The following is a 72089-nucleotide window of genomic DNA, read 5'->3' on the forward strand; positions in this document are numbered from 1 at the left end:
TCTCTCTTTCAGCTCTGTTAAGACCGCCATCATTAGGAAGTGTGCATGTGTGTATGTTTATGGGTATGTATGTGCATGTATGTGTGTATATGTATATATATGTATGTGTGCCAAGGACCGTCTTCAATGTCATGTCTGCTTGAGCATGTGAATTCGCTGGCAGGACTAAAAAAAAAAAATGTTATCTTCGAGCTCATAAATGAAGGAGTGGCACTAGTCTGACAAGACGTTGCAATCATCATATATATATATATAGAGAGAGAAAAATAAAAAGGAACAAACCATATTATGTGTTCATTGTTTCACTAAATACTTTTACATGCAAAATCCGATCCCGCAATTTGCTAATTCCTGCCCTCTGATGAGATATATATGTATGTATGTATATATATATATATATATATATATATACGTATATATATATATATATACACGTATATACATATATATATATATATATACGTATGTATATATATATATATATACGTATGTATATATATATATATATATATATACGTATGTATATATATATATATATACGTATGTATATATATATATATATATATATATATATATATATATACGTATGTATGTATATATATATATGTATGCATATATATATGTGTGTGTGTGTGTGTGTGTGTGTGTGTGTATTTGGAACTCATTCGATTTGTGATTTTTTCCAAGGAATTCTGCCTTTTGTATCATTTATATATATAATATATATATATAAGGAATTCTGCCTTTTGGATCATTTTGGACCATTTGGAACTTACCTGTTGGATTGGAAATTTTCAATTCTACCGTGTTTGGATTTTACCATTCTTGGATTTTTTTACCCTTCACCGCGAAATCTTTTTATCATTTTTCTTTTACCTCCTACTCCCCTTACCTCACCCTTTTTTTTTAACCAAGTAAGATCTGTGACTTACTTTTAGTTTCACAAAATACTTTTACATGCAAAATCCGATCCCGCATTTTGCTAATTCCTGCCCTCTGATGAGAAGGAGAGTATTTCTTCGAAACTCCGCGGATTAAGGACTATCCACTTATCTTGTGCTTCCTTTTTAAAATTAAATGTGTTTTTAACTCTTTTTCAAGATGTCTTTTAACATGTTTTATTAATCATTTGTTCATATATATATATATATATATATATATATAATGGTTGTATAGATTGGTTTTCTATATGTAAATCCAATGAAACCTGCATGATTATTTATGGAAGACAGGGCAGGTATATAGTCTGTTTATTATACAAACATTATTGGTTACATATTTGCATACATGTTTCAGTGGAGTCCCAATTCAAAGAGACCCACATCATCAGACCAAGAAAGGAAACATTATTGAAACGAGAATCAATGTCCATTCATTTTTCATATAAAAGTATACCCGGGTGAGATTTACATTTTGAAAGAAAGGGGGAGGTACAGTCGGTGAATGTGGACAGATGAGGTATGGAAGGGAAGTGTAGTAAATAAAATGAGTAGGGGAAGGAAAGAGGATCCATCCCACCTACAGCAGAGAGAGGTATCAGTTTAATTCTACCTAAACGGTTGTCTATTGGCCTAAGTGTTTGCTTTGATATGAAGTAATATTATACCCCCATCAGCGCTGTTTCCCTGTTTCAAGACTCCCTGGGTTTTTTTTTTTTCAGGGTGGTGCATTCGTTATCCGACTATTTTATTGATAAGCTCTATTTATTTATTTGTATTCTTTGCTTTTTTTATTAATTCGTTTTTTCTTGTTTTTACTTATTTATATTTATTTGTTTATTTATTTCAATATGATATACGTGTACATGATCATATTAACAGTCAAGAATATTAACAACATTAACAGTGAACAAATATAGGGTTGTCTATTGGCTTAAGTGTTTGCTTTAATATGAAGTAATATTATACCCTCATCAGTGCTTTTTTTTTTAATTTTTTATCGTTTTTACTTATTTATTTATTTTTTTATTCATTTCAACATGACATGCGTGTACGTTAATAGTCAACAACATTAACAGTGAACAAATATAGGGTTGTCTATTGGCTTAAGTGTTTGCTTTTATATGAAGTAATATTATACCCTCATCAGTGCTTTTTTTTTTTTAATTTTTATCGTTTTTACTTATTTCTTTATTTTTTTTATTCATTTCAACATGACATGCGGGTACGTTAATAGTCAACAACATTAACAGCATTAATAGTGAACAAATATACAGGCGGATTTAAATAACGGTAGTATCATGGGACTTACATGTGTCCGAAGTGATGTTTTTAGTACTTGTTTCTATATATAAACTTAATTTCGATGGTTGTCATTCTTTCATTTGGGTTGTTTCCATCTTCCTCAATATGAGGATATTATTATATTTTGTCAGTTTATATACTTTTTCAGACTGTTTACATATAACCACATACATAAATAGCATAGATATGTTTGTATTGGTTGAACATCCCATCTTCATGGCAGGTGCTCATCTGAACTTCAATCTATGGCTCCCCCCTCGCCAGACTTTCACGAAAAGCACTCGTCTAGCCAGAACCACTATCAACAATTTCCCACACTCTTTATCTGTGCCTACACCTAAACGTAGATTCCATGAACAGGGCTTCTTTCTTAGAACTGCTCGCCTGTGGAACTCTATTCCGTTTTCCTGCTTTCCAGAAGACTACAATCTGATTGTCTTCAAGTCCAATGTAAACAAGTTCTTGATGACCCGTTCCCCCTAAGTAATCCAATTTACAAAATTCCCACTACTTATGTTTACTACGCAATAATTGACTAATGTAGACCCATTAATCCTTATCCTCGGGTGACCTCCAGGCCTTGATAAATTGTGATTCCTGTGTAAAAAAAAAAACATAAGACCATTTTAATGCTTAAAACACTAAACAGTTATTTTCTCGAGTTCTTCATGTTTTTTGTTTTTTTTTACAAAGTAGTGACCACTTATCAGGGCCCAAGGGCCACTCAAGGATAAGGGTTAATGAATGTACAGTATGTCTTCAAGTCCAATGTGAACAAGTTCTTATTGAAACGTCCCCCTAAGTAATCCAAGTTATAAAATTCCCACTAATGTTTACTACGCTAAAATCACAATGACTAATATATACCCATTAACCCTTATCCTCGAGTGGCCTCTGGGCCTTGATAAGTGGTGACCCCCCCCCCATGTAAGAAAAAAAAACAAAATAAACACATCCCGTTTACATAAACCATCTTGTTAGAGTACTTAGTTACTGTTTGAAATCAATTATGTGTTTGGTTTCCTTGTATAAGGCTGCTTTACGATAATACTCCTCATAGGTCTCTATCAATGCTTATAAATGAAGCATTGATATAGACCTATGAGAAGTAATACTCCTCATAGGTCTATATCAATGCTTCATTTATAGGCATGTTTGCCACATAGATTATTTTAGTTAATCGCTTTCGGATGTCATATTTGTAAAATGTTTTTGACTTGTAATGGGGGTATATATTTAAATGCTGCCCACATCAGCATTATGTGGCACAAGGCCGGAAAGTGGGAACCCCGCAGGCTCCCCTAAAGAAGGGGCACTTCTGCAATTTTAAAAATTGCCTGAGTAACCTTGTCGGCATTCCCTGGTTGGGGCGCCTCAGGCAGCAAGCAATAAACTTGCCCCACCGGAAAGCCCGGTGGCAAGGCCTGGGAGGGTGGACCTCCTAGGTATTACCCAGGCGACGTACCTCAGTCCAACAGGTGCTGGGCCGGTTCCCGGCCCCTCACCTGTTGGGCTGAGTGTCAAGTGACAAATCCTTGACGTGTACTACCCTGTCTCCCTGCAGCCGAGGCCGCTAGGAGACTTTCCCCATCAGAGTTCTAATGGGGGTATGAGACGAATGGATTCACCAATCATTTTTATAACCAACGACTGTGCTAAACAACCAAGGAAAACGTCCCAAAATTATTATAAAAATTAGATATGTCAAGAGCAATTGCCCTAGAAAGGTTGCCTCCGTCGAGAGATTTGCTAATCCTATGAGATATAACTGTAAGCACATCTGCTGTAGATCTAGCAGAACGGAAACCATATTGAGTGTCACTAAGAAGGTTATCTTTGTTGAGATGGTTGATTACTTCTGTATTTAACACAGATTCCAGCAACTTACTCATGACGCACAGGAGACTAATTGGCCTGTACTGAGAGGGGGATGAGCGATCTCTTGAATTCTTAAATACAGGGCATACTGATGAAATTTTCCAGGGTGATGGGACAACGCCCTGGCACACTACCAATCCCTACCCTACTGTCTTGTGGGTGCCCTTGGTTGGGCGAAGACTAGGGGAACCAACCCCAAAATCAAACACCACTGCCTTGTGGGTCTTATCACATCAAAAGACTAACAGATGGGAACTCTGACTTCAAATCCTACTGTTGCCTTGCAGTTTTCTTTAAAACGATATGGAACCTCATCCAGAAAGAAAAGGCGTAGTAGCGGACACGATAGGGCGACTGTTTACTTCACTGAGATTACTTTCGGCCAGAAGCTGCAGCCTCCTCTGCTGCCAGTTGTCGCGGGTTCGCTCCACTGGACATGAGCATTGGAGGTTCAGAGGATGCTTATCTGATGTACAACAGATAGTGCACCTAAACTGCGCAAGCAAGTTTGGAGCCAAGGTGGAAAGTTCTGTGGTGATGGAGTGAGACTACGCCAACACCGACGGATAAAGCACTGAGGCCCCAATTAGTCATCGTCAAGATTGACGGACTGCATGATGATGATGGTGGTGGTGGTGGTGGTGATAATGATGGTGGTGGTGGTGGTGGTGGTGAGTATCGATCATTAAAGTTCTGAATTTTTTGATCATGTTACTATTCTGTTGAAATGGAGAGGGTTTTATTTTCATCAAGAAAATCGTTTTTAAATTATTAATGGGAATTCGTAGGCATTTAGTAAAAAAAAAAAAAAAAAAAAAAAAAAAAATATTCAAACAGCAAAAACAGTAAGTTATTTAAATTAAAGAAAATTTATTTTCATAGATATTGAACTTATTTGAGCAACTAACAAGAGAAACGGTAATTTCATTTTTGTTTTCGTTTATTCATTTTTTTTTTTTTTCAAACTTACATCAAGAATATTTATTTCCCCTGTGTTCGCAATCTTCAAGGTGTTCAGATCTAGGGAAAAAAAAGTTACTTTTAACTATAAATAATTTTCTACTCAATGAATTTTTTGTAATTTTTGGATATGTTACTAATTTCGACATGATGATTGAGCAAGTACTGTTGTTTGTTCTTAAGACCACATATTTTTTTATTTAGATTTTTAAGTGAGAATCGAACTCTAAAAAGTGCTCATGATTATAAAGAGCTTATATTACTAAAGGTTCATTATACTCCACGAGGAATCAACGCTTAAATTTAATGAGAGCTACATAAAAGTGCTCAACCATACATAGAACAATATATACATTTTTATTTAGATTTTTAACTGAGAATCAAACCGTGAAGCGTGCTTAATACTATAAAGAGCTTATATTTATAAAGGTATATTATATTAAAAAAGAATAAACGTTTACATTTTAGAGAGCTACATAAGAGTGCTTAATCATACATACAACAATATAGACATTTTATTTAGATTTTTAAGTGAGAATCCAATCTGGTAGAGTGCTCAATACTATAAAGAGCATATATTACTTCAGGTATATTATATTCAAAAAAGAATAAACGTGTAAATTTAATGAAAGCTACATAAGAGTGCTCAATCATACATAGAGCAATATAGACATTTTATTTAGATTTTTAAATGAGAATCCAACCTTGAGGACTGGAGGAGTGCTCAACACTGTAAAGAGCTTATATTACTTCAGATATATTATATTCAAAGAAAAATTAAACATCTTAATTTAACGAGAGCTACATAAGAGTGCTCAATCATACATAGACAAAGATAGACATTTTATTTAGATTTTTAGATGAGAATAGAACCTTGAAGAGTGCTCAGCACTATAAAGAGCTTACATTGCTACAGAAATATTATATTCAAAGAAGAATAAACCTTTAAAGTTAACGAGATTCATAAGAGTGCTCAAACATACATAGAGCAATATAGACATTTTTATGTAGATTTTTAAATGAGAATCCAATCCTAAAAAGTGCTCATGACAATAAAGAGCTTATATTACTACAGATTTCAGACCACATATTTAAAAAAAAAAAAAAAAAAGATTGATCTGTCGACTTTATCGTAACAAGCACCACGCTGACTTTTCGATTGCATTTTTCAACCCTTGCATTCCATTTTGCATTGCGGGGAAGAGAAATAAACAACTAAATAAAAAATAAAAATAAGTAAAAATAATTACATGAAATAAATACATAAAATAAATAAATAAAAACAATAAATTTATTTAATGGATAAATGAAATTAAATACGCTAATATTTTTGTTCCTTAGAAGTGCAGGTTGAGTTTAAATAACATAAAACACGTATTATATACATTTGAAGCCATAATAACGTATTATTACAAAATAAACAGACATTTATTTTGTTTGAAAATTATATTGAAATTCATGAATATATTTTGAAGCAAAGCTTCATCTTCAGTATGTCTTTCCAAACGACAAAAAATATTATATTGGCCTGGCCGGCACCTTATTAAAGGATAGATTCAGAGTACATAAATGCTCCTTCACAAACCCTAACCACCCTAAAAAAATCTCACTAACTACCCTCTATCTACATCTAACCCAAAATAACTTATCACCAACCATTAAATGGGAAATCCTTAGAAAATCTAGCACATGTAAATCCCTAAACTCCCCATGTCTCCTCTGCCTAAACGAGAAACTCCTTATCTCCAATTTTAAAGACAGACACAAATTACTAAATAAATAAATAAAATAAATAAATAAATAGAAAATAAATAAAAAATAAATAAAAAGTAAATCAAAAATAAAATAAATAAAAATAATTACATGAAATAAATACATAAAATAAATAAATAAAAACAATAAATTTATTTAATGGATGAATGAAATTAAATACATGAAGATTTTTGTTCCGTAGAAGCGCTGGTTTAGTTTGAATAAAATAAAACACGTATTATATACATTTGAAGTAAAGAAAACGCATTGTTACAAAATAAACAGACATTTATTTTGCTTGAAAATTATATTGAAATTCATTAATATATTTCGAAGATAGACTTCACCATCAGTATGTCTTTCTTTCTATTTTTTTTTCCTCGAAATATATTTATGAATTTCAACATAATTTTCAAACAAAATAAATGTCTGTTTATTTTGTAATAATGCATTGTTTTTGGTTTTAAACATATATAATACATATTTATTTTATTCAAACTCAACCGGCGCTTCTAAGGAGCAAAAATCTTAACATGAATCCCACGTGACCAACGCACTGTATCGAGATTTTAAAAAACTACCGTAAAAACAACAACTTGTTGATTCTCTGCTCCAACAACAACATGGAAAAAAAAAAAAAATAGAAAGAAAAACGTACTGATGATGAAGTGTATCTTCAAAATATATTTATGAATTTCAATATAAATTTCAAACAAAATAAATGTCTGCTTATTTTTTAATAATGCGTTATTTTAGCTTCAAATGTATATAATACGTATTTTATTTTATTCAAACTAATTAAATATTTATAAATAATAAATAAATAAATATTGAACTTTTTAAACAACAAACAACAGAAACAGTAATTTCAGTTCTGTTTTTTTTTGGGGGGGGGGGGGTGCAAATTTAAATCAAGAATATTTACGTCTCCTGTGTTTGCAATCTTCAAGGTGCTCAGAGCTAGAGAAAATGCAATTTCCCCCAATATTCCTAACAAAAAATTACTTTTAACTATAAATAATTTTCTACTCAATGAATTTTTTGTAATTATCGTATATGTTATTAGTTTCAACATGAAAATCGAGCAAGTAATTAAGTAAATACTAAATAAATAAAAATAAATACATAAAATAAATAGATAAAATTAATTTAAAAAATAATAAATAAATGAAAATAAATAAAATAAATAGATAAAATTAATTAAAAATAAATAAAAATAAATACATAAAATAAATAGATAAAATTAATTTTAAAAAATAATAAATAAATGAAAATACATAAAGTAAATAGATAAAATTAATTAAAAATAAATAAATAAAATAAATATATAAAATAAATAGATAAAATTCATTTTAAAAAAAATAAATAAATAAAAATAAATACATAAAGTAAATAGATAAAATTAATTTTTAAAATAATAAATAAATGAAAATAAATAAAATTAATAGATAAAATTAATTAAAAATAAATAAATAAAATAAATACATAAAATAAATAGATAAAATTCATTTTAAAAAATAATAAATAAATGAAAATAAATAAAATAAATAGATAAAATTCATTTAAAAAAATAAATAAATAAAAATAAATACATAAAGTAAATAGATAAAATTAATTTTTAAAATAATAAATAAATGAAAATAAATAAAATAAATAGATAAATTTAATTAAAAATAATAAATAAATAAAAATAAATACATAAAATAAATAGATAAACTTAATTTAAAAAATAATAAATAAATGAAAATAAATAAAGTAAATAGATAAAATTAATTAAAAATAAATAAATAAAAATAAATATATAAAATAAATAGATAAAATTCATTTAAAAAAAATAAATAAATAAAAATAAATATATAAAATAAATAGATAAAATTCATTTTAAAAAATAATAAATAAATGAAAATAAATAAAGTAAATAGATAAAATTAATTAAAAATAAATAAATAAAATAAATATATAAAATAAATAGATAAAATTAATTTAAAAAAATAAATAAATAAAAATAAATACATAAAATAGATAAACTTAATTTAAAAAATTATAAATAAATGAAAATAAATAAAGTAAATAGATAAAATTAATTAAAAATAAATAAATAAAAATAAATACATAAAATAAATAGATAAAATTAATTTTAAAAATAATAAATAAATGAAAATAATAAAATAAATAGATAAAATTAATTAAAAATAAATAAATAAATAAAAATAAATACATAACATAAATAGATAAAATTCATTTAAAAAATAAATAAATAAATAAAAATAAATACATAAAATAGATAAAATTCATTTTAAAAAATAATAAATAAATGAAAATAAATAAAGTAAATAGATAAAATTAATTAAAAATAAATAAATAAAATAAATATATAAAATAAATAGATAAAATTAATTTTAAAACATAAATAAATAAATGAAAATAAATAAAATTAATATATAAAATTAATTAAAAATAAATAAATAAAAATAAATATTTAAAATAAATAGATAAAATTAATTTAAAAAATAATAAATAAATAAAAATAAATACATAAAATAAATAGCTAAAATTAATTTAAAAAATAATAAATAAATGAAAATAAATAAAATAAATAGATAAAATTAATTAAAAATAAATAAATAAAATAAATATTTAAAATAAATAGATAAAATTCATTTTAAAAAATAAATACATAAATGAAAATAAATAAAATAAATAGATAAAATAAATAGATAAAATTCATTTAAAAAAAAATAAATAAATAAAAATAAATACATAAAATAGATAAAATTAATTTAAAAAATAATAAATAAATGAAAATAAATAAAGTAAATAGATAAAATTAATTAAAAATAAATAAATAAAAATAGATATATAAAATAAATAGATAAAATTAATTTAAAAAAAAAATAAATAAATAAAAATAAATACATAAAATAAATAGATAAAATTCATTTAAAAAAATAATAAATAAATGAAAATAAATAAAATAAATAGATAAAATTAATTAAAAATAAATAAATAAAATAAATATATAAAATAAATAGATAAAATTAATTTTTAAAATAATAAATAAATGAAAATAAATACATAAAATAGATAAACTTAATTTAAAAAATAATAAATAAATGAAAATAAATAAAATAAATAGATAAAATTAATTGAAAATAAATAAATAAAAATAAATATTTAAAATAAATAGATAAAATTAATTTTAAAAAATAATAAATAAATAAAAATAAATACATAAAATAAATAGCTAAAATTTTAAAAAATAATAAATAAATGAAAATAAATAAAATAAATAGATAAAATTAATTAAAAATAAATAAATAAAATAAATATTTAAAATAAATAGATAAAATTCATTTTAAAAAATAAATAAATGAAAATAAATACATAAAATAAATAGCTAAAATTAATTTAAAAAATAATAAATAAATGAAAATAAATAAAATAGATAAAATTAATTAAAAATAAATAAATAAAATAAATACATAAAATAAATAGATAAAATTAATTTTAAAAAATAATAAATAAATGAAAATAAATAAAATAAATAGATAAAATTAATTAAAAATAAACAAATAAAAATAAATATATAAAATTCATTTTTAAAAATAAATAAATAAAAATAAATACATAAAATAGATAAACTTAATTTAAAAAATAATAAATAAATGAAAATAAATAATGTAAATAGATAAAATTAATTAAAAATAAATAAATAAAATAAATATATAAAATAAATAGATAAAATTCATTTAAAAAAAATAAATAAATAAAAATACATAAAATAAATAGATAAACTTAATTTAAAAAATAATAAATAAATGAAAATAAATAAAGTAAATAGATAAAATTAATTAAAAATAAATAAATAAAATAAATATATAAAATAAATAGATAAAATTCATTTAAAAAAAAATAAATAAATAAAAATAAATACATAAAATAGATAAACTTAATTTAAAAAATAATAAATAAATGAAAATAAATAAAGTAAATAGATAAAATTAATTAAAAATAAATAAATAAAATAAATATTTAAAATAAATAAATAAAATTAATTTTAAAAAAAAATAAATAAATAAAAATAAATACATAAAATAAATAGATAAACTTAATTTAAAAAATAATAAATAAATGAAAATAAATAAAATAAATAGATAAAATTAATTTTTAAAAATAATAAATAAATAAAAATAAATACATAAAATAAATAGATAAAATTAATTTTAAAAATAATAAATAAATGAAAATAAATAAAATAAATAGATAAAATTTATTTAAAAAAATAATAACTAAAAGTACTGTTGTTTTTTGCTTAAGACCACATTTTTTTTTTTTAATCGATCCGTCGATTCTATCATAACAAGCACCACACTGACTTTTCAATTGCATTTTCCAACCTTTGTGTCGCATTGTGAGGGAGAGAAATAAGTCAAACGTGCATGATCCCCTTCTATTATGGAGTAAAAAGTGTAATTTTTTTGCAATTTTGGAGCATTTGTGACCCCTTTTGAGATGTACAAAAAAATGGACAACTGATGCAGTTTCACACCTTTAAAGACATGTATATTTGAATTCGGCACCATGGAAAACAACTATCCAGACATACATATTAAGTTCCTGAGTAATATGAAAAAAACTCCAAAAAGGCATGTTTTTTTAGCCCTAAAAGTCCTAGAGGGATGCAAACCAGAATTTTGCCAGGGTCACCCATACTGAATTTATATTAAGAACAATGGCTTCCACATTTTGACCAAGTTTTAGAAAAATCTAATGGATGGATCAAACGCTATGGGGCAAAAAGTGTCATTTTGGGCCATTTTGGGGCATTTTTTACCTCTTTTGAGCTCCTGGGGATGCCGAATCTCAGTGTAAATGGATAACGGTGCAGTTTCAGGCCTTAACACATGTATATTTGAGTTGACCACCGTGGAAAACTACTATATAGTAAAAAATATCAAGTTTTTGTTGAGAAATATGAAAAAAAAAACACAAAAAGAGGCGTTTGTAGCACTGAAAATCCCCAGGGACAAGAACCAGAATTTTGCCAGGGTCACCCATACTGGATTTATATTAAGAACAATGAGATCCACATTTTGGCCAAGTTTGAGAAAAATCTAATGGATGAATCAAAAGTTATGGGTCAAAAAGTGTCATTTTTAGGTCATTTTTTTTTTTTACCTTTTCTGAGCCTCTGGGGTTGCAACAGGAATTTTTGTAAAAAACATATTTTCACCGTGCAAATCTATTTAACGAAATACAATTTGTGACAAAATTTCAGGAAAAACTAATGGACGGTTATCTGGCAATTGTCCGGAATAACGGATGCCACTGAAAACATAGGTTCCTCTCCGATAAATCGGGGGACCAACAAATAACTTGGGTACTTGCTTCGTCTAATCAAGATAATCAAGACATTAACAAATGAAAATATTGAAAAATAAATTATATTGTACGTATCCGTTATGGAATTAAGTTCTCATACGAAAAATTTCACTCAATTTGATCAAGAAGTTTTTGTTTGTTTCTTACAGAGGAAAATCAATTATTTATGAGATCAATCGTATCCCGCCATCATGCCTATTTTGCGGATGACGAAGGGAGTGCCAAGGTAGATAACTCCATCACCGCTTAAAGTTTGTTAAAATTTGATGAAATTATTTTTGAAACATGAAAAAAATAAATAAATAATTTTTTTTTTTTTACTTATTTTACAGAATTTCTGTCTTTTTATTTGCCTGTCTAATTATCTAGCAATCTAATAATCTATCTGTCGTTTTCTCTAGCAATCTAATTATTTATCCATCTAATTATCTATATCTATCTAGCTAATTATCTATATCTATCAATCTAATTATTTATCTAGCTAATTATCTATATCTATCTAGCTAATTATCTATATCTATCAATCTAATTATTTATCTAGCTAATTATCTATATCTGTCAATCTAATTATTTATCCATCTAAATATCTATATCTATCTAGCTAATTATCTATATCTATCAATCTAATTATTTATCTAGCTAATTATCTATCTATCTAATTATCTGTCTGTCTATCAATCTAATTATCTATCTTTCTATCTAATTATCTGTGTAATTATCTATCTATCTACCGATCTAATTATCTGTCTAATTATCTACCTATCAATTTGATTATCTGTCTATCTATTTATTTGTCAATCTAATTATCTCTCTGTCTATCTAGCTATCTGTCTATTATCTATCTAATTATCTATCTGTCTATCTAATAATCTATCTGCCAATCTAATTATCTGTCTATCTGTCTATCTAATTATCTGTCTATCGATCTGTCAATATAATTATCTATCTAATTATTTGTCTATCAATCTAATTATCTACCTATCTATCTATAAATATAATTATATTTCTATCTGTCAATCTAATTGTCTATCTATCTATCCATCTGTCTGTCTATCTAACTTTCTATATCAATCTAATTATATGTCTATCTATCTATCTATCTATCTATCTATTTATCTGTCTATCTAATTTTCTATCTATCTTATAATTTCTATCTATCTCTATAATTATATATCTATCTGTGAATCTAATTATCTACCTGACAAGGCAGGTAATATCTAACTAATTTTCTATCTATCTATCTATCTATCTAATTATCTATCTATCTATTTAATTATCTGTCTAACTTTCTATCTAATTGTCTGTCTATCGATCTGTCAATATCTATCTAATTATTTGTCTATCTAATTATCTATCTCTCAATCTAATTATATACCTATCTATCTGTCAATCTAATTATCTGTCTGTCTGTATATCTAACTAATTTTCTATCTATCAATCTAATTATATGTCTATTTATCTTTCTGTCAATCTAATTATCTATCTATCTATCTATTTATCTGTCTGTCTGTATATCTATCTAGCTAATTTTCTATCTGTCAATCTAATTATCTATATGACAAGGTATGTAATATCTATCTAGCTAATTTTCTATCTGTCAATCTAATTATCTATATGACAAGGTATGTAATATCTATCTAGCTAATTTTCTATCTGTCAATCTAATTATCTATATGACAAGGTATGTAATATCTATCTAGCTTATTTTCTATCTGTCAATCTAATTATCTATATGATAAGGTATGTAATATCTATCTAGCTAATTTTCTATCTGTCAATCTAATTATCTATATGACAAGGTATGTAATATCTATCTAGCTAATTTTCTATCTGTCAATCTAATTATCTATATGACAAGGTATGTAATATCTATCTAGCTAATTTTCTATCTGTCAATCTAATTATCTATATGACAAGGTATGTAATATCTATCTAGCTAATTTTCTATCTGTCAATCTAATTATCTATATGACAAGGTATGTAATATCTATCTAACTAATTTTCTATCTGTCAATCTAATTATCTATATGACAAGGTATGTAATATCTATCTAGCTAATTTTCTATCTGTCAATCTAATTATCTATAGGACAAGGCATGTAATATCTATCTAACTAATTTTCTATCTATCTATCTGTCTAGCTATCTATCTATTTATCTAACCAATCATCTGCCTACCTGTTTCACTTATTTTACAGAATTTCTTTGTCTTTTTTTAATTCCTTTTTCATTTTGTCCTTTGTTAATCACTTTTTTTGTTTAAAGGGACTTTCCTTGCCCACGAAATACACTTAAAATTTGATTTTAAATTTTTAATTTAAAATAAGACAAAAAAAAAAGCTTGATCAAATTAAGTGAAATTTTTATGAGAACTGCATTCCATAACGGGTACGTACAATATATATATATATATTTCTTAAATATTTTAATTTTTCAACTCTGGATTACTATGCTAATGAGAGAAATAAACTTGTTTCTCATTGGCAAAAATGTGTCGATTTTAATGGTTTTTATTTTGATTAATAAAGTTTATTATGAAAGGAGTTAATAATATCTTTTAAAGTTGAATATCAAAAAACGACATTATTTTTGCACCAACCTAATACTTGCTAAAATGAAGTGATTTTTTTTGTAATGGAACTTTATTTCATAACAGGTATGTACGATTTTTTTTTTAATGTACCCTAAAATTTAGCAAAGTTATCTTCCAGCATTCTAAAGTGATCCCGTTGGTAAGACGTACAAAGACGTGCCGTTTTCTTTGGTATTCCGCTGTGTCGACGCTCTGGCGTTATAAATAAATGTTTTTGTTAATTGTTGAGACATTATGTTGAACAAAGATGGCGGCGTAGTTCAGATCAGATCCTGAGTGTAATTGGCAGTAACCAAGATGGCGGCCAAGAATCAAATGTGGTCCGTGACATAGTTAACAGCAAACTGATTGAATCCAAAATTCGACAATTCTTATAGCAACTTTGGAAGATTTCATTGATTGGTTTAGCACAGCCGGTAGTTATAAAAACGATTGGCGAATCCATTGGTCTTATACCCGCACCAGGAGTCAAAAACAGTTTACAGTTTTTGTCCAGAATTTCCCATTTACGAAAAAGAAATAAAAATAAAGAAAACTTAATCCCTTTTTCGTCTAAAGGCATCCCCTTCATGTGTGGCCCTACGATCGTCCAAGTCACTATCTTTGTCAACAGCATGTGAGATTTCTCTCACAAGGTTTTCGCCCCTGGAAGAATGGAAGAAACCCAAACAGAAATTACAACAAGCTCACCTTAAGACTTCAACGTAAATTTTATTAAAGTAAAAAAGGTCCATGGTTGCAAAAGATGCATCAACTTCAGCTATCTGCCATTATTGGGCTGATAACATTCCTGAAGGGAATAATAGTTCGTCTTCGATAAAGGCTGGGTAGAATTCCCGCTGACGAAGTAGTGCGCAGGTTGGATATGTTGAGGTGACTTCCAAGACGGGTGCTGCTAGCTGGGCATACACGAGGAATCCTTGTAGAATCAGTCCAAATGGCGGACAAGGCAGGTCAAACTGTAGATCTTAATTTCATCTTGACAGACATTAAATTGTAGCACAAACGTGCAGATATAACGTCGTCCTACTTAAGGGCACTGGTAATTGCAATGATAAAGTTCCGCTCCAGATTTGGGCATTAAAACGTCTCGAAGCTACAAAGTATTTTCGCTGCCTCGATTCGAGTGAGAAATCCAGTCTTTCGAACTCTACGTCTTTTCGGATTCTGATCTGAAAAGGAATTTTGGCAGCGAGAACATTCTCTGCAGTTAGTTTTAACGTGCAATTTGATTGGTTAAAATAAATCCGTGGGCGGAGAAACCATCCAATAAAAAGCTTGCTTATTTCTGCAGAATTTCTTACAAGCAACTAAATGTAACTTCTTCGTGTGGCAGGACCCCGTTGATCGATTTGGTCTTCAATTCATGGCCGGGTGTTCGTCGGTGCTTCTCACGTCAGGGTTGATATACTGTTGCCTCGACGGTCTGTCGTATGCTAGAAGAAAACAACTCAGTTCTAGTCTACTGATTAAATTCCAGAAAAATTATATACAATTGCCTTACAGAACAATGTTCAATAATGTCCGACTACACTGAGTCTATGAGTAGATTTTACTTCTCTCTTCAATATAGCGGGGAGGTCGGCGCGGGCAGAGGGGGGTTAGGGGTGTGGCGATTCTCTACAAATTGTTTGGTCTCAAACTTACAAGCTCAACTCTCAACTGGCCTCTGTCTGACTGTTTTTCGACTGTGCGCGCCCTTAATATATTCAGGGAAGGGGTGAGCCGAGGTTGTTCCTTGGACCAATCATACCTAACGTCACTCCACGGAAAGTCCCCCCCACACACACACACACGAGTACACCTGTGGATCTGTGAACGTTCTCATGTCCCCATGGGGTCACCCCGTGATCCCTGGGTTGGGGCACTGCACTTGAATTATAAACATCATCTCTCGAGAACCCTGAGTCATTACCTGTTTTGGAGTACAAATTTCAAAAATGACATTTTGTTTTGTTGATTTTCATAAAAATTGAAAATCGACAATTCTAATCTTTTCTCTCAGCAGGGTTTTTCGCTGTTACTCAGGCACACCAATAAATGAATGAATAAAAGAATTATGTCTGCCCGGCTTTCTCCAGTACTTTGGGAGTCTCAGCCTCCCTCCAGTGAGGAACCTAACTGCTCCCTGGGACAGTCACATCACACTTATCCGCGAAATAAGCAAGATGGTGGGATACGATCAAACTTCTTAAAATTTGATTTACCTATGTAAAAAAAAAAAAAAAAAACTACAAAATTAAAATTACATTTTTATATGCTCACCTATTTAAGGTATAAATTTGCTCTCATTCCACTTTCTTTGACATTTGAACAAAATTAAAACAAAATAACTTTCCTGTTTTTATTTTTAGTGTGTTTTAATTTGTTTATTTTATGCATTTATTTATTTATTTTTTTTTAACAAAATTGAAAACCAAAACGATTTACCCATAATACCACAAAAAAAAAACGTAGGGTGTTGCAATATTTTTGGTATTATAAGGGTACTTTTTTTTTTACAAAAATGAAAGGTTCTTATAAATGTAGGTGTTTGCATTTTAGCCAGCATACCTGTGACTGCGTATAATAAGAAGTTAGTTTTAATAATTTTTAAATAGAAAAAGTAGGCTTTATATATACACACATTTTTGTTTCATTTCTGCAAAACCAAGGGGCCCTTCCTGTGGTCAACACTTGATCTCCATAAATATTTGAATATTGCATTAAATCTCTTTTACGTCTCAAATGTTAAATTTGTAAAGAAGTTATTATATTATTAATTCTCATCTCTCTTATTGACCAGTTAACTACGTAGATAGATAATACCAGGGCAAAGTGTTATCTATCTATCTATCTATCTAGATCTAATTATCTAGTGATAAGTGTACAACAGCCAATAATCTTGCTAAACTAGTCTATATCAAGAATTATTGTATAGAGAATAAAATTTGTCTAGAATGTAAAAATAAGTTTTAGCTAAAACGTTTACAAAAATTAGCTTAATTAATATAAACAAAATATAAGGTAGATTGACCTATCAATCTATCTATCTATCTAGATCTAATTATCTAGTGATAAGTGTACAACAGCCAATAATCTTGCTAAAAGAATTATTGTATAGAGAATAAAATTTGTCTGGAATGTAAAAATAAGTTTTAGCTAAAACGTTTACAAAAATTAGCTTAATTAATATAAACAAAATATAAGGTAGATTGACCTATCAATCTATCTATCTATCTAGATCTAATTATCTAGTGATAAGTGTACAACAGCCAATAATCTTGCTAAAAGAATTATTGTATAGAGAATAAAATTTGTCTGGAATGTAAAAATAAGTTTTAGCTAAAACGTTTACAAAAATTAGCTTAATTAATATAAACAAAATATAAGGTAGATTGACCTATCAATCTATCTATCTATCTAGATCTAATTATCTAGTGATAAGTGTACAACAGCCAATAATCTTGCTAAAAGAATTATTGTATAGAGAATAAAATTTGTCTGGAATGTAAAAATAAGTTTTAGCTAAAACGTTTACAAAAAGTAGGCGAGGCTAGACGAAGAGAAGAATGTAGACATATAAAGCAGACGCTCGTGAGAATCCTGAAATAAACAAACGTTTACAAAAATTAGTACAAACAAAATATAAGGTAGATTGACCTTGTGCAGTTAGGTAAGTGACCAGAGGTCACACGTTAGTGAGAGGTGTCGTTGAATCACTTACGTCACCGGTACTCATGAATTTTGAGGATGACGTAGCGAGAGTCTGGAGTTGTTGGCAAGCTGTTCCGACGTACATTGGTACACACTCTGAAGCTGGGAGGCGGGGCTAGACGAAGATAAGAATGTAGACATGTAAAGCAGACGCTCGTGAGAATCCTGAGACAAATCTGAAATAAATTTATATATAATATATAGTCCGGAAAAATTGTGCGAGAGGAATTTCTGTCTTGATCACCACCTGGCGCGGATTCATCCCTTTTCAAATTGACCGGCATGAAAAATTGTCTTTGTGGGTCCCTAGCAAGGCAAAAAGAGTTTTCTAAATTAATCCGATTCAAATAATCACTGATATTTAACTTTCAAAATATTTACGAGTGCATTTGTGTTTGTTTCGGTTTTTACGATGAAGAATGTAAAATTGTTTTCGCCGAAATAAAATTGTATTTCTTTGTCAGTTGGACTCGTGTCCTTTAATTTTCGACCCCAGTTATTAGGTTTTAGCAATTAATTAAAAATAGACATCCTAAGCCGTTTTTTTTGTTTTTTGTTTTGTTTTTTTTGGGGTTTTTTTTTTTCATCACAGTCGAACGCGTTTTCCTTTTTTTCGTTTCGAATGTAGGAAAGATAGACAGATAAATGGAAAGACAGAGAGAGAGAGAGAGAGAGAGAGAAGAGCTGACACATTTATAGACAAGGATGATCGGAACTAACCAATCAAATAGAAAGATGTTCTGCTACTGACCAATCAAAAAACGGAATCTATAATATAAATCTCACCTATCTGTTTATATGTATGTACGTACATACGTAAGTCTAGACAAAATATTGTTAGAAACTCACTCAAAATATGTTACCATGACATGGGCTGATATATATTCGGTGGGTTTTTAACAGTATTTTGTATAGTTTTTCATTTTTATTTAACTCTTTTCCCAAACTTACCATGTTCAAGAGAGAGTCGGATGCCATTTTTAATTTTCCAATACATCGGTAAACACTATGTTTTCCAAGCTGAATAAACCTGTTACATTACATAAAACACTAAAAAATTATCCAGTTTAGTAGAAAAGTAACTTATCTTGCCTTTGATAACATTTATTCGTTACATATTTCACAACTTTTTTGAATCTAATACAAACCCGGAATTTTTAATATATATATATATATATATATATATATATATATATACATATATATATATATATATATATATATATATATATATATGTATATATATATACATATAAAATAAAAATTACAATTAAATTTACCAAAATGATCCAAGATGGTAAAACTAAAGTATATTATAAATATTAAAGAATTATTATTTATAAAGTAATCTCAGCCAGATGTAAAAGCTCGATATAACCAAATAGGAGATAGAGCTTATAATAAGAGCAAATAGTTAATAAATCATGTTAAAAAAATACTTTGAAAAAGAGTTAAAAACATTTAATTTGAAAAGGAAACGCTAAATAAGTGGATAATCCTTAATCTGCAGAGTTTCGAAGAAATACTTTCCTTCTCATCAGAGGGTAGGAATTAGCAAAATGCGGGATCGGATTTTGCATGCAAAAGTATTTGATGGAACTTACTGTGACTTACTTGCAGTTTCATCAAATACTTTTGCAAGCAAAATCCGATCCCGCATTTTGCTAATTCCTACTCTCTGATGAGAAGGAAAGTATTTCTTCAAAACTCTGCGGATTAAGGACTATCCACTTATTTAGTGTTTCCTTTTCAAATTAAATATGTTTTTAACTCTTTTTCAAAGTGTTTTTTTAACATGTTTTATTTACTATTTGCTCATATATATATATATATATATATATATATATACACATATGCTCATAAAGTTATGAACAGTACATAGAGAAATTTTCCCCACTCTTTATCTGTGCCTAAACCTAAACATAGATTCCATGATCAAAGATTCTTTCTTAGAACTGCACGCCTGTGGAATTGTCTTCCGTTTTCCTGCTTTCCAGCTGTCTATAATATGGTTGTCTTCAAGTCCAACGTGAACAAGTTTCTGATGAGCTGTTCCACTTAAGTTAACAAATTTACCGAACTTCCATTACTATCGATTACTATATTGTCCTTTTGACTACTCTACACTCTTTAACCCTTATCCTTGAGTGGCCTATCGGCCTTGATAAGTAAAAAAAAAAAAAAAATCCTTTGTCACATGTATTGTTTCTCTGTTTTTTCTTTGTAGTTGTTAAATATACCCATCTCAGACACAATTTAATTAAGGAGGTTATTTATAAATATCAAAAATAATACATGTCCAAGGATCGGTACCTGGGGCATACCTGCATTAATATTGTTGTTTATTCATATTGCATATATTTCTATCTCTATCTCTCTCTATATATATATATATATATACATATCTATATATATAAAAGCGAGGGGTACCCGGCATTGCCCGGATGTTTGTAGGTGTGTGTGGTGTTAAATAAAAAAGAAACCGGGGGTGGGTAGGATCGAAGTCGAAGCCCTGAGGCGAAGTTTGAAAATAAAATCGGCCAGCCAGAATGAAGCATTGTTATAAGCGAATAAGTGAAAGATGTTTGAAAGTCGTCGAGCATTACGACGACGATGACGATGTAAGCATTGTTATAAACAAAGTAAGAAAAGAAAACAACGTTTTAATTAAGCGGGCTGGGGGGGGTAATCGAAACATCAAAAAAAAAAAACATAAAAAAAACTAACGTAAGGCAAACGAACGATAAAAACAGAAAAACGAATACGTGAAAAATGGCTTAAATAAGCCTGTTTCGATATTAACAGTTAAAAAAATCGGTGGGTACCTGGGTGTTTCGGGGTGTCGCTAAGAATAAGCGAAGTAAAAATAAAAAACAGGAAAACGAACGCTACGTGAAAAATGGCTTAAATAATACAGGGTTTAATATTTAAATTTAAAAAATCGAAAAAAAAAACCCATCTCACACCACGATTCGAACCCAAAACATTTAGATAATGAACCAAGGCCTTAACTACCTGCGCTAAAGCGACGTGTTTAAAGTTTGTTCGATTTTTCAACTATTTAAAGTAAATCAGGTCACAACGTCATGACGTCATCTGACGCATGCGTTTTTGACCCCCCCTGTCGACGGGATGAAAAAGTTAACGTTTTTCTCTCTCTCTCTCTCTCTGTTTGCGTCTCTCTCTCTCTCTCTCTCACACACTTCGTCTTCCTTACTCTAAAGAGTGTTACTAAAAAAGAAAATGGCGTCTGGGTTTGTTTTTTTGTAAAAACTTTGATTGTTAATATTTTTTGCAAGCGTATTTTTTTTTTACTTCACATTTTTGGCTTGTTATTTTTCGTTTAACTATCGTATCTAACTATTTTTAACGTGCTAATAACTTTGGTAATGTTGTCATAGCATAGAAGTTCATAGCTAAGCTTGTGTGAGGGTTAAATTTTTTTTTACCGATAACAACAATGTTTTTTTAAATTCAGACTGCCATTACAGCTTGCTGACGTCAAGATCACGTGACATGACTCAGCAGGTTTTAAATACAAGTTGACCCAAAATAAACGGCCCCGTGTATACTTTATGTAGAAGAGTTGGTGCCCGTATTTTTTGGGGCAGTTATAAATCGATTTAAAAATATGTAATGTTTAACATTAAAATGTCATTTTTTTTGGCCCCCCCTGCAGAAAATCGATCAGTTGACGCACTTGTGATGGTCCTTTTGGGCTAATTTTTCGATATTTGTCGTCAGGGGGGGTGGGGCTTTCATATGAGACCAAGTTTGTGAATTTTTGTTCCGTCGGTCAAAAGTTTTTAGCAGACACACAAACATACATACATACATACACACACACATACATTTTTGCTTTTATATATATAGACTAGCAAGGGGTACCCGGCGTTGCCCGGGTGTTTTTCGGGGTATGTGAAAAAAAGCCGAAGCATTGAGGATGCGCAGTTGGAAAATAGTAAAGTGTTTGAAAACAAACAGGTGCGCGTTTTTGATTGACGTGACGGCGATAGGTATTCAGCAGTTATTTTGTGCGGGACAGTTTTGAATAAATGGGTTTGTTTGTTTTTTAAAACCCGCTCCGTCATCTCGATATGACGAAGTCGACATTGAACAAACTGGCTTTCGGCCTGTGATTAGAGTCGAGTTTCACTTTTTTTTATACCGAAAACCGAATGTAACGCATGCCGATGCGGGAAATGTGGAATAATTAAGGTTCGAAAGTCAATAAAATTAAATAGAGAGGCGAGCTCCATGGATAATTCGTAGATATTACAATTTCTAGATGATATAAAAAGTTTTAAAAAGTTGTGAAGCGAGCAAGCGCTTGTTTGAAAGAAGCCTTTCGTGGACATCGAGGAAAAGCGAACATACATATATACATTTTCGCTTTTATATTTATATATATATATATATATATAAAAGGCAAAATGTGTGTGACCATTTCGTGTATGTCTTGCAAAGGCTTCTTTCGCACATGCTCCTGGGGTCGTTACTGTCGCTTAAAACTGTTTATATACCCCCTATATCATAATATGTAGGATTTGGGAACGCAGGTCGTCTCTAGATTTATTTACATCGAATTTTATGAGATTCTCGCTATTTCGCTCTGTCCCCTGTTTGTCGTGCATTTTAGTATAAATTAAATTAAAACGTTGTTCTCGGCTTTCGCGCTGCTTTCCCCCCCTTCCCCTCCATCATCTGGGGGAAGTGAAAACTAAAAATAACGATCCCACGATGACCTCATTTAGTGTCTTCCTGTCAATCAAACCTCTTTTACTAGCTTTATAAGCCTTAACTTAACACGCTAATCAATTACTCTCACTAGTGGTCGAGACGGTTAAGTAGTTGGTTTGGGTTTCCACCTCCGCGTCAAGGCTTCCGGGTTCAATCCCTCTTCCCGACCAAAACTTTTTTTTCTTTTACACCTTTAAACACCCGGGCAACGTTTTTTTTTATTACTTCACTTATTCTTTAGTTTACCCCCCCCCCATACACAGGTTTATTTATGCCATTTTTTTCCGTTTTGGTTTTTTTTTTTTTTTATACATCGTCTTTTTTATAATATTTAAGCAGGGTTACTAATTACCCCCCCCATACACACACCTACAAACACCCGGGCAACGCCGCGTACCCCCCTAGTATATATATAAAAGACAAAATGTTTGTATGTGTGTTTGTTTGTCTTGCAAAAACTTTCCACGCCAGATCAGTATCATTTTGAAGCTCGACCCTTCGGACGATAAATATCAAATAATTGGCTAAAAACATTAATTCCTTCACCCTCAACGGGTCGCTTTTCTACAGGGAGGGGTAGCAAAAAAAATCGTTCATTCATTCTCCTTTTCTACCACTACAATGACTATGGCATGATGTTGACGTTAGTTTAACCACCTGCTGTGTTTTTTAAACGTGTAATTTCGTCATTTCTTAGTTCTCTGTCTCCTTAGCGTCCGGGTAACATGTCAGACTGTTTTTTTCCGCCTTAGCTTCAAGGCTTCGGGTTCGAGCCTACCTCCCGACCAAAACTTTTTTTTAAATTACTTTGCCCATTTTTGTTTTGATCTACCCCCCCTCCAACACACACACACCTCCAAACACCCGGGCAACGACGGGTACCCTCGCTAGTATTATATAAAAGGAACTGTGTAGTCATTCCCTATGGACTCAAAAACGGCTAGGCTAATTTTTATGTAATTTCACATGAAGGTACTTTATGTGCCTGGCAGTGTTCTTAGATAGGGTTTCTATTGGAATGTAAGATAAGTATCAATAATCGAAATAATCAATTTCTATTTAGTTGTTAAATATACCCATCTCAGACACAATTTTATCAGGGAGGTCATTTATGAATGTTAGAAATAATAAAGGTTCAAGGAGAAGTCCACGGAGAGCAAGATTTACAATGCTATAAGCTATTTTCTATATGTATTTTCAAATGAACTTTAAGCCGGTACTTTTCAGGGAAACCTTTGTCGCACACTTGACAAACGTATGGTTTCTCTCCAGTGTGAGTTCGTCGATGTATTTTTAGGCTTCCGTTTTGTGTAAAAGCTTTGCCGCAAATTTCACACGAAAATGGTTTTACTCCGTTGTGTATTCTGACATGGGTCTCCAGATTTGTCCGTTCGGAAAAACATTTGCCACATACGTGACATGGAAACGGTTTTTCCCCAGTATGTGTTCTCATGTGACTCTTGAGGTTGTTCTTTTCGTTGAAACCTCGGCCACAGACAGCGCAAGAATGGGGCTTCTCACCGGTATGAATCCGTAAGTGAATTTTCAATTGCCCCTTCGTCGAAAGGGCCGTGCCGCATACTCTGCAACAAAACTGGTTCTCCGCCTGATGAGTTCTCATATGCGTCGCCAAGTTACCGTTTTGGGAGAAAGTCTTGCCGCAAAGTTCGCAAGAAAAGTGTTCCTCTGTGCCGTGCGTTTTGAGGTGGTTTTCCAGGTACATCTTTTCCGTGAAGGATTTTCCGCATTTCAGACACAGGAAAAGTTTTTTGCTCAAGTGAGATCGCATGTGGCTTTTCAGTTTAGAGTTTTTGAAGAATCCTCCTATACCGCAGATAGCACACGTGTGATTCTGTGAGTGCGATTTCTGAAATGATACGAAAAGAATCTTGTTATAAAAGAAAGTTATGATGACATTTTTTTTTCAATCATGAAGTATTAAATTTATCAATATAAGAATGTTTTAAATTTTATTTTTATTTACTGTGGACTATTATTCTCATTTTTACCTTGTCTTGTTCCCAACCCAACCATGTTCTTCCATAAGACTGCATTGTCAAAGCCTTCAAACACAACCCCTTGCACACTATGCACAATGCTTTAAGCAAACTACAACATTCTTATTTAATTGGAATTTATCGAGATGAGTATTATTTATTAATTTTTTTTATTTATTGCGGACAATTATCCTTACCTTTTCTTAGTTGTTTCATGACGTTTCGGCCAACTATTCCTCTGGCCTTCATCAGGTGGTAACCGCGACGGAATAGGAACTCTGAATCCCCTAACTGCATTCACTGCAATTACTGCCTTCTGTAGTTGTTGTCATCTCACCACGTTTTGGCCCGGCTTTGGGTAGGACTGAAACCACTATCTTCAGACAATCTTCACCTGAAACTGTAGGGATTCAACGTCTCTATCAACTGCGCCACGGGCCCCGAAGATAGCAGTTTCTCAAAGCGTGCCAGAGGCTTACTTGGCCAAAACGTGGTGAGACCACAACAACTACAGAAGGCAGTAATTGGATGCAGTCAGGAGATTCAGAGTTCCTATTCCGTCGCAGTTACCACCTGACAAAGGCCAGAGGAATAGTTGTCCGAAACATTGTGAAACAACTTAGAAAAGATGAGGATAATAGTCTGCAAAAAATTCCAATTAAATAAGAATGTTGTAGTTTGCTTAAAGCATTGCGCATAGTGTGCAAGAGGTTGTGTTTGAAGGCTTTGACAATGCAGTCTTATGGAAGAACACAGTTGGTTAGGAACAAGAATAATAGCTTTTTACCAACATAATGTATCATACAAGATGGTAGATAACGAACACTATTGGGTATGAGACAAGATAAAAAAAATAATGACAATATTGAAAGATGTCAAAAATTTTAAATTATAAAATACTAGCATTTCGGCCCGGCGTTGCCTAGGTGTTTGGAGGTGTATACTGAGCAAAAAAAAAAGGTCAATTTTTTTTAACTTTGACCCTTATTATGACCCCTTAAAATTTATTGTTTTGGGCTCAAATCAAGTTATTAAATTAGATCCATGTCCAACGAACCTATATCTAAAAGTTCAAGGTTTCAGACCCAAAATTGTCGGCAGAATTTGGTAGAGTTCTCAAAGGTCAACTCGTTGAACTTTGACTCCTTAACAGCCAAATTTCTAGCCGAAAACCGATCACATAGATTTTCCCAAATCTCAGTGCCCTGTATATCAAATTTTGAGTCTATAGACTAAAAATTGACAGAATTATTGTGTAGGGAAATGTACACAGACAGACAGACAGACACACACACAGACACGGTCACTTTTATAGATATATAGATTTTTTTACTAACCATATGAACTTGAAAAAATACATAGATAGCATTGCAAAGGCTGCTGCAAAGAAGATGGGTTCCCTCTATCAAGCTAGAAAACTACTCACACCTGAGAGTATCCTGTACCTTTACAAGGCCACCATTCACCCATGCATGGAATATTGTTGCCACATCTGGGCTGGTGGGTCTATCATTAGTCTCCCCCTCTTAGATAAAGTCAAAAAAAGAGTTGTCAATCTAATCGGTTCCACTTTATCAACTAACCGCCAGCCCCTGTCCCAATCACCACAATGTTGCATCACTGTGCCTGTTTTACAAATATTTTAATGGAATGTGTTCTGATGAACTCGTTTCACTTGTACCCCCTCGGCGTACATATCCCCAACAAACCTGTTAAGCAATAAGATCTCACCCCTTCGCTGTTGTTGTCCCTAAATGCCGGAAAGCTTTCTATTCTAATAGTTTCTTCCCTCGAACAGCTAGACTTTGGAATTCCCTTCCTGCTGCCTGCTTCCCAAGGCTGTACTGATATGCAGAAGTTTAAATGTAACATAAACAAATATCTTGTTAATCTTTACTAGACATGGCCCCAAATAGTAACGATATGCTTTGTAAGGGATGAACATAAGTAAAAGATAAAAAACCATAATGGATCGAGCCAGGATAGTAGTGTGGTGTTATGTTCTCGAACTTTCCAAGGTATATCTCATTTTTAGAAAGATAAAAAAAATATATATATACACTCACTTGGTTGAGGTGTGTTTCTGCAAGAAGTCGCAGGATTCGCAAGATTCTTAATTTAGTTTTTGTCCATCAACCATTACTCTTATGAGCCTATCAGAGAGAAATGATTTAATGATAGAGAGAATATTTCCAGTTATACCGTAGCTGGAAAACTTGTGAAGTAGGCTCTTATGCCATAGCGTGTCGAAGGCCTTTGATATGTCAAGAGCAATTGCCCTAGAAAGGAAGCCTTTGTCAAGAGATTCACTAATCCTGTGAGATATAACTGTTAGCACATCTGTGGTAGATTTTGCAGAACGGACACCATATTGCGTGTCAATAAGAAGGTTATTCTTGCTGAGGAGGTTGACTATTTCTCTATTTAATATGGATTCCAACAACTTACTTATGATACACAAGAGACTTATTGGTCTGTACCGAGAGGGAGATGACTTATCACCTGAGTTCTTAAATACAGGACACACTAATGAGGTTTCGCAGGGTGTTGTTACGTTGTTATTTTTTAATTATTATTACAACATCACTTTAATGTAATTATTATTACTTATTTAATTATTAATTATTATAATTACTTATTTATTTGTAATTAATTATAATAATTTATGTATTATTAATTATAATTACTTATTGTTATAGTTATTATTAATTATTCATTATTAATTAACTATAATTATTTATTAATTTTTAATTAACTATAACTATTTATTTTTAATTATAATTATTTATTATTAATTATTTATTAATTCACTATAATTACTTATTTTTAATTAATTATAATTACTTAATTATTTTTAATTTTTAATTAATTATAATTACTTATTAATTAATTATAATTACTTATCAATTATAATTATTTATTATAATTATTTATTTATTAATTATAATTATTTATTTATTATTAATTACTTAATTTTTATTAATTATAATTATTTATTAATTATAATTACTTAATATTAATTAATTATAATTATTTATTATTAATTAATTATAATTATCTATTTATTATTAATTTATTATAATTACCTATTTATTATTAATTAATTATAATTATTTATTTATTATGCATACTAATATTCATATTCTATTTCTTTGTAATTAATACCTAAGGGAATAAATGTACGAAATATGAGTTACTTCTCTTGCGTAGCAATTAACATATCTATAAAAGTGAAATTGTCCATGTGTCTGTCTGTGTGTCTGCACATTTCACTGCCAAACTACTCCGTCAATTTTCCATGTAAATAAGAAGAATATTAGATAAGTGAAAATGAGATTAGGATAAGACTAGAATCGAACCCTGTAGGCAAGGTTAAAAAATGGAACGTTAGAAATTAAGTCGATTATCCGATTCTTTTAGAAATCTGAATATTAAACATGTCAGTTAAAAGAATGGACAATGCAAATATTGTTTAAAAAAATAGGTGAATATTCTTGTGTTTGTCAGAAGTGTGTTTGGACAAACATATGAAAAGCCATGTGAAATTAGTCACGTTTGAAAACACACCTGACGCCATAGACAAAGGACATTTCTCTATATAGGTCTATGGGTTCGGAGTTGAGTCAGCTAGAGAGAGAGTCAGTTAGAGAGTCAGTTGATCACCCACGACTTGATAGTCAGTTGGAGAGGGGTGTCCCTTAGAGGCGAAGCGTAGATTAGACATGTAGATACAACTTGATTCCTGACGTCATCGACCGGCCGATCAGACAAATAAAGAAGTCATCATTATGTTGTAACTGTTGTCTTGTCTTATTCTTCATCACGAACGAAAGGTAATTGTGTTTATAATCTTATAATGAACACTTTGTAACCCTTCGAAGATTATGTATCTCCCCATCTCTGTGTTAAGAACTTGCTTCATATATCACTCAGTCCGTATTAATATGAAACCTCTAAAAATTGTCACAATCGTCATGATATCTATCTATATATAAAAGTGTGAGTGTCTTTCTGTATACATTTCACTACGCAATAACTCTGTCAATTTACAGACTCGAAATTTGATATACAGGGTATTGATATTTGGGAAAATCTTTGTAATCTATTTTCAGCCAGAAATTTGGCTGTTAAGGGGTCAAAGTTCAACGATTTGACCTTTGAGAACTCTACCAAACTCCTCTGCCAATTTTGGGTCTAAACAATTGAAATTTTAACACCTTAGCAATACAGGTTATTGAGATTTGGGAAAATCTTTGTAATCTGTCGTCATCATGATGTAATATATATAAATTTATATATATAAATGTCATCATTCTATATTGTGATATAAGAACTGTTAATACGAAGTCCACAGTCACTCAGGAGTCCATCCTGGGCCAAAGTGTCTTCCTGATCTACATCAATGATCTCACAAAAAAACATACTTAAATCATTCGTTGACATCTATGCCAATGACACGACTATCTATGGCAACACATCAAAGGCCGTAAATGACAAAGTTCTCTCTGATTCTCTTTCCTCTGATCTTGAGCACGTGGTACAGTGGGGGGAGAGGTGGCTGGTTACTTTTAATGCATCCAAAACCAAACTCCTATCTTTACATCATCAACGCTCTGATCCCCATCTGGCAACAATTGAAATTGATGGCTCTCGTCTTAGGGAGGCTCCATGTTTTGACAAGTTTCTGGGTTTAACCTTTACTCCTGATTTGAAATGAGACGCGTACATCAGGTATGTTGCCAAGGACGCTGGGAAAATGGTAGGATCCTTCTACCGCTCTTGAAGATATCTCACTACTGATGCAATTCTCTATCTGTATAAAAGCCTAATACGTCCAAGAATGGAGTACTGCTGCCACATCTGGGCAGGAGCTGCTAAAAACAGTTTTGGGTCTAAACAATTGAAATTTTAACACCTAGGCAACGCCGGGCACCCATTCATGTCATCACAGTGCGATCTGTTAATACAAAGTCCCCAAGAAATATAAGAACTGTATTAATGTCCGTCATCATCACCATCATCGTTACCTCTGTATTACATGTATGAGCCCCTTTGTCCCCCGTTACTCAACATCCACCGAAGACGCAATGTAAAAAATAAAAAAATAAATAAAAGAAATATGATGTCACTTTTGGTCCGTCTGTGAAATTAAAATATACCTTCTTGGTTTTGTGGCTATGATCCAAGTGTAGTATCTGTTCTGTCTAAAGATAGTATAATGATATCGTGGGGTTTCTGTGCACACCGGGAGTCCATACAATGGAAATATGTCACATACTTCTATAAGGATATTGGAGATAAAACGTAATGATAATAATGCCATACGAGGTATGGAAAGGCCACAAAACAAACACCCGTGCAACGCCAGGCACCCAGGCTAGTTCCATAAGCAAACAAACAAAAAAAAACTGATAGGGGATTAATTAAAAGGAATGTTTAAAAGAATATGGAATTAGCAAGATCTTTTGAAGATGAATGCAATTCCACAACCCATATATAAGAAAGTTGTATTTTCTTTTTAAATAAATAGAAAAGAAGAGTTTTTAATATGAATAGCAATAAACAAAAAAAACACAAATTTACAGGAGTATGATGATTACAACGTCTTGTCAGACGAGTGCCACTCCCTCAGACACGAGCCCAAAAATGACTTCCATCGCCACAGCACCATTTAATAGACAAATGCGTGAGGGAGTATCTATACACAGATGATTAAGGGGTCATATAGGGGTCAAAGTTTTAAAAAATTAACCATTTTTTTTTTTTTTTTGCTTTTTTTGCACAGCATACACCTCCAAACACCCGAGCAACGCCGGGCACCCCTGCTAGTAAATAATAAAAAAAAAATTCATAGATATCGTACGTGTGTCACGGTTTCCAGATTATAAATTATTCAATCGGGAGATCCTATTTATTAAAAAAGGCGGATAGAAGGCAATAACATACTATGAACATTAAATTTGTATATACATACGCTCATTTTATGTTAGCACCTTATATATATATATTTTTTTTTTTTTCATAAATACCCAATCACCGAAGATGCAATGTAAAAAATATGTCACTTTTGGGCCATCTGTGAAATTAAAATATACCTTCTTGGTCTTCTTTATCTCATTAGTATGCCCTGTATTCAGGTGATCGCTCATCCCGCTCTCAGTACAGGCCAATAAGTCTCCTGTGCGTCATGAGTAAGTTGCTGGAATCTGTGTTAAATAAAGCCGTTTTCAGGACTGCCAGCAACCATTGTAAGAAAGTAATAAAGAACGCAAGAGAGTTGTATGCTCAATCTGTTAAGTCCAAAGTAGCTGAGCAGCGGCTTGGTTCCCAAATAGCAAACAGAATCCTGAACAGAAGCGTGTGCTCTATCCCAACTATTATCAATGGACTTGAGGTAATCTCGTCAGCATCAGACAAAGCCAAACTCTTTGTCAAGAACTTTGCAGCTAATTCTACCCTTTGCGATCAAGGCTGTCAACCCCCAATATTTCCTCCTGTATCAGAAAACACGCTATGTGATATACCTATATCTGTACGTGATGTTGCCAAGCTAATCAAAACCCTTGATTCCAGTAAAGCAACTGGCCCTGACGGTATTCCAATTATAGTACTCAAAAAACTTCAACCTGAACTAGCGCCCATACTTACAAAACTGTTTAAACGTTGTCTTAAGGAGAATAGTTTCCCATCTCCCTGGAAAACCTCATCAGTATGCCCTGTATTTAAGAATTCAGGTGATCGCTCATCCCCCTCTCAGTACAGGCCAATAAGTCTCCTGTGCATCATGAGTAAGTTGCTGGAATCTGTGTTGAATACAGAAGTAATCAACCATCTCAGCAAAAATAACCTTCTTAGTGACACTCAATATGGTTTCCGTTCTGCTAGATCTACAGCAGATGTGCTTACAGTTATATCTCATAGGATTAGCGAATCTCTCGACGGAGGCAACCTTTCTAGGACAATTGCTCTTGACATATCAAAGGCCTTTGATAGAGTATGGCATAAACGTTTACTTCATAAGATGTACAGTTATGGTATAGCTGGAAATGTCTTAATTATTAAATCATTTCTTTCTGATAGATTCGTAAGAGTAGTAGTTGATGGGCAAAAATCAGAAACTCACAGTATTAATGCTGGTGTCCCTCAGGGCTCCATCCTGGGCCCAACTCTTTTCCTGATCTACATTAATGATCTTCCAAATCACATTCTTACATTTGTAGACATTTATGCTGATGACATTACCATCTATGGTAGCACATCTAAGATAGTAAACGACCAAGTTCTCTCCGATTCTCTCTCCTCTGGTCTTCAGCATGTGGTACAATGGGGAAAGGAGTGGCTGGTTACTTTTAATGCGTCTAAAATCAAGCTTCTCTCTTTACATCAAGGTTCTGATCCCCATCTGGCATCAATTGAAATGAATAGCTCTCGTCTTCAGGAAGCCTCAAGTTTTGACAAGCTTCTTGGCTTGACCATTACTCCTGATCTTAAATGGAAAAGGTACATCAAATCTGTTGCCAAGGCCGCTGGAAAAATGGTCAGATCCTTCTATCGATCCAGTAGATATCTCACTGCTGATGCAATTCTCTATCTATATAAGAGCCAGGTACGTCCAAGGATGTAAAACTGTTGCCACATCTGGGCAGGAACTGCTAGAAAGGACTTGTCCTGCCTTGATAGAGTTCAAAATAGACTTCGTAGCTTCGTAGGAGATATCCTTTTCTCTTCCCTGCAACCTCTGTCTCACAGAAGAGATGTTGCGAGTTTGTCTCTGCTGTATCGTTGTTTTCATGGAAAGTATTCGACTGAGCTTCAGTCTATGGTCCCCCTTGCTAAACTTTCACAAGAAACACTCGTCTAGCTGTAAACACTATCAATAATTCCCCCCACTCTTAATCTGTGCCTAAACCTAAACGTAGATTCCATGAACAAAGCTTCTTTCTTAGAACTGGATCCCTGTGGAATTGTCTTCCATTTTTCTGCTTTCCAGTTGACTACAATATGGTTATCTTCAAGTCTAATGTAAACAAGTTCTTGATGAGCCGTTTCACTTGTTAAGAAATTTACCGAATTTCCATTACTAACGATTACTATATTGTCCAATTTCTACTGTACACTCTTTAACCCTTATCCTCGAGTGGCCTCTTGTCCTTGATAAGAGGTAGAAAGTTATTATATTCTTCTAGACCTTTTGCCTCTCAGTTTTTCATCTGCTAAAATTTTAATCTCGTTAGTGACAATAAAATAAACCATTCAGTCAAGTGCTGCTTGTTATGGATTTAGCTGAATACGATATTAAAAATCACTTTACTGGAACTTATGCACTTATGTTACGGGGCTCGCGAGTGTTTTGTAACTATTTTGTACTCTCACCTGACAATTTAATAACCAAAAAAGATATTGTAAAACTTGAATTTAACTTGAAAATACTATTAAAAAAAAAAAAAAAAAATAGCACGGTAACATAAATGCATAAGCACCACTTTATTTTACATATTTCTTTTCCAAAGGACCGTTTGAATAAATTCACAATGATTTAAATTTCTAATCATATAAAAATCATTTTATTTTCAGTTGTGTGCATTTATATTACCGGACTGGCAGATGTTTTGTAAGTATTCTGTACTTTCACCTAACAATTTGATAAAACAAAATAGATATTGGTGGACGCCCCCCCCCATTTTAATTTTTTTTCTTTTCATTTCTTTTTACTTTTTTTTTTTTTTTTTTTTACACAGGCATCACCATTTATCAAGGCCAAGAGGCCACTCAAGGATAAGGGTTATAGGTGTACATTAGTCAATGGAGGCTGCCACTCTCCCCATGTTGCTTTTGATAGTGTGTGCAATCTGTTCAGCTCTGATCTCCAAAGTCAGTGTCTTTTTTTTTCTTTTTTTTTTTTTACATAGGCATCACCACTTATCAAGGCCAAGAGTGTACAGTAATCAAAAGGACAATATAGTAATCGTTAGTAATGGAAATTTGGTAAATTTGTTAACTTAAGTGGAACAGCTCATCAAAAACTTGTTTACGTTAGACTTGAAGACGACCATATTGTAGTCAGCTGGAAAGCAGGAAAACAGAAGACAATTCCACAGGCGTGCAGTTCTAAGAAAGAAGCTTTGTTCCTGGGATCTACGTTTAGGTTTTGGCACAGATAAAGAGTGGGTGAAATTATTGATAGTGTTTTCTGCTAGACGGGTGTTTCTTGTGAAAGTTTGGCGAAGGGGGGGGACCATAGATTGGAGCTCAGCCGAGCACTTGCCATGAAAATGACAATAAAGCAGAGATAAACTCGCAACATCTCTTCTATAAGAAAGAAGTTGCAGGGAAGAGAAAAGGGACATCCCCCACAAGGCTACAAAGTCTATTTTGAATTCTATCAAGGCAGGATAAGTCCTTTCTAGCAGCTCCTGCCCAGATGTGGCAACAGTACTCCATCCTTGGACGTACCTGGCTTTTATATAGATAGAGAATTGCGTCGCTGGAAAGTAGGGGTCATTTCAAAACAAAAGGAAGAGAAGAAAGAGAACTCGGCTTGTTGTATAACAAAAGCAAGATAATTATTCAGGGGTAGTTACAAATTCTGACCGTTTCTGACTTCAGATACAAATACTCAGGGACTGGTGGCTTTTGTTAGTAAAGTCGGGGTGACAAACCCTAAGTCTGGGGTGGGGTGGGGGGGAGGTCTGTCTCTTCACAGTGTGGACTCAGTTGCTTTGTTTTGTTTTTTTTTGTTTTTTTTTATTACATTTTCACCCCAAACAAGGCACATTGCCACTTTGGTGTAGGGGGCTACTATCAGGGGCAGCAACTACTGGGGCACTATGTTGGGATTTGGGCAGCAAGATGTTGGTTCATGTTACACTTGAACTTCTGCATGTCAGTACAGTTTGGGAAGCAGGGACCTGGAATGGAATTCCAGAGTCTAGCGGTTCTGGGGAAGAAACTACTGGAGTAGAAAGATCTTTTAAATCTAGGGATCTCTACTGCGTGGGGGTGGGATTTAGCTGCCTGCCGGGTTTGTCGAGGGCGTCTACGTCGTGGGGGCACAAGTGTTTGCAATTCGTCAGAGCATTCACCATTAAAATACTTGTAGAACAGGCAGAGGGATGCAACGTTTCGTCGATGGGACAGAGGCTGAAGCTTAGATGCCAGTTCAGGGCCTATCAGATTGGCGACTCTCTTTTGAACCTTGTCTAGGAGCGAGAGACTAGCAGCAGATGCACCAACCCAAATGTGACAACAATACTCCATACATTGGCGAATGGTGGCCTTATAGAGGTACAGGATACTTTCAGGTGTCAGTAGTTTTCTAGCACGGTAGAGAGAGCCTACCTTTTTCGCAGCGGCCCTGGCAATGTTTTCAATATAATTGTTCCAACATTTATTTGTTCTATATTTGTTTTGTGACAACTTAAACCGTTGCAATGTTAAGATGGTTCTTATTGAACTTGTGTATTTGTTTTATTTTTGGGTTTGTTTTACTGTACACGGATTCGAAAAAGTTGTCAAAAGGCAAATATATAACAAATGTTATCAAAGGCAAGATAAGTTACTTTTCTAACCAACTAGATATGTTTTTACTGTTCATATTTAATGTAACATGTTTATTCAGCTTGAAAAACATACAGTGTTTACCGACGTATTGGAAAATTTAAAATGGCGGTCGACTCTCTCTCGGAGACGGTAAGTTTGGGAAAAGGAGTGATAAATAAAAAAAGTCAAAATACTGTTATAAACCCGCCGAATATATGTCAGTCTATGTCACGGTAACATATATTGAGCGAGTTTCTAACAGTATTCTGTCTGTTTCTTTTTTATTTATAACTCATTTTCCCAAACGTTTTTATTTATTTTTTATTTTTACATAGGCATCACCACTTATGAAGGCCGATAGACCACTCAAGGATATGGGTTAAAGAGTGTAGAGTAGTCAAAAGGACAATATAGTAATCGATAGTAATGGAAGTTCGGTAAATTTGTTAACTTAAGTGGAACGGCTCATCAGAAACTTGTTCATGTTGGACTTGAAGACAACCATATCATAAACAGCTGGAAAGCAGGAAAACAGAAGACAATTCCACAGGCGTGCAGTTCTAAGAAAGAAGCTTTGATCATGGAATCTATGTTTAGGTTTAGGCACAGATAAAGAGTGGGGAAAATTATTGATAATGTTTTCAGCTAGTCTAGTGTTTCTTGTGAAAGTTTGGCGAGGGGGGACCATAGATTGAAGCTCAGTTGAACACTTTCCATGAAAATAACGATACAGCAGAGACAAACTCGCAACATCTCTTCTGTGAGATAGAGGTTGCAGCAAAGAGAAAAGGACATCTCCCACCAGGCCACGAAGTCTATTTTGAACCGTATCAAGGCAGGACAAGTCTTTTCTAGCAGCTCCTACCCATATGTGGCAACAGTATTCCATCCTTGGACGTATCTGGCTCTTATATAGATAGAGAATTGCATCAGAAGTGAGATATCTACTGGATCGATAGAAGGATCCGACCATTTTTCCAGTGGCCTTGGCAACAGATTTGATGTACGTATTCCATTTAAGATCAGGAGTAAAGGTCAAGCCCAGAAGCCTGTCAAAACTTGAGACCTCCCCAAGACGAGAGCCATTCATTTTAATTGATGCCAAATGGGGATCAGAACGTTGATGATGTAAAGATAGAAGCTTGGTTTTAGATGCATTAAGAGTAACCAGCCACTCCTTTCCCCATTGTACAACGTGATCAAGATCAGAGGAGAGAGAATCAGAGAGAACTTGGTCGTTTACTATCTTAGATGTGCTACCATAGATGGTAGTGTCGTCAGCAAAAATGTCTACAAACATTGTATGTTTTTCGAGCTGAATAAACATGTTACATTAAATAAAGTTTTTTAGATTAGGTCCACCTCCACAATTTTCTTTTAAATGACAACTTTTCTGGGTTTTCGATTATGCTGAATACGAAAATCGCATTGAAACTTTGCAGAAATAATTAGTTATCGAGATATAAAAAGTTGCTTTATGCATCGTATTCATTTGTGGCCATCTTTTTTACGCGCATGCAGTAGATGAGTAAATTTGTTCATGGCACGCGCACGCGCATAACAAAGATGGTCGCCAAAGAATACAATGCATAAAACAACTTTTTATATCTCGATAACTAATTATTTCTGGACAATTTCAATGCGATTTTCGTATTCAGCATAGTCAAAAACCTATTTAAAAGAAAATTGTGGAGGTGGTAGACCTAATCTGAAAATTTACCCTAAATATTTTGGGAGCTAAACTTCACACAAGCACACAATATATATATGAAATGCGTCGGCTTAAACATCACCTATTTATTTACACCAGCACACAATATCAATGACGTGAAAAATACAAATGTTTATATTTTTTTACGCATTACGCATTTTTTCAATTTAGTTTTTGGTACTAAATGCATTTATTGATCCGTGCTGAAATAATAACGTTAACATGGGGAGGGTATTTTGTACCTATTCTATACTTTAACCTTACAATTGAAAAAAAATAAAATAAAATTTTAACTTGGAAATACGATTTTTAAAAAATAGCGCGGATCAGTAAGTGCATTAGCACCTAGTTTTTATTTTACCGATAAAACTGAGTTATGTCACGGTAACATATATTGAGCGAGTTTCTAACAGTATTTTGCATAGTTTTTTTTATTTTTAACTCTTTTTCCTAAACTTACCGTGTTCAACAGAAAGTCCTCCGCAATTTTTAACTTTCCAATACACCGATAAACACTATGTTTTTCGAGCCGAATAAACATGTTACATTAAATAAAAACACTAAAAAAAAAATATCCAGATACGCTACAACAGAACACCGACCACTCTAATTTGTTTTCTGGAGGTAATTGAGGTTGCTGACAACGAATCTGATAGTCAAACTTGGGGCAAATTTACCGTTTGCATGGTATTAACCCCTGAACCCACCAACTACTTTCCACCATTTTGCAGCTTCTGTTTACGCTACGGGGGGGGGGGGACACCACACACACACACACCCGCTCGTGCCCCCAATGTAAACAGTAAAATTTTCGAAAAATTTTAAATGGTGTTCTAATTGGTAAATGTCGGTGCGTTACTTATGGAAAAACGGTTGACTAAACTGCAGAAGCACCTATTAAGCCACATAAGTTCTATAATTGAATCCTCCTCCCACAAAAAAAGAACGAAAAACATAAAAATATTTGGTGCTTATGTTTTTGTAAACCGCATTAAAAACTACGCGAGACAAAAAAAGGGTCCCCCAATTTGTTGTACTTTTCTTTAATTGTAAGTCATTAAAAAAATGTCAGTCCGTAATTCTTTGATTGGTACGCCATGTGAGAAGTCAGTTTGCTTGGTGAAGCCGTCATTCATGATGCAGCGCGCGCGTAGCGTAAACGGAAGCTGCAAAATGGTAGAAAGTAGTTCGTGGGTTCAGGGGTTAATACCATGCAAACGGTAAATTTGCCCCAAGTTTGACTATCAGATTCGTTGTCAGCGACCTCAATTACCTCCAGAAAACAAATTAGAGTGGTCGGTGTTCTGTTGTAGCGTATCTGGATATTTACCAAAAAAGTATCTAGTTAGGTAGAAAAGTAACTTCGTTTTGTTTTTGTTTATTTTTATTCCAAATCGATTTTTGGGTTTGTATTACTGTACACATAGATTCGAAAAAGTTGTAAAAAAACAAATATATAACAAATAAATGTTATCAAAGGCAAGATAAGTTACTTTTCTACCTAACTGGATATATTTTTTGTGTTTTTATTCAATGTAGCATGTTTATTCAGCTCGAAAAACATGCAGTGTTTACCGATGTATTGGAAAATTCAAAATGGCGCCCGATTCTCTCTTTAACACGGTAAGTTTGGGAAAAGGTGTTATAAATAATAAACTAGACAAAATACTATTAAAAAAAAAACACCGAATATATGTCAACTTATGTCATGGTAACATATATTGAGCGAGTTTCTAACAGTATTTTGTCTAGTTTATTATTTATAATTATTGTTATAACACCTTTTCCCAAACTTACCGTGTTAAAGAGAGAGTCGGGCGCCATTTTGAATTTTCCAATACATCGGTAAACACTGTATGTTTTTCGAGCTGAATAAACATGTTACATTGAATAAAAACACAAAAAATATATCCAGTTTGGTAGAAAAGTAACTTATCTTGCCTTTGATAACATTTATTTGTTATATATTTGTTTTTTGACAACTTTTTCGAATCTATGTGTACAGTAATACAACCCTTATATTTGTTTAGGCAAACAATCTCATCCTTTACGGGCAAAAGTCGGTTGGACTTCGGTAAAAACATCATACAATTAAAAATGTACTTCGTAAAACAACAAAAACAAAAAAGAAACAAAAGTTAAGTTTCCGATACTATTTCAAAACTTGTTTTGTAAATAAAGAAATATTTCAGCAAGCTTACCATTGAATCTATTTTTCGCGTGCGTATATATATATATATATATATATATATATATATATATATATATATATATATATATATATAATATGCCTAATTCGTCTCCATTTAATTTCTTTTTCTGTTAGTGGCTGTCTTTAAAAAAAATATATTTATTTTTTTTACTTAAGAATTCGTATAATTTACTAATTAGAAACCGGAAGCGGTGTCTTTTGAAATTTATCCCCAATAAATAAAAACACCGAACGCAAGCATATCAGAACTATTTGAAAATGTATAAAATAAAATACGCAAATACGAAAGCCAAATCACAACGTAATATTAGGAAAATAAACAAATATTTTACTTGTTTGAAATTTATCACAAATATATTTCGGAGGTATACTCCATCTTCAGTTTGTTGTTTTGTTTCTTTTTTTCTTCTTCTTCCTTGCCATGTTGTAAATTTGGAGCAAGAAGTCTGTTTGTATAGACCCGCGCGTTGTATCTGGCGGTTGTATTTTGAAATGTTTGAACTGTGCGTAGGTAACGCGAGAATAACGTCAAGAATGAGAGTTCAATAGAAATGTTTTAATTTGAATAAAAGAAAATACGCATCAAGTTGAAACGCACTTGATGCCTATTCTCATTCTTGACGTTATTTGAAATGTGTATTTTTAAAATTTATTTAAAACTAACTTTACTTACACGATGTTACCCGGGAGTTTTTCTGCTGTATTGGTTGTTATAACTGACAAAGTGGATACAAATATTAGCTTGAGAGGAATATTTTATTTTCTTAGTTTTTACATACTTTTAGAATTCTGTGTCTGCTCTTTGCAGGACACGTGTGACAACGTAGAAACCTGGAGGGAGACTGACTGACCAATCCTTTTTAGGTCAATCATCGGTCAGAGAGAGAGAGAGAGAGAGAGAGTGGGGGGGGTTGAGCAAGCAGCAACAGCAGAAGAGAAAAGGGAATAGATTTTTGGGTATCTTGGTTAGTTGAGTTCTTTTAGAGAAAGAGAGGATTAAAGAAACAATGTCTTTTCTGCATGGTAGTAGTATGTGGCCTGAGGTCACTTAGGTTCACTCCTACACTGCTTTCATTTTTGTTTCGCAGGCTTTTGAAAGGGTATGGCACGATGGTCTTCTAAGGAAAATTAGATCATATGGAATCACTGGAAGAATTCATAATGTAATTAAATCCTTCTTAAGTAATAGAAAAATCAAAGTTGTCCTCGACAGTCGTACATCCAAACAATATGACATAAATGCGGGAGTACCTCAGGGGTCTATCCTTGGACCTCTATTATTCCTGATATTCATAAACGACCTCCCTGATAAAATTGTTTCGGAGATGGGTATATTTGCCGATGACACCACTCTCTATAACAGATATGAGGGGAAAACAAATGAACACATATCCAAGGAAATGGCAGAAACACTAGAGGATGACCTCCAATCCATAGTGGAATGGGGACAAAAATGGTTGGTCACATTCAATGCTGCTAAGACTAAGCTTGTTTCCTTCAATAACTACAAGAAACCTTCTCTACCACCAATAGCAATGGCCAAGAACACATTGCCTGAAAGTACTTCTTTTAAACTCCTCGGCCTAACGTTTACAGGGAATATGAACTGGAATAGATACATTGAGAGCATTGCCAAGGCTGCTGCAAGGAAGGTTGGCTCCCTCTACCGTGCTAGAAAACTACTTACGCCTGACAGTATCCTATACCTCTATAAGGCAACCATTCGCCCATGTATGGAGTACTGTTGTCACATCTGGGCTGGTGCATCTGCTGCTTGTCTCTCGCTCCTGGACAGGGTTCAAAAGAGAGTCGCCAACCTGATAGGTCCTGAACTGTCATCTAGGCTTCAGCCTCTGTCCCATCGACGAGATGTTGCATCCCTCTGCCTGTTCTACAAATACTTTAATGGTGAATGCTCTGATGAACTGCAAACACTTGTACCTCCCCGACGTAACTACCCCCCGACAAACCCGACAAGCTACTAAGTCTCATCCCTTTACAGTAGAGATCCCTAGGTGCAAGAAAGCCTTTTACTCCAATAGTTTCTTCCTCAGAACTGCGGGTCTTTGGAACTCCCTTCCGGGATTCTGCTTTCCCAACTGCAATGATATGCAGAAGTTCAAGTGTAATGTTAACAAACATCTTTCTACTCATCTCCCTTCATAATGACCCCGCTAATTAAGTCCCTGATAGTAGCCCCCTGCTTCAAAGTGGCACTGTGCCTTGTTTGGGGTGAAAATTGAATAAAAAAAAAAAAAAAAATTAAAAAAAATATAGATGCGGACAGTAAGCCAAACCAACCTCTAAAAAAAAAATGAGGTAGTATTTATTTCTTTCCCATCGCTATAGATGTGATGCTACAGTTGAAAAGCAGCATCGAAAAATCAGCATCCCATAGGAGGAGCCCTATGACTCTTCAAAAGATGCCTGTGTAGCTCCGTCAGCATTCCTCGGCTGAGGTGCCTCAGGCGATTAGCAATAAACTAATTAGCCCCAATGCATTCCAATTAGAGTGCTCAAAAAGTTTTAACCAGAACTAGCCCCCATACTTACAAAGCTGTTTAAACTTATTTTATATTAGGTTAGTGAATCGGAAAAGTCAGACGAGTCGCACGACAATGGTCAGTCTACACAGGTATGAACGCTCCTTTCTTAGAACTGCCTGCCTATGGAACACTGTTCTGCTGGATTGCTTCTTGTCCAACTACAATATCGTTGCCTTTAAGTCCTATATAAGCAAGTTTGGAAAAGTCTGACAATGTTCACTCTACACAGGTCTGCCCACTCCCCACCCCCAGCAACCTGCTTTTATGGTGCCCAGGCGCATCTCAAAACCACGTGTGAGACATGATTTTTCAAGAACTCTGTGAGACCGTGGGCATTAAAAGACCACGGTCACCATCTTGAATATTTTCGTTTTTCCTTCTCAACCTGCAGGTCAGACAGCCACAAGCACGTTTTTGCGATAAGCCTTCTCTATTTACCTCATACTCCCCTTGATCTCATGATCACAGCAATAGCACGAAGGTGGCGGTTACCTCTACTGGGTGCTTCTTCGAAGGGGAGGGGATGACACACGCCTCATCTTCGCTTACACTCTCATCTGTGGTTTGTGGGTCGAAAAAAAACTGCATCCCCTGCGAGGCCACTGATATCCGAGTCACTTTCGGATAGAGCTGGCGTGAACCAGAACGATGCCTCACTGGTCTCCAACTCTGATTCACTCATGTTGTCCAGGGGTGGTCACAACTGTGTTGCCAGCCGCAAGTCCCTAACATGGCAGGACACGTGGCATCGACTCAATCTGAATCCGTACACTTGTTTTTAATCCAGATGACATCCCCTTTCTTCCGGTTGTTTCCAGTTTCGGTTGGTCTCCATGCCTTTTACCCTGATGTGGTACCTGTACAATGTGTCGGCCAGCGCCATGGAGGATGAGATATCATCCTTCGGGATCATGGTGTACAGGTAGACCACTTCAGACACCATGCGGCCCGTTCTGGTTGTGACGGTCTTGATAGTCCAGTGGTTCTGATTTAGGCACAGATAAAGAGAGGGGGGGAATTATTGATAGTGTTTTCAGCTAGACGAGTGTTTTTCATGAAAGTTTGGCGAGGGAGGACCATAGATTGAAGCTCAGTCGAGCACTTGCCATGAAAATAGCGATAAAGCAGAAACAAATTCGCAACATCTCTTCTATGAGATAGAGGTTGCAGGGAAGAGAAAAGGACATCTCCTACGAGGCTACGAAGTCTATTTTGAACTCTATCAAGGCACGACAAGTCCTTTCTAGCAGCTCCTGCCCAGATGTGGCAACAGTATTCCATCCTTGGACGTACCTGGCTCTTATATAGATAGAGAATTGCATCAGCAGTGAGATATCTACTAGATCGATAGAAGGATCCCACTATCATGTGAAAACATTATTACATATTACGTGTCATATCGAAATTAGTATAAATATAAAAAAACTAGGTTTGTTTTATATTTATTGGTTGCACATGGTAAGGTTGGGAAAATGAGTTGAAAATAAAAAACTATACAAAATACTGTTAGAAACTCACTCAATATATCTTACCGTGACATAGGCGGACATATATTCGGTGGGTTTCTAACAGTATTTTGTATAATATTTTTGGTTGAACTCATTATCCCAAACTTACCATGTTCAACACAGAGTCCACCGCCATTTTTCTTTTTCAAATACATCGGTAAACACTGTATGTTTTTCGAGCTGATTAAGCATGTTACATTAAATAAAAACACTAAAAAATTATTCAGTTAGGTAGAAAAGTAACTCATCTTGCTTTTGATAACATTTATTTGTTATATATTTGTTTTTGACAATTTTTTTCGAATCTATGTGTATAGTTATACAAACAAGTAAAAAAAGAATTTGTCGAATTTTTTTTTTTTTTTTATATTATATTTTCACCCCAAACAAGGCACATTGCCACTTTGGTGTAGGGGGCTACTATCAGGGACATGAGCATCAGGGGTGCTGTGTAGGGAGTTGGGCAGTAAGATGTCGGTTCACGTTACACTTTAACTTCTGCATGTCAGTACAGTTGGGGAAGCAGGGACCCGGCAGGGAATTCCGAAGTCTAGCTGTCCTGGGGAAGAAACTACTAGAGTAGAAGGCTCTCTTACATCCAGGGATCTCTACTGTGAAGGGGTGGGATTTAGCTGCTTGTCGGGTTTGTCGGGGGTATTTACGTCGAGGGGGCACAAGTGCTTGCAGTTCGTCAGAGCATTCACCATTAAAGTACTTGTAGAAAAGAATTATCAAGTTTTATGGTATGCTTTAACGTGGAAGAATTGTATGACCATTTCAGTATGACAAACTGATTTATCTCTCTTGACGTAAATTTTAAAAACAAAAAGTAATTTTGTATTATTATTTTTTGTTGTTGTTAAACATCTTCTATTAGATAATTTTTCATAATTTTTGGTTGGTTGGTTGGTTGGTTGTTTTTGTTTTATGGCATATCAACCTTTTTCAGGTTATTTAATGCCGAATCTAGTTATTTTGAGGAACGATTTTTAATGGAGTATATTTGACTTTTTTAAGTCAGATTCTATTTAACTCATAGTTGGGACCCTAACAGGTACTACCACTCCGGGTCAGAGTGGACCTGGGAGCAATGGCAATTAAAGGGTGGCTCCACACTCTCCAAGGCCCGCAAGGTGGGGGCCTCACCATCGGATATAGTTTTAGGTCATATCCAGGACCCGTAATTTTTGGAATTTATACTCATTTCAACATAATACGTACATATATAATAATGTTCACACCTCAAATGCGCTGCTTTAAAATATCACTAATCTACACAAAGGATTAGCGAATCTCTCGACAGAGACTACCTTTCTAAGGCAATTGCTCTTGACATATCAATTTTGTTTTATTTTTGTTATTGTTGTTAAACATTTTCTATTAGATGATTTTTTGTAATGTGCTTACAGTTATATCTCATAGGATTAGCGAATCTCTCGACGGAGTAATAATGTTTTCACCTCAAATGAGTTTAAAATAATAATAATCTACACAATAAAAATAATCTACATGAAAGATTAGCGAATCTCTCGACAGAGGCTACCTTTCTAAGGCAATTGCTCGTGACACATCAAAGCTGTGTTAAGTTGTCAACCATCTCAGTAGAAACAACCTTCTTAGTGATGTGCAATATGGTTTCTGTTCTGCTAGATCTACATCAGACGTGCTTACAGTTATATCTCATAGGATTAGCGAATCTCTCGGTGGAGGCTTTCTTTCTAGAGCAATCGCTCTTGACATATCAAAGGCCTTTGATAAGGTATAGCATAAAGATCTACTTTACAAGATTTCCAGCTACGGTATAGCTGGAAATGTCTTCTCAATTATTAAATCATTTCTCTCTGATACGTTTATAAGAGTAGTGGCTGATGGGCAGAAATCAGAAGCTCACAGTATTAATGTTGGAGTCCCTCAGGAGGTCCATCCTGGGCCCAACTCTCTTCCTGATCTACATTAAAGATCTTCCAAATCACATCCTTACATCATTCGTAGAATGCTGATGACACTACCATCTATAGTAGCACATCTAAGACCATAAACGACCAAGTTCTTTCCGATTCTCTCTCCTTTGATCTTGAGCAAGTGGTACAATGGGGAAAGAGGTGGCTTGTTACTTTTAATGCATCTAAAACCAAGCTTTTATCTTTACATTATCAACGCTCATGTTTTGACAAGCTTCTGGGCTTGACCTTTACTCCTAATCTTAAATGGAACACATACATCAAATCCGTTGCCAAGGCCGGTGGAAAAATGGTGTGATCCTTCTATCGATCCAGTAGATATTTCACTGCTGATGCAATTTCTTATCTATGTAAGAGCCAGGTACGTCCAAGGATGGAATACTGTTGCCACATCTGGGCAGGAGCTGCTAGAAAGGACTTCTCCTGCCTTGATAGGGTTCAAAATAGACTTCGTAGCCTTGTAGGAGATGTCCTTTTCTCTTCCCTGCAACCTCTATCTCACAGAAGAGATGTTGCGAGTTTGTCTCTGCTGTATCGTTATTTTCATGGAAAGTGTTTGACTGAGCTTTAGTCTATGGTCCTCCCTCGCCAAACTTTCACAAGAAACACTCATCTAGCTGAAAACACTATCGACAATTCCCGCCACTCTTTATCTGTGCCTAAACCTAATCGTAGATTCCATGAACAAAGCTTCTTTCTTAGAACTGCACACCTATGGAATTGTCTTCCGTTTTCCTGCTTTCCGGCTGACTACAATATGGCTGCGTTCAAGTCTAACATAAACAAGTTCTTGATGAGCTGTTCCATACAAGTTATCAAATTTACCGAATTTTCATTACTAATGATTACTATATTGTCCAATTTCTACTGTACACTCTTTAACCCTTATCCTTGAGTGGCCTCTTGGCCTTGATAATGTGGTGATGCCTGTGTAAAAAAAAAAAAATGTGAAAATAACGGCTTAATAATATCTTATCTATCTGTATATCTATAAAAGTGAGAAAGTGTGTGTGTGCGTGAGGACAATTCTCAACCTATATACTCATCGAATTTTTGACCCAAACGTTGTATGTAGAGACAGTTGCAAACCTTTCTTGGTGAATGCAAAAGGGTATTTATTTGGTTATTTTCACGCACCCAACGCAGCTGATTGCCAGAATACAACACCAGACAAACTCATGTCGTTAGTATCACTGGCACAAGTGTATTATCGATTCTAATACAGCACTTTATCTTTTCTGTCCCCGATCAGTGGAGGAGAAATCCTTCTAGACTGAGGCAATATTAGTTTTTTTTTTTTTTTTTTTTGCTTTTTCTTTGTTTCTATCCAGAATGCCCCTTTTTGAGGAGCTGGATTTTCCCCCACATTAAAAACCGACCTTGTGTCTAACTCTGTCCTTGAGAAGAGGCAAGTAAATATGAACTTGTTAGTATATGATTAAAACTATCCGAATATTGCCAACTAATAAATTATTCATTCAAAAAATAAATAATTTAAGACATATAAATAGTAAAAAAAAAAAAAAAAAAGTTTAACATAAATAAAATAAAAGCATATTATAATTATAGTATTTGATTTGTTCCCTCTTTGAGGCGGCAGCGATCGTAAATTCTTTTTCATTTGACAGTTCCACTTTTGTATGTTCTTAGGCTTAAGAATATACCCCCCCCCATAACTATCAAAAAACTGTTTAATTTTTTAAAAATAGAACAATTTTTTTGAACTGTTAATTTTTTTTTAAAAGTCCAATTCTTTGAATTGTTAATTTTTTTTTTAAAATGTCCAATTTTTTTAATTGTTTGATTTTTTAAAAACTAATTCTTTGGATTGTTAATTCTTTGAAAAGTCCAATTCTTTGAACTGTTTGATTTTTTTTAAAGTCCAATTCTTTGAACTGATTAATTTTTTTTTTTTTAATTCTAATTTTGTGAACTGTTTAATATTTTTAAATAATTCTAATTCTTCAAACTGTTTTTTTTTTCTAATTTTGTGAACTGTTTAATTTTTTTTAAATTCTAATTCTTTGAACTGTTTAATTTTTTTTAAAATCTAATTTTGTGAACTGTTTAATTTTTTAAAAATTCTAAATCTTTGAACTGTTTAATTTTTTTTTTAAATTCTAATTCTTTGAACTGTTTAATTTTTTTATTTCTAATTCTTTCAACTGTTTTTTTTATTCCAATTTGTGAACTGTTTAATTTTTTTTTTAATTCTAATTCTTTGAACTGTTCAATTTTTTAAATAATTCTAATTCTTTGAACTGTTTAATTTTTTATTCTAATTTTGTGAACTGTTTAATTTTTTTAAAAATTCTAATTCTTTGAACTGTTTAATTTTTTTTTAAATCTAATTTTGTGAACTGTTTAATTTTTTAAAAATTCTAAATCTTTGAACTGTTTAATTTTTTTTTTAAATTCTAATTCTTTGAACTGTTTAATTTTTTTATTTCTAATTCTTTTAACTGTTTTTTTTATTCCAATTTGTGAACTGTTTAATTTTTTTTTTAATTCTAATTTTTTGAACTGTTCAATTTTTTAAATAATTCTAATTCTTTGTTTAATTTTTTATTCTAATTTTGTGAACTGTTTATTTTTTTTATTCTAATTTACTGAACTGTTTAATTTTTTTATTCTAATTCTTTGAAATGTTTTTAATTCTAATTCTTTGAACTGTTTAATTTTTCAAAAAATTCCAATTCATTGAACTGTTTAGTTTTTTTAATTCTAATTTTGTGAACTGTTTAATTTTTTTAAAAATTGTAATTCTTTGAACTGTTAGTTTTTTTTTAATTCTAATTCTTTGAACTGTTTAATTTTTTTAAATATTCTAATTCTTTGAACTGTTTAATTTTTCAAAAAATTCCAATTCATTGAACTGTTTAGTTTTTTTTAATTCTAATTTTGTGAACTGTTTAATTTTTTTAAAAATTGTAATTCTTTGAACTGTATAATTTAAAAAAATGCTAATTCTTTGAACTGTTTAATTTCTTTTTAAATCTAATTTGTGAACTGTTTCATTTTTTAAAAAATTCTAATTCTTTGAACTGTTTCATTTTTTTTATTCTAATTCTTTTAACTATTTAATTTTTTTTTAATTCTAATTTTGCGAACTTTTTAATTTTTTAAAAATACTAATTCTTTTAACTGTTTATTTTTTTTTAATTCTAATTTTGTGAACTTTTTAATTTTTTTAAAAATTCTAATTCTTTGAACAGTTTAATTTTTTTATTCTAATTTTGTGAACTGTTTAATTTTTTTAAAAATTCTAATTCTTTGAAATATTTTTTTAATTCTAATTCTTTGAACTGTTTAATTTTTTTTTAAATTCGAATGCTTTGAACTGTTTAATTTTGTTTTAAGTTCTAATTTTGTGAACTGTTTGATTTTTTTAAAAAAATTCTAATTCTTTGAACTGTATAATTTTTTTTTTGAAATTCTAACTCTTTGAACTGTATAATTTTTTTTTCTAATTCTAATTTTGTGAACTGTGATTTAAGTTATTTTTTTTCAAACATATTTACGTTTTGGGGTTTTTTTTTGCAAACATATTTAAGTTTTATTTTTTCAAACATATTTACAAATAGAAACAATCAATCCGTCAAAAGGCGTAATGTAAAAATGAAAAGGTATTTGTAGTTTCTCTTCCAATTTTCGGATTTTACCATGTCACATCACATTTCAGTTCCTCTTGACGGATTGATCATTGCTATTTCTTCTGATCAGTCAAGGACATAATAGATTCACTGATTGATATAAAAAATTAAGTGATTGATTTTGCGCTACAAAACAGATACTGTCAAGTCAACTGAATTAAAGGAATAAATTCTAAGATGGTCAACATCATGAATTTTGGAATATAGTTTTTTGTCATTTATTCTCTCTCTCTATATATATATATATATATAAATTTATAACTGTATAGCAGAATGGGTGTATAACATTTACAACAGTTTCTTTAACGGGACATATCACGTTGTCTATGGGGATACCAGCAGAAAGACACATACCTTGTTTTCTATTCTTCCCTTTCTTGGCTGGTGAGCATGCTGCAAACGAATACACTATCATGACCGCTGAAAACACCAAGACACAAATTATAGTTCTTTATACGAGTCTTTAATTCTCATCTAGATCCCTTTTCGGAGTTACGAAACACTTGCTGAATTTAAATTTTGCGAATATCTTGCGCCGAATAATTTCCCATGAGCATCCAGAGACCATCCAACACCATGATTGAAACTTTCTGACTCTAAATTGACTATGTGTGCAAATAAAACTCTTCCTTTGTTTAATTATATACACACACTTACATATATACACTAACCTTACATATACACACACACTTCCATATATACATACACATTAATATACACACTAACCTCATATAAATACACTTACATATATATATACACTAACTTTACATATATACACACTTACATATACACACTAACCTTATATATACACACTAACCTAACATATATACACACACACTTACACACGCATTAATATACACACTACCTTCATATAAACACATACACACACTAACTTTACATATATACACACACTTACATATACACACTAACCTAACATATACACACTAACTTTACATGCACACACACTTACATATACACACTACATACACACAGTTACATATACACACTAATCTTACATACACACACACTTACATATATACACTAACCTTACATACACACACTTACATATACACACACACACTTACATATACACACTAACCCTACATATATGCACACACTTACACATACACTGACCTTATATATATATATATATATATATATATATATATATATACACATTAATATACATCCTAACCTCATATAAACACATACACACTTACATATACACACTAACATTACATATATATATATACATACATACACACTTACATATACACACACACCCTTACATATATACACACACTAACCTTACATATATACACACACTAACATACACCCTAACCTTATATAATCACACTTACATATACACACTTACATTACATATATATATACACACTTACATATACACACTAACTTTACATATACACACACATTTACATCTACACACTAAACTTACATATATACACACACTGACCTTATATATATATACACACATTAATATACACACTAACCTCATATAAACACATACACTTACATATATACACACTAACATATACACACTAACATTACATATATATATATATATACACACACTTATATATATAGATACTAACCTAACATATATACACACATTTACATCTACACATCTATATATATGCACACACTTACACTACATATATATACACACACACACATATACTAAATATACTAAAATTCTTCATTTACATGTTCTTCTATTAAATAAATAAAAAAACTATATTCTTTGATTTCATATAATTTTATTAAAAAAAAAAATCAGGGGTGAGAATCAAAACTGCACAATTTTTTTTAGGGTGATACTTTTCCAACTAAACATAAATGCCCCCGACAAACCCAACAAGCAGCAAAATCCCACCCCTTCACAGTGGTGATCCTTAGATGCCATAAAGCCTTCTACTCTAATAGTTTCTTCCCCAGAACTGCTAGATTTTGGAACTCCCTTCAGAGTTCCTGCTTTCCCAACTGTACCGACATTCAGAAGTTCAAGTGTAATGTAAATAGATATCTTGCTGCTCAACTCCCCACATAGTATACCTGCAACTTATGTCCCCGATAGTAGCCCTCTACATCAAAGTGGCCATGTGCCTTGTTTGGGGTGAAAATGGAATTAAAAAAAAAAAAAAAATGTACAATGTAAATCTAGAAAAAAAAAATATCTAGTTTTAAAAGTATCACCAGTGCAGCCGACAAACCCGACAAGCAGCTAAATCCCACCCCTTCACAGTAGAGATCCCTAGATGTAAGAGAGCCTTCTACTCCAGTAGTTTCTTTCCCAGAACCGCTGGACTTTGTAACTTCCTTCCAGGTTCCTGCTTCCCCAACTGTACTGACATGCAGAAGTTCAAGTGTAATGTGAACCGACATCTTGCTGCCCAACTCCCCACATAGTACCCCTGTAGCTTATGTCCCCGATAGTAGCCCCCCCCCTACATCAAAGTGGCACTGTGCCTTGTTTGGGGTGAAAATGGAATTTAAAAAAAATACATTTACAATGGAACTCTAGAAAAGGAAAAAAAAAAAATCTAGTTTTAAAAGTATCACCAGTGCAGCCGATATATGATTTAATAATGCTTCTTTTTTCAATAAAGAGTAACTTATTATTATTAACTACATTGTTGTATATTTAACTTATTATTATTAACTATGTTGTGTTTTTTTGCTATTAACATGAATTGGGCTTTCTTTTAGACTTGCATTTTGTGAAATAATTTTTTGTGGACTTCAAAGTATCACCAGTGAAGGATTTAATGTTAGTTTTATTCTGATCTCCTACTTTAAAAATTAAAAACAGTAGTGTTTTTACGGTACTCCTGCAGTATTTTACCCACCGATTTCACGATCTTAGCCGAGCGTTGACGAACGCTTTTGGCGTTAACGCCGACGAAAGCCGAGAATTCGGAGCTACTACGGTGCAAGAACGCTAAAAGTATGTGAATAGCAACAACATTACAAGGAAAAGATATTACACACACACAACAAAATGGATAAAATTAATAGAAAAAATTTGGATAAAATAAATCACAAACACTTACCGTAAGTTTTTTTAAAGTAAAATAAATTTATTTTGTTGAATATTTTTTTTTTTTTTTGGTTCAATTTGTTTTCCGATAGCTTTTTTTTGGGGGGGGGGGCGGGGTAAGCAACAGTAATAAACACTTCAATGTTTTTTTTTTGTTTGTTTTTAACAAAACGTTATTAAACAGTAACAACAATGTTTCTTTTTTTTTTTTTTTTTTTCAGTAATGTTTGTAGGGGGGGACACAACAATTACTGTTTATCTTTAGTTCCGACTGGAAGATTTTCTACTGACTTTTTAAGTATTTAAGTATTTTCTATTTACATTTGAAGGTTGTCCAATGAAAGCTGACTTATGATTAGCAAATCTAGTTTTAAAAGTATCACCAGTGAAGCCGAGTTCAGCACTCTTCAAATCGGGTCAGTGGCATTTCTACCAGGACAATGCACCAGTTCACAACTCCATCCTTCTCACAGACTATTTGACCAGATGGTCATCAAGACACTTCCTCACCCTTCCTATGATTCAAACCTTGCTCCCTGTGACTTGGTTATTCCCTAAGCTCAAGGAAAGAAAACCTCAAAGACTGTCGTTCTGAGACAGTTGAGATGAAAGATGCTGTGATGAGGGTCATTGACTTCCATGAAGCCTTCCAGAAGTTGTTGGAATCATACAACAAGTGCATTGCAGCCAGTGGAGATTACTATCAATAAAAGTGCCCATATGAAAAGTCTGGAAACTTATTGAAGGCTCTTCATGATTTATCTAAATTTTGAACTTAAAAGATAAATTAAACCTGTCTAAATTGATGACAATTTCTGATCTCCTATTTGATAAATTAAAAAGTAGTGGAATTGTAGAAGGCGGTACAATGCAGAAGTAACGGAAAGACACAGGCTGAAGCAGGTGAGAAATTTATTAATACAACTTATAAATACATGTGTACATATTCATATTTCATATACGCAGTATATTTATATTTGCACAGTGGTCACCTGGGAAAGTCGGTCTGGTGGTATGTCCGTGTAATATAATATTTCGAGAAAGATCTCTTCGTCAGATATTTACTTGACTTTGACAAACGTGTTGTTGTAAGCAGTAACTATACCGCAGCAAATCATTGCTCGGGACTTGTGGGTAGTATATGGTTAGAGTTTTTTTTGTTTTTTTTTTCTCAATTCTTATTTTATATTTCTAAATTATTTATTTTATTTATTAAAAAGTAGTATTTTTATATTTAAGTATTTTATATTCGAAGCCTTTCTAATGAAACCTAACTTATGATTAGCAAATCTAGTTTTAAAAGTACCATCAGTGCAACCGATATAGGATTTAATAATGTTAGTTTGTTTTTTTTTTTCAGAGTAATTTATAACAGCTTGATACGCTACATTGTGTATTAAACATCTACTAAATCTCTGCAATGGCGTCCTTCACGTGGTAAAATGGGGTAAAAGGTGGCTGGTTTATTTTAATGCATCTAAAACCGAACTTCTCTCTATCATCAACGCTCTGGCCCTAATTGAAATGAACGGCTCTCAGCTTTTGGGTAGCTCCATGTCTTGACAAACTTCTGGGTCAAACCTTCACTCCTGACCTGTAATGAAGCACTTACATCAAACCTGTTGTTAAGGTCGCTGGAAAAATATTTGAAGCCTATCCTATGAAAGCTAACTTATGATTAGTGAATCTAGTTTTAAAAGTATAATCAGTGCAGCCGATATAGGATTTAATAATGTTAGTCTTAAGTTTAAGTAAGTTTAATAATAGATTGATACACAAAATTGTTTTGCAATGGATAGGAATTAGTTTTTTTTTTTCTTAACACTTGCATTTTGTGAAATCATTTTGCTGTGTTTCTGAATTGGCCATGCAACACCAAGTTTTAACACTGTATGGACAATTGATACCCTTCGATATCTTTGTATTTCTTGATAAAAGTCATGTGAACCCAAGTGAAGAAATTCCCATTTTTACGAGTACAGATTCTGCCGTCATCTTTTATGTCATGGTTGAAATAAAGACACGATGGTCCGTACGTACATACGAGGGATGTGCAATAAGTAATGCCTCTGACCCACTTCTGGTTGTCTGATCTAGCTGAAATTTTGCATGTGCAATGATTGATATCTCTACGGGTTATGTGGCAAATTACAGCTCTGAACTAATTGTGGTTTCTGTTTTACAGGTGTTTGAACTGGGTCAGGTGTGAAATGGAGCCTGTTGAATGTCGAGCGGTGATCCGGTTTTTGTATTTGAAAGGACGCACACGACAGGACACTTTTGATGAAATGAAAGAAACTTATGGTGATAATGCCCCATCATATGACCTTGTAAAACGCTGGCATCGTGAATTCAAACATGGCCGGAAGTCTGTGGAAACAGCTCCCAGACCTGGTCCCCCCCCCCCTTCTGCCATTGATGAGGCATCTGTCAGTCAAGTTGAGGCTGCCATTTTGGAAGATCAGCTCATTACTATTCGCCAAATAGCCCAAGATGTCAAGATTAGTACAGGGTCGGTGGAAACTATCATTCATGACCATTTGCATAAGGTGTCTGCCAGATGGATTCCCAGGTTGCTCACACCATTCCAGAAGCGAGAACGCGTCGAGTGCTCGAGGATGAATTTGGAGATGTGCCAAGAAGATGAGTCAAAGTTTTTCAAAAGACTGATTACACAGGATGAAACCTGGGTCCATCACTATGATCCAGAGACCAAAGCCCAGTCAATGCAGTGGAAGCATTTGGACTCACCACCTCCAAAGAAGGCAAGGGTTCAGCCCTCCGCTGGCAAGGTCATGCTCACAGTCTTCTGGGACCAGGCCGGAGTAGTGATGACAGATTTCCTGACAAATGGTACCACAATTACAGGAGCCTATTATGCTTCACTTTTGAGGAAATTAAGGGAAGCTATCAAAATAAAGAGGCGGGGCAAAATCAGCAAAGGTACCCTCCTCCTGCAGGACAACGCTCCAGTCCACAACTCGCATGTCGCCAGATCAGAAGCACGGGTGTGTGGTTATGAAATCCTCCCCCATCGTCCCCACTCTCCTGACCTTGCACCCTCTGACTTTCACCTCTTCCCAGCCATGAAGTCGTTTTTGAAAGGAAAGCGTTTTCCAGATGATGCAGCCTTGATTTCTGAAGTCACGTCGTGGTTGGAGGACCAACCTGGGGTATTCTACAAAAAGGGTCTCCAGAGCTGCATCAAACGATGGGAGAAATGCATAACTCTGGGTGGTTCCTATGTAGAGAAAGACTAATAACTGTGCCAAGTTTCGTTGCTCTACTGCTTTGGGAAGTGGGTCAGGGGCATTACTTATTGAACGCCCCTCGTACTCCACTGGAAATTATTTGTTCAGGTTGGAAAGATCATCTTTTTTTTTTAATCATGATCATCTAACTTCCGTACGTGTCCATGGTTTCATTTGCTGCAGTAGAAACATGGACAGTGCCATCAGTTTTTCCGTTCATCAAGTGGTTCTCTGTCGTCCTCGTTAAAAGAGCTGAAAAAAACAAAAAAAAACAGGGACCATGAGTTCAATGATGTCAAAAAGCATATAATAAAAAATAATAAAAAAAAAAAGGAATTGCTGAATTAAGTTGCTATGTGGATATTTTGTCCAAATAACAGCTCTTGAGTGAATGAGAGAGAGAGAGAGAGAGCTGAAATGCATACTGGAGAGAGAGAGAGAGAGAGAGAGAGCTGAAATGCATACTGGAGAGAGAGAGAGAGAGAGAGAGAGAGAGAGAGAGAGAGCTGGAATGCATACTGGAGAGAGAGAGAGAGCTGGAATGCATACTGGAGAGAGAGAGAGAGAGAGAGAGAGCTGAAATGCATACTGGAGAGAGAGAGAGAGAGAGCTGAAATGCATACTGGAGAGAGAGAGAGAGAGAGCTGAAATGCATACTGGAGAGAGAGAGAGAGAGAGAGAGCTGAAATGCATACTGGAGAGAGAGAGAGAGAGAGAGAGAGAGAGAGAGAGAGAGAGAGAGAGAGAGAGAGCTGGAATGCATACTGGAGAGAGAGAGAGAGAGAGAGCGCTGGAATGCATACTGGAGAGAGAGAGAGAGAGAGCTGGAATGCATACTGGAGAGAGAGAGAGAGAGAGCTGGAATGCATACTGGAGAGAGAGAGAGAGAGAGAGAGAGAGAGAGAGAGAGAGCGCTGGAATGCATACTGGAGAGAGAGAGAGAGAGAGCGCTGGAATGCATACTGGAGAGAGAGAGAGAGAGAGAGAGCGCTGGAATGCATACTGGAGAGAGAGAGAGAGCTGGAATGCATACTGGAGAGAGAGAGAGAGAGAGAGAGAGAGAGAGAGAGAGAGAGAGAGAGAGAGCTGAAATGCATACTGGAGAGAGAGAGAGAGCTGGAATGCATACTGGAGAGAGAGAGAGAGAGCGCTGGAATGCATACTGGAGAGAGAGAGAGAGAGAGAGAGAGAGAGAGAGAGAGAGAGAGAGAGCTGGAATGCATACTGAAGAGAGAGAGAGAGAGAAAGAGAGAGAGAGCTGGAATGCATACTGGAGAGAGAGAGAGAGAGCTGGAATGCATACTGGAGAGAGAGAGAGTTGGAATGCGCACTGGCGAATATTAAAGAGAGAGAGCTTGAATGCGTCAGGGAGAGAGAGTTTGAATGCGTACAGGAGAGAGAGAGAGTTTTAATGTGTACTAGATAGAGAGAGAGTTTGAATGCATACAGGAGAGAGAGAGAGAGAGAGAGAGAGAGTTTGAATGCATACAGGAGAGAGAGAGAGAGAGAGAGAGAGAGAGTTGAATGTGTACGGGAGAAAGAGAGAGAGATAACTTGAATGCCTATCGCAGATAGTAAGAGAGAGATCGAGAGCTTGAATGCCTACCGGAGAGGAAAAGAGAGTTTGAATGCTTACTTGGTTTGGCAATTCATCATGTGGTCCTGAGGTGCTGATAGTTCTTTCCTCTTGACTGGTAGAATTTGGAATTCTCTCCCAGTTTCCTTGATTGTACTAAGCTGCAGTATTTGCTGCTCAACTCCTCACAATCCCAAATAATCCCTTACATTCCAAATATTATTAATAATAATAATAATACTCCTTGTTTGTAGTGAAAATGAGTGTAAAAGATTTTTTTAAATGCATTTTTTCTAATATTTAATTATAATGCACAAGCACCATGTTTATTTATTCCTTATTCTCGCAATATTAATTAACTAGCCGATTTACCCGAGCTTTGCTACGGATATATTTGTATTACACAATACTAATTGGCATTCTTTTAATATTTATGTAATTACAGGTTCGAAACCAAAACTTCTGGGTAAACGACATTTCTTGTACCACTGGTAAAAATGTAAACGAAAGTTCTACATTACGCAGAAAAAAAAAACTATACAGGTCCGTTTTCAGTTTGTGTTGCTCCCAAAAATGTAAATTAGGATTTTTGCGGATAAACTATGCTTGGTTGTGTATATAAAAAGTATCCCATTTTTAATAAAGGAAGGACTTTCACATAAAAATTTAATAAACAAAAGATATGGCAAAAATTGAATTATACTTGTAAATCATATCTAAAAAAAGCACGGTTCGTAAACTGCAGAAGTACTAAACAGATAAAAACACCCGCATTTTTGTACTTCTGCAATTATTTTTCTTTGAGTGACGCTGAGAACTAAAGCGACACCCCCTCCCCCCTGAAAAAAAAAACCCATAATTACGTCGAAACTCCCCCACACAAATATATATTATCAACTAAATCAATTACCCAGACAGGAAAACCTAAGATCTTTCTCAAAAGAAAATCGAAGAAAAAAAAAGTGAAAAAAAAAAAAAAACGCGTAGGAATATATCTGATATAATAATTATTTATTTTTTTTATCAATATTTGTAACTTTTACATTTATAGAAAATAAATAATTAAAACAAATCATTTTATCACCATATCTCTCGATTTGGTTAAAAACTATATCCGTTCATAATCGGAAGTGAAATATCAGTGAAAATTACTTAAAATGTGCCAGTTTAGCAAATAGTACAAAATAACTTGAATTAAAATAATTTAAATAAATTAACTTTAAATAATACTCTTAAATAGAACAATTACATCAATTACATTACTATAATCAGTAATTATAATTGAGCGAATTATTTAAAAAGATTTTCTTTAATATAATATGCAAATTAGATTAGTTCTATTATGTACATTGCCTTCAATATAGTGTATATATATTGATCGTGATGCTATTTATTTATATAGAAAATCTTATAGTAAATAAAATTTATATAGATAACCGTTTTCAGCAGGAAGTTTTGTATATATTAATCAAATTGTGAACAAACAAACAAACAGACAGGATTACGGATTTATATATATAATAGATATGAATAATAGTGTGAACACGGCTGAAGCATAATTCCCTCCTCCTTCGCTTGTGGATGCTTGTATGTAAGAAGAGAATGAAAGCTATAGATTTGTTTAAAAACTAGTCTGTCAAATAGTTGTGCACACAATTTGTAAAAAAAGAAAAGAATAAGCAATTATCGCCCTTTTGACCTCCCACAGACAGGCGTCAATACTAAACTTCAGTTCCAATATCTTTTCCTTTTCTGTCTCTCTCGCTCTCTCTTTTTCCTGTGGCATGCGACAGTGACAGACGATGCGCGATGTGTTCCAAAGCTTGATTCACACACGCAAACACGACTCTTAAATGAAACAAACTTTTGCGTACCAATCCAGTCTTATCGAGGTAAGTTAAACATTGTATAATCATGAACAATGAATTATCTCAGTAACAACATGACGAAGAAGAATTAATCTCAATCCACACATGATTAACAAAAACACATGTACGCAATATACACATACTCTTATATGTTTTTCTACTAAAAATGTATAGATGTTTCCTATTTGTCCTTAATAAATTTTACAGATTGTACATACAGTAGAACCCCGAGATACGGCATTAATCAGTTCCAGGGTTGTAAGGTGAAATCACCGTATGGTGGTGACCTAAGCAAAAAATTATACAGTACATATTAAAAATTAGTATCAAAATACACTACAGTGAGTGCTGTTTTACAATTTTTCATTGCGCAGAGGGAGACAACTCTCGTTTACTAAGCGATTCGTTCATTTTTCATCTCATAATTTAGGACGCTCAATGCTACAATATATTTTTTATTAAATCAAAACATTAAAAAAAGAAAGCTGTGACAATTTTTTTTAATCTAACATTAATTATTTTTTCATTTCATAATTTAAGATGAGAAAACCAACGATATTTTTATTAAATCAAAACATTAAAAAAAGAAAGCTGTGACAAGTTTTTTAATCTAACATTAATTATTTTTTCATCTCATAATTTAGGACGCTCAATGCTACAATATATTTTTATTAAATCAAAACATTAAAAAAAGAAAGCTGTGACAATTTTTTTAATCTAACATTAATTATTTTTTCATCTCATAATTTAAGATGAGAAAACAAACGATATTTTTATTAAATCAAAACATCAAAAAAAGAAAGCTGTGACAATTTTTTTAATCTAACATTAATTATTTTTTCATCTCATAATTTAAGATGAGAAAACAAACAATATTTTTATTAAATCAAAACATTAAAAAAAGAAAGCTGTGACAATTTTTTTTTAATCTAACATTAATTATTTTTTCATCTCATAATTTAAGATGAGAAAACAAACGATATTTTTATTAAATCAAAACATTAAAAAAAGAAAGCTGTAACAATTTTTTTAATCTAACATTAATTATTTTTTCATCTCATAATTTAAGATGCTAAAACCAACGATATTTTTATTAAGTCAAAACATTAAAAAAGAAAAAAAAAAAAGGAGAAAGAAACCTGCTGCGTTTTTTAAATCTAACAAAGTTGATAACCTTAATAATACAAAATGTAGTCTTTACGTGACTATTAAGAGAATCGTTTTTGTTTTCATACGATAATTCACGACACTAAAACCAACGAACCAACGATATTTTCATTCGATTGAAACATTTAAAAAAGAAGCCGCGACAACTTTTTTTCTACATTTTTTACGACTTACTAACAGATTAAATGTGACGATAAGAAATTACTTTTTCAAACAAAACTTTAATAAAACAAAGATAAAAATTTGTTTCTCGTTGGCAAAAATTGTGTCGATTCTAACGGTTCTTATTTTGATTAATAAAGTTTATTATGAAAGGAGTTATGATCTTTTTAAGTTGAACGTCAAAAAACGACATTATTTTTGCACCAACCTAATATATATAAGTTAATTTAGTATACAAACAAATGGCTACACATAGGCATACATGTTTCAGCGAAAACCCAGTAAGGGAATCGCTTCGTCAGGCCAAGGACAACTCTGGCTGTTTCAATTCAACATTATTTCGTTAATTATTCATTACATCGTAAACTTTTTTCAAAAAAACTGACATTATTTCGTTAATTATTCATTACATCGTAAACTTTTTTCAAAAAAAGTATACTATTTATTTTACTTTAAACGTTAGTGGCCTAATGAATTATTCACATAACTATATATTTTAACCAATTAATATTAATGTTTATAAATAATTATACTTATGTACATATTACAGTTGAATACAGCTGTTCCCTTTTTTAAATCTGGGGTTCCTATTCTACACAACTTACCTACTGAACTAGGAATTTACTGATAATATTGAAACTCTACTTGAAACTCATTACGCACTATGAATAAAATAAAATACAATAATAAATTAATTAATATAATTAACATAATGGATGATCACATTTTAATGTATATACTTTCTCTTTAGGTCCTATCTCCCCCTTTACACTTAAATATGATGTAGTCCTAGTTATAAATTGGCAATGTTTGAGTTGAAACAGCCAGAGTTGTCCTTGGCCTGACAAAGCGATTCCCTTACTGGGTTTTCGCTGAAACATGTATGCCAATGTGTAGCCATTTGTTTGTATACTAAATTAACTTATGTTGGCTCTGTCTAAACATTGAGCACTCTTTTGGTAGACACACTTAATAATTACTACCAATACAAAATATATATATATATATATATATATATATATATACACACACACACACACAGGGTGACTCAAAAAAAAAAAAACAGGCCCCAACTCTAATTAGAGCTCCGTTTCTTAATGTTTTGTCCGAATGAAATGAAACTTTGGTCATAACTAGTTTATTATATTCAAAACATCACATCAAAACACGAGGGTCTTCGACCTTGTTTTTCTCTGTTGACTGTAAAATGCTCAGAAAAACAATTGAATGTCCTCTGTTTTTTTGGGGTCACCCTGTATAGTCTTTGAAGTTTTTAACCTTTAAAACTATACAAAAAAATATTTTTTATCATTCGTTAGAAAACCATCTAATCAGTAAGTCATTCAATCACCTGCAATCACTGCATCAACTCGCTCTCTCGAATTTACTATAGTACTAATAATTTATTTTTTAAGGGATCATCAGTTGTTTACCATGAAACACTGCTTCGGGGATTTAAAAACAAAACAGTATATTACATCATGACTCCCCAGCAGTGTTGATCAAACACCACCACCCTCAATCTTAGGAAGAAGACATGTTACAAACATTTGATCCCATTTCCTATTCTTAATTGCAATTACTAACCTTTTCATACTATGAAAATGAATTTCTTACCTGTGCGATTCATCAATTTCCACATTTAAAATGGATACATTTTTTAATTTATCAGTCTTGTATTTATAAGCTTTGGATTAATCCATTTAACTACTTATCACCCCCACTATGGTTAGTATTTTGTATATTTACATTCTTATTTAAAATTAGATATATATATATAAATTATAGAAAGTCTAAAAGAGCAAAGACTCAGTTAAATATATTTAAAGGTTCTGTACTCAGAGTATTGCAGATATATGATGAGCTTAATAGGTGTAATTATCTAGACCTATATTAATAGTAATAGACCTATATTAATAGAAATAGAGCTATATTAATAGAAATAGAGCTATATTAATAGAGCTATATTAATAGAAAGAGCTATATTAATAGAAATTATTATATAGATTTTTATACATTATTAATAAAATAAATAGGGCTATATTAATAGAAATAGAGCACAATAGAGCTATATTAATAAAAATAGAGCTATATTAATAAAAATAGAGCTATATTAATAGAAATAGGGCTATATTAATAGAAATAGGGCTATATTAATAGAAATAGAGGTATATTAATAGAAATAGACCTATATTAATAGAAATAGAGCTATATTAATAGAAATAGGGCTATATTAATAGAAATAGAGCACAATAGAGCTATATTAATAAAAATAGAGCTATATTAATAAAAATAGAGCTATATTAATAGAAATAGGGCTATATTAATAGAAATAGGGCTATATTAATAGAAATAGACCTATATTAATAGAAATAGAGCTATATTAATAGAAATAGGGCTATATTAATAAAAATAGGGCTATATTAATAGAAATAGGGCTATATTAGGGCTATATTAATAGAAATAGGGCTATATTAGAGCTATATTAATAGAAAGAGCTATATTAAGAGAAATAGGGCTATATTAATAGAGCTATATTAATAGAAATAGAGCTATATTAATAGAAATAGAGCTATATTAATAGAAATTATTATATAAATTTTTATACATTAATAAAATAAATAGGGCTATATTAATAGAAATAGAGCACAATAGAGCTATATTAATAGAAATAGAGCTATATTAATAGAAATAGGGCTATATTAATAAAAATAGAGCTATATTAATAGAAATAGAGCTATATTAATAGAAATAGAGCTATATTAATAGAAATAGGGCTATATTAATAAAAATAGAGCTATATTAATAGAAATAGAGCTATATTAATAGAAATAGAGCTATATTAATAGAAATAGGGCTATATTAATAGAAATAGAGCTATATTAATAGAAATAGGGCTATATTAATAGAAATAGAGCTATATTAATAGAAATAGGGCTTTATTAATAGAAATAGGGCTATATTAATAGAAATAGGGCTATATTAGAGCTATATTAATAGAAAGAGCTATATTAATAGAAATAGGGCTATATTAATAGAAATAGGGCTATATTAATAGAGCTATATTAATAGAAAGAGCTATATATATATATTAATAGAAATAGGGCTAAATTAATAGAAATAGAGCTATATTAATAGAAATGGTAAAAGATTAATAATCGCGAAATTATCAATCAAGTTTTCATAAACATTAAAAAATAAAATTAATATTTTGCAAACGGTATCCGTTTATTCAATCAATATTTGCAAATAAAACCATCGAGAAATAAAATAAAATATTTCTGGATATCGTCTCCTCATCAGCATAAACGGGGAAGGGGTGTTAAGATTGGGGAAAACACCAAAATCTAAATAGCCTATTGAAGTAAATATAGTTGGTGAAACTTTGTGAAGGAGTGGTTCCATATTGTTGCTTTATAAACACGGCGCGCAAAGAAACGATCGTACATATTAATTGAATCCCCCCCCCCATGAAAACTTCATTAATAATTTCACAATTATTAATCTTTCACTCTTTCTATATATGCGCATGGGTGTGGCTCAGAGGCTAAGGAATAAGAGTGAAGAGTCGTACGTTTTGGTTTTGACTTTAGCTGAAGGCACCCAAGGCATAAATATATTTTCTTAGTTTTGATATTGTTACTATATATATTCTAATAATAGATATAGAATTGTCCCTATAAATACTTAGTTTTGATATTGTTACTATATATATTAAATTTAATCTAATAATAGATATAGAATTGTCCCTATAAATACTTAGTTTTGATATTGTTACTATATATATTAAATTTAATCTAATAATAGATATAGAATTGTCCCTATAAATACTTAGTTTTGATATTGTTACTATATATATTAAATTTAATCTAATAATAGATATAGAATTGCCCCTATAAATACTTAGTTTTGATATTGTTACTATATATGTTAAATTTAATCTAATAATAGATATAGAATTGTCTCTATAAATACTTAGTTTTGATATTGTTACTATATATATTAAATTTAATCTAATAATAGATATATAATTGTCCCTATAAATACTTAGTTTTGATATTGTTACTATATATATTAAATTTAATCTAATAATAGATATATAATTGTCCCTATAAATACTTAGTTTTGATATTGTTACTATATATATTAAATTTAATCTAATAATAGATATAGAATTGTCCCTATAAATACTTAGTTTTGATATTGTTACTATATATATTAAATTTAATCTAATAGATATATAATTGTCCCTATAAATACTTAGTTTTGATATTGTTACTATATATATTAAATTTAATCTAATAATAGATATAGAATTGTCCCTATAAATACTTAGTTTTGATATTGTTACTATATATATTAAATTTAATCTAATAATAGATATAGAATTGTCCCTATAAATACTTAGTTTTGATATTGTTACTATATATATTAAATTTAATCTAATAATAGATATAGAATTGTCTCTATAAATACTTAGTTTTGATATTGTTACTATATATATTAAATTTAATCTAATAATAGATATAGAATTGTCTCTATAAATACTTAGTTTTGATATTGTTACTATATATATTAAATTTAATCTAATAATAGATATAGAATTGTCCCTATAAATACTTAGTTTTGATATTGTTACTATATATATTAAATTTAATCTAATAATAGATATAGAATTGTCTCTATAAATACTTAGTTTTGATATTGTTACTATATATATTAAATTTAATCTAATAATAGATATAGAACTGTCCCTATAAATACTTAGTTTTGATATTGTTACTATATATATTAAATTTAATCTAATAATAGATATATAATTGTCCCTATAAATACTTAGTTTTGATATTGTTACTATATATATTAAATTTAATCTAATAATAGATATAGAATTGTCCCTATAAATACTTAGTTTTGATATTGTTACTATATATATTAAATTTAATCTAATAATAGATATAGAATTGTCTCTATAAATACGTAATGCACCCTTCTAGTATTCCCCATCTGTCATAGCACCCAAAACAACTTCCTTGGAGATAAATGTATCTCGTTGTATCCTATCTGGAAAAGTTAACTTTCGTGATCGATTGTGAGATGGTTGGTGCCTCCACAATACAAATGATGAAACAAGTTCATCTGTGGCTCGTGCATAATGCCCACCAAACTGAATACGTCTCTTGCAAACTGAGGTTGATACTCTCGGTAAGTCTGCGTATATCATTTCTAAAATCGGGCGATTTCGCCACAAGAGATTGCGTACTCTTCTGAAAAGACGTGCGTAACATCCATCATATTTAAGCGTATCTTACGACCGGGCAACACCGGGTATTATTTTTTTATAAAATTTAACTTTTTTTCTGTTTAAAACAATCAAACTAATTGCAAAAGTCAAGTATAGATAGACTTCAATTTGTCACTTTCATACTGGATCATTTCTGGGGTACTTGAACCCTAATTGGTTCATGTGAACAACGCTGAACATTGGTGAAGTATAATTCTCCCTCCCTTCCGTGTAATTGTTTAATGTATGTAAGATTTGGTTGGTTGTTTTTTTTGTTTTACGGCATATCAACCCTTTTCGGGTTATTTAATGCCGAATCCAAAGGTTTTGAAGAAAAATTTTTTAATAGAATATATTTGTTGTTTTCACATCGGTTTCTATTTAACCCATAGTTGGGACCCTAACAGGTACTATCACTCCGGGTCAGAGTGAACCTGGGAGCAATGGTAATTAAAGGGTGGCTCCACACTTCCCAAAGCCCACAAGCTGGGGCCTCACCACTGGATATAGTTTAAGGTCATATCCAGGATCCCCATTGACAAACTTTTACCTTCTGCAGGGGGACAGTCGGCGTATTCTAATGCCCCACCGACAGGGCCATGTATGCAAGAAGAGAACAAAAACATACAGGCCGACAAGAACATATCTTCAAACCTGCGTAAGTCACCTGGGTGTTCCAAACATGTTTAGTCCCATAAAAGTAACAATACACCAGAAATAGGCCTAAATATCTCTTTTGTAAGAAGGAGGAAATTGGAAAACTAAAATGTTCTCGCCCACTAGATATCGAAGACAAAATGTTTTAGATGGGCAGTCAGAACAGATTGTAGAAGGACCCAAATGACTGGCACAACAAGCCAGAAATTAGGGTTTTTTTTACTTAGGCGTAATCGCTTTTGAAAGCCCGGATGCAACTTTAGAATAAAGGTTAACCCAGGCTGTATTTCTATCTAACTCCTTAACTCTGAGTTAATCTCCTTGGTGTTCCAAATATGGTTCGTCCCATGTGATGTTTATACACCCCAATACAAAAAATGTTGAAAGTGTTATTTTGTAAAATATAGTTATCCTGTTGGTTCAGGATATATCACACTTTCCGCCCCTGGTGTCTATGTAAGTTCTTGCGGTGGGAAAGAACTAGACAACCTTTCACACAGAAGAGACGTTCCAGCCAAAAATTTCCTCCCGCTCTCTATCGGTGCCTAAACCTAAACGGTTCGGGTTCGATCCTCATACTTACTTTTTTTTTTAACCCCCCCCCCACACACCTCGAAACACACGGGCAATGCTGGGTACCCCTCACTAGTCTATATATATAAAAGCAAAAATGTATGTATGTATGTTCGCTTTTTGTGTATATCTGCAAAAGGCTTTTTTCAGCGACCTTCTCGCTTATTCTTAAAACTTTTTATATCACGTCTAAATGATAATATCTACGACTTTAAGAACGAGGATCGCGTGTGTATTTAATTTGCCTGAATTTCATGCGCTATATTTTCCAGATATTTCGATCGCTGCATGTTTCTTTCGCTTTTCAGTATAAAACAAGCGAAAACTGGCTTGCAGCCGAGTCATGTTTCAAGGTCAAACATCACGCGACTTAAGTTTCTTGCACCTGTCAATTTCATTTTATAAACGTTAAATTAAGAGGTTTTTCATTCCTCTTCTTTCGTGGCCGAGATGACTAGTTCCCAGGACTTTTTTTCCATTTCGTTTCCATCTCCACGTCAAAAGGTTTGGGGTTCAAACCTACTTTCCTACTAAAACTTTTTTTTTCTTTTACACCTCCAAACACCTGGCCAACGTTTTTTTTTTTTTTTTTTTAAAACATGGTTGTTTTGATCACCCCCCCCCCAACACACACAACTACAAAAACACCCGGGCCACGCCGGGTACCCCCCCCCCTCCCCGCTAGTCTATAAATATAAAAGTGAAAATGTTTGTGTGTGTGTGTCATGTCCTCCTGACTACAACATGGATGTCTTCAAGTCCAACGTAAACAAATTCCTGATGAACCGCCCCCTTAAGTAGACACTTTAAATATCCACACTAACGTACTGTACTTACAATAACCATTATCCCTGAGTGGCTTCCGGGCCTTGATAAGTGATGACCACCTTGTAAAAAAAAAAAAAAAAAAACTTTCGACACGGGCCACAGATTTTCGCCACATAGGTATCATTTTAAAGCTCGAACCATCGCCCGACAAATACCTAAAATTTTTTTCCTTTTTTTTTTTTTCTTTTTACGTTTGCTATTTTGCTTTATTTTTGTTTTTCCAATTTTTCTTAACATCGTGATTTTTTTTTTAATATTAAAACTGGGTCACCCTCTCCTACATACACACCCCAAACATCCGGGCAACGCCGGGTATCCCCCGCTATACTTCTTTATCTCTATATAAATAAAATGAACATGGAGCCTGCTCAAGACGAGAGCCATTCATTTCAAGTGATACCAGATGAGGATCAGAGCGTTGATGATGTAAAGATAGAAACTTGGTTTTAAATGCATTAAAAGTAACCAGCCACCTCTTTCCCCATTGTACCACGTGATCAAGATAAGAGGAGAGAGAATCGGAGAGAACTTGGTCATTTACGGCCTTTGATGTGCTACCATAGATTGAAGTGTCGTCAGCAAAAATATCTACGAATGATCTAAGGATGTGATTTGGAAGATCATTAATGTAGATCAGGAAGAGAGTTGGGCCCAGGATGGACCCCTGAGGAACTCTAACATTAATACTGTGAGCTTCTGATTTCTTCCCATCAACCACTACTCTTATGAACTTACCAGAGAGAAATGATTTAATAATCTCTATATAAATAAAATGAACTCATTTTTTCCTGTCGGATTTTGACCTTAATAGGATTAAAAATCAAGATATTTCATGCAAATATAATATGCACAAACGGCAGAACAATATCTGAGGTGTGTTATAGGCTTATTATTTCTCAAATTCCTCGATAATCTTAGATTTCTATACTTTTTCTGCTGAGAAGTCACGGCCAAAATCGGTTAAGATCAATGGAAGTGGTAAAATATTTTCTCTCTAATAAATTCCTCCTCCCCCTGCCACCACTTAATACCGTTTGGGGATCGTTCACAAGGAACAGTTGAGAAGAGAACACCGGTTTGGCTTCGTAGTTCTTTCATGTGAACTTATTTAAAATCACTAAACTAAGCTGCAGTGCTCTGTGGCGTAGTGGTTAGCGTGCTGGACAATTCACATTATATTTTCACGTTCACGCCGACCTACCGTAGTCGGTTTTTTTTTTTTTTTTTTTTTTTCCTAAACAACTGGAATGGACTTTTCTTGGTGGCCGAACTGTTAACGTTGCAGATGTTTTTTTTTTTTGGTTTTTTTTCACACTTTATTTTCCTACTTTTACTCATGACTCTGGGTTTGATCCTTCCTACTTACCTACCATAACATTTTTTAAACCCCCCCCCCCTGTCCCGGAAACAAACACTCGGGCTACGCCGGGTACCCCCGCTAGTTTCAGAATAATTCTCACAAATTAATAATAATTAATAATAATTTTTACTGTTAATTTATATTTTCACCAAAAAATGATAACGAAACTAATACGTGCAAACAATTTTCCAAAATAACGTTGGTCTCAAGTTCACACATGGATTAACATGGATCACATGTGGACATTACACATGGATCAACATGGATCACATGTGGACATCACACATGGATCAACATGGATCACATGTGGACATCACACATGGATCAACATGGATCACATGTGGACATCACACATGGATAAACATGGATCACACGTGGACATCACACATGGATAAACATGGATCACACGTGGACATCACACATGGATTAAACATGGATCACATGTATAATATAAATCTCACCTGTCTGTTTAAATGTATGTATGCATGTATGTATGTTTGTATGCCTGCCTAAAACTTTTGACAGAAGTGATGGATTTTCACGAGATCGGTATCGTTTTGAAGCTTGACTCTTCGGAGGACACATATAAAAAAATTGGCCAAAAACATTAATTCCTTCACCCTCAACTACAGGGAAGGTCGAGTTTTTCGCTGACATTTTTTGCAAGTCATTCAACCCTCACATCCACGACGTCGGATAAAAGGCGTTATTTCGACCGACGATTACGGGTTTGAGCCTACTTACTACTCCTACCTTTTTTTTTTTTATTCAAACCTACGCCACTCCCGTTTTTTTCTTTATTCACTTTCTTTACACACACCTCCACTTTATTTTCTGCCTTTGCATCACGGGTTCGAACCTGCTTGCCTACTAAAAACTTCTTTTTTTTTTTTACTCAACTTTCATGATAAACACCCATCTAGCTGAAACCACTGTCAATAATTTTCAAAACGTAGATTCCATGAACAAAGCTTCTTTCTTAGAAGTGCACACCTGTGGAACTCTCTACCGTTTGCCTGTTTCTCACCCGACTTCAACTTGGATGTCTTCAAGTCCAACATAAACAAATTCCTGATAAACCGCATCCTTAAGTAAGACACTTTATCGAATCTCCAATACTAACGATTACTACGACACTATCCCATTGATTACTGTACACGCAATAACCCTTATCCCTGAGTGGCTTTCAGGCCTTGATAAGTGGTGACCTCCATGCGTAATTAAAAAAAAAAAAAAAGGGGATTAAGTATCACAAGTATGACCTCGACCAATAGAAAGTGCAAAGTGACTTACTGTGTTGTTCGGAATTTGACGATGGCAATATGGTAGCGTCTGGAAATACTTCTTGCTTAACGGTATGCGTGGCGGCTATATGCAATATTGGGTTTTCTTCTTCTTCTTGCTTGATGGTATGTGTGGCGGCTATATGCAATATTGGGTTTTCTTCTTCTTGCTTGATGGTATGCGTGGCGGCTATATGCAATATTGGGTTTTCTTCTTCTTGCTTGATGGTATGCGTGGCGGCTATATGCAATATTGGGTTTTCTTCTTCTTGCTTGATGGTATACGTGGCGGCTATATGCGATACTGGGTTCACCTCCTGCTTTTTAAAAAAAAAAAAAAAAAAGAAAAAACGGTCAAAGTTGAAAAGTTCAATTGAAACTCATTTAATCTAATAATGTTATTATTATATAAATTTACCAGCATGCAGCATTGCCCGGTCGTAAAATATGCTCAAATATGATTTAAAAAAAGAAATATCACTTGGGTACCATCTATATATATATATATATATATATATATATATATATATATATGTAAAAGCCAAAATGTGTGTGACCATTTCGTGTATGTCTCGCAAAGGCTTCTTTCGCACACACTCCCGGGGGGGGGGTATTATTGCTTAGAACTGTTTATATACGTCCTATATAATAATATCTACGATTTGGGAACGCGCGTAGCGTATAGATTTATTTGCGTCGACTTTTACAAAATTATTGCTATTTTGGCTTTTCACGTGTTGATTCGGCTTTTTCGTATAAAAAGCGAAACTAATTCAAAGCTAAGTAAGGTTTCTCGGCATCACGGCGGGAAACGTCCAGAAGCAATCAGCTTTGATCAATCTTGTATATCATACAATTGCTATTCAATCTGGACAATTGGGAGCTGCTTTCCCCCCTCCCCAACATCTGTTGGGGGGGGGGAACAGTCAAATTTGGGTAAACAAACCCAAACGCTGCGTGACTTCTATTTGACCTTCTTAAATGGAAGCAGCAGAGTAAACTTTTATTGCACACGCTCGTCTACCTTGTATGTCGCGGTGGCCTAATGGTTAACGTCACACGTTTTTTTTTTTTTTCACACATTAATTTCCAACTCAAGGGTACGGGTTCGATCCTCATACTCACCTACCAGAACATTTTTTTTTATTATTTAACATCCCCCCCCTCCGGAGTTTTGATTTACCTCAAGACACCCGGGCATCGCCGAGTACCCCCCGATAGTATATATATAAAAGGAAAAATGTGTTAGTGTGTGCATTTTTTGTGTATCTCCGCAAAAAGCTTTGGGGTGGGGGGGCTCGAGGCGGTTACTGTTTCTTAGAACCTGCTACCTAGATTATAATATCTACGATTTACGAAACGAGCTCGTGTGTATCTTTAATTTCGGTGACTTTTCCACGCTATTTTCACGATTTTTTTCACTCGCCGTGTCTTTGTTTCGCTTTTCAGTATAAAAGCAAAAATGTGGAATCGAAATTGAGTTCTCGGCACGAAAGGCCAAGACGTCCAGAAAGCTATCAGTTTTGATCAATGAGGGGAGGGGGGAACGTCATATCAGACAATTGCTATTCATTGGGATAAGATGGTGGGATCCTTCTACCGCTCCAGAAGATACCTCACTACTGATGCAAGTACGTCCAAGGATGGAATAC

At 32.9% G+C, this 72089-nt stretch overlaps 2 protein-coding genes and 1 long non-coding RNA gene across 5 annotated transcripts in view; all 3 read right to left on the reverse strand.

Annotated features, from left to right (window-relative positions):
- Positions 1 to 15498: 15498 nt before the first annotated feature.
- On the reverse strand, positions 15499 to 19694 carry LOC145271393 (uncharacterized). Its single transcript, XR_013865849.1, has 2 exons — positions 18450 to 19694; positions 15499 to 16243 (listed from the first exon to the last, which is right to left on the reverse strand). It is a non-coding gene; the product is annotated as an uncharacterized LOC145271393 (long non-coding RNA).
- Positions 19695 to 23423: 3729 nt separating this feature from the next.
- LOC145270175 (uncharacterized) lies at positions 23424 to 40174 on the reverse strand. The gene is made up of 2 exons (XM_080125801.1): positions 40035 to 40174; positions 23424 to 25110 (listed from the first exon to the last, which is right to left on the reverse strand). Exon 2 carries the CDS (start codon positions 25030 to 25032, stop codon positions 24415 to 24417), a length of 618 nt encoding a protein of 205 aa, XP_079981927.1. The 5' UTR covers positions 25033 to 25110; positions 40035 to 40174; the 3' UTR covers positions 23424 to 24414.
- Positions 40175 to 53770: 13596 nt separating this feature from the next.
- Positions 53771 to 72089, reverse strand: part of LOC145270163 (uncharacterized) — a 70032-nt gene continuing 51713 nt past the window's right edge. The window contains exons 6-7 of one of the 3 annotated variants that reach the window (XM_080125782.1): positions 70448 to 70754; positions 53771 to 55931 (exon numbers count right to left, since the gene is read on the reverse strand). In XM_080125782.1, coding sequence (XP_079981908.1) covers positions 55825 to 55931; positions 70448 to 70754 — 414 coding nt within the window. In that variant the 3' untranslated portion in view covers positions 53771 to 55824. Of the gene's footprint in view, positions 55932 to 70447; positions 70758 to 72089 lie in introns of all 3 variants that reach the window. The other 2 variants (XM_080125780.1, XM_080125781.1) reach the window with 2 other exon arrangements.

This window comes from Euprymna scolopes, chromosome 46, assembly GCF_053919585.1.
Source record: "Euprymna scolopes isolate OS-2025 chromosome 46, ASM5391958v1, whole genome shotgun sequence".
Lineage (NCBI taxonomy): Eukaryota > Metazoa > Mollusca > Cephalopoda > Sepiida > Sepiolidae > Euprymna > Euprymna scolopes.

Bases quoted from the DNA above. Each gene is read 5' to 3' on its own strand.
- LOC145270175 (XM_080125801.1), bottom strand. From the start codon at position 25,032: ATGCGATCTCACTTGAGCAAAAAACTTTTCCTGTGTCTGAAATGCGGA.